Below are 72,089 nucleotides of genomic sequence, written 5' to 3'. Positions count from 1 at the left end.
TATCCTTTCTTCATTTTGAGCATCTGCATACATATGTTCTCCTTCCTCCACAAAATTGGTTTCCCTAATCCTTTCCCACTTAACACAGATTATCAAAACCCTTACATATATCAACTCACACCAATGAATGACTGGAAGCAAGCTTTATCACCCAATAATACTCTCAATCTCCCAAATGGAATCTAACTTTCCATAAGATTGAGACAGTTGCTGAATTTGTCTAGGCAACATGTTTTTCATTTTTAAAATGGTAGATTTTTAAATCTCTGTGGCTGTTTTTTTTTATTAAATATAACTTTTAAGATTGCAAAATGTTATGGGTTTTTTTGGAAGTAAATAATCACGTATTTTACAGGATCTTTTTTTAGTTTTGAAAATCTTTTTAAGATGTCAGAATGTATTTATACCTTTAATTTCTCTATACAATTCTTCCAGAGTATTTCACATGGACATTTAATGTGTAGGCTTAGGTATTTGGGTTAATAGTATCCTATTATGAGATGTCCTTGTAGAATAATGTGGATAGAAGCAACATTCTGAAAAATAAAGCATATGTATATCAAGTCTATAAATTTAAAGAAAGCAAATTCCTCTTCACACAATTATGGATTCCTCTTTCTCCCCAAAAAAGATTGCTAGTACTTGTCCATAGTAAGAACATAACTAGAATATTTGCTTAAAAATTAATCTGGTACTGATACAGATGGAACTGTGAGTGATGGGAATGAAAGAGTATTTATATAAATAAAATATAAAGTGAACAAAAAACACAAAGAACTACTAATCCTCCTCACACTTAAATCACACACATGATACAAGTATAAATATTGGCCTATAAAAATAATTACGGAAGTTCTGAGTGACTTTTAAAGTTTTACTTAAGGACGAATTCTGTAACCTGATTGAAAGGAAGCACTGCAGCCATGTGTGTCCTTATATGCATATCACCCTAGATTACAGTAACTGCACAAAAAAGTCATCAAAAATACTGGGAAGCATTCTTTGATACAAGTCAGGTTTCACAAAATTAAACGAGATTAACTGTTCAGTTTGTCCTAGATTACTTATTTCTAAGAAGCTACAGCCATTTTTGTGGTTTCATGCAAAGTTTCTCACTCATGGATCCTTAGAAATACAAAGCAGAAATCTACTTCTCTCTCCTATACAATAGACTTAACCATGTTATTCTTAGATCAAATCTCATAACACATCTATATTTTATTGAAATTCTAAAGCAGTAAGAAAGGGGAAAAGACACAAATGGAACTAGAATCATTTAATTCAGTCATGGTTATAATTTATGACTTCCAGTGATTATTTAAACAAACAAAAAAAGCCTGTATTTTTTTAAGTTTAGTTTTTATTTTATCCATTTAATTTTATCAGTTTAATAAAACTCCAGTGGAATGGGAAGCTATAAACAACCACTATTTCAGGTTTTTCCCTCCTTCAATACTGTATTGTTTTATTGCTATTTTAATAAAAGGAGGCACAATATATTTAACATTTTTACTCTGTTACAAATAATTTTCAAGCTAAATTTAGGGAAATTATAGTTAATTTACTATTATGAAAGTGAAAAAGTGTTACAGATAGCAAAATGCCTTATCTTTGTAAATATTCACACATCAAGGAAATCAGATGCAACTGAATGAAATATAATAGGTCATATTACTGTCTAGAGCTTTAAGAAATGACATGTTTTCTTCTTCTACCTCTGCCATTACTTCTTATCACCAATAGGAAATCAGTTTATCCACGTGTATCATTGGGAGAGACGTGAAATGAGGAATAAAAAAGAAGATAGCATCTATGCTTATTTGAAGAGTCAATGCACATGAAATACTCTTGGGGCTCTTATAAGAATATAATACCATAACATAATATGGTCATTATTATTACCAATTCGTTTTTCTGTGTATGAGTATCTGGCTGTCAGAGCCAATTTTCAAGTGAGACTCAGTTAAATGGAGCAGCTTTTGCAGAAAGAAATACCCCAGGAGTATACTGTCACACCTCATACCAACACCCCACTGGTTTATCCTCACTCTACGACTAGAGAAAAGAATGACCCAGAATTGTTACAGAACTTTTCAAATTATCTTTTCCTATAAATATGTTGGTCATAGAAAGTGAAAGTATCAGTAGCTCAGTTGTGTCCAACTCTTTGCGACCCCATGGACTGTAGCCCGCCAAGCTCCTCTGTCCATGGAATTATTCAGGCAAGGATATTGGATTGGGTTGCAAATTCCTACTCCAGGGGATCTTCCCAACCCAGGGATCAAACCCAGATCTCCCTCATTGCAGGCAGATTCTTTACCCTCTGAGCCACCAGGGAAGCCTGGTCAAATGCCTTATTAAAAAAAAAAAAGCAGCTCCCAATTTTTGATACAATTTCTGCATTTATTATTTTTTTGCTCTACCACTTGTAAGAATATGGATGACACTTTTAACTGATGAAGATACAGAAAAAGTAATTAGCATTTGTGTTGTGTTGTAAATATTAAGTACTATATATGGAAAAATTATGTGATATAGTACAAAGTGTTTAGAGATGACTAATTAAACTAAAAGTTAGTTTAACTTTTGTTTTAATGAAATTAAATAATTTGTATTCAAATTTCAAAATGAGAGTTGCTGATCTACTGTATTGTCAACACGATTTTCTTAATAGTTTATCTGATAGTTAAACATGACTTTTCTCTTTAATAAATTAAATAATAAACTAAATGAAAATATTTTTTAATTTTGCATTACCCTTGCATTTCCAAAATAACATCCATTCGTTTAAAACTATATCATTATTTTAATCTCCTTCTGCATACTGATATATTATCTAACATCTTCATTTTAATATTCATAAGTAAAATATAGTCCTAATTTTTGTGAAAACATCATGTTTTGCCTTCATTTTATCCTCACATAATAGAATTAGGAATTTTTCTTCTTTTTTGAAAGAAAAAAAAGTTTCAAAATTATAGGAAGTATCTGCTCCTTAAACGTTGGTCAGTTCAGTTCAGTTGCTCAGTCGTGTCCGACTCTTTGCGACCCCATGAATTGCAGCACGCCAGGCCTCCCTGTCCATCACCAACTCCCGAAGTTCACTCAGACTCACGTCCATTGAGTCAGTGATGCCATCCAGCCATCTCATCCTCTGTCGTTCCCTTCTCCTCCTGCCCCCAATCCCTCCCAGCATCAGAGTCTTTTCCAATGAGTCAACTCTTCGCATGAGGTGGCCAAAATACTGGAGTTTCAGCTTTAGCATCAGTCCTTCCAAAGAAATCCCAGGGCTGACGTCCTTCAGAATGGACTGGTTGGATCTCCTTGCAGTCCAAGGGACTCTCAAGAGTCTTCTCCAACACCACACTTCAAAAGCATCAATTCTTCGGCGCTCAGCCTTCTTCACAGTCCAACTCTCACATCCATACATGACCACAGGAAAAACCATAGCCTTGACTAGACAGACCTTTGTTGGCAAAGTAATGTCTCTGCTTTTGAATATGCCATCTAGGTTGGTCATAACTTTCCTTCCAAGGAGTAAGCGTCTTTTAATTTCATGGCTGCAGTACCATCTGCAGTGATTTTGGAGCCCCAAAAAATAAAGTCTGACACTGTTTCCACTGTTACCCCATCTATTTCCCATGAAGTGATGGGACTGGATGCCATGATCTTCATTTTCTGCATGTTGAGCTTTAAGCCAACTTTTTCACTCTCCACTTTGACTTTCCTCAAGAGGCTTTTTAGTTCCTCTTCACTTTCTGCCATAAGGGTGGTGTCATCTGCGTATCTGAGGTTATTGTTGGTACAATGTCTCTATTTACACTTTCCGTATATTCTGCTTTTGTGAGACAAAGATACTGTTCTAAAACTTTCTTTTTTGAAATTGTTCAATTTGAATGTTTCTTTTCATCTAGTATCAGTTTTGGAGAAGGCAATGGTGACCCACTCCAGTACTCTTTCCTGGAAAATCCCATGGACGAAGGAGCCTGGTAGGCTGCAGTCCGTGGGGTCGCGAAGAGTTGGACACAACTGAATGACTTCACTTTCACTTTTCACTTTCATGCATTGGAGAAGGGAATGGCAACCCACTCCAGTGTTCTTGCCTGGAGAATCCCAGGGCCAGGGGAGCCTGATAGGCTGCCATCTATGGGGTCACACTGAGTCGGACATGACTGAAGCAACTTAGCAGCAGCAGCAGCAGTAGTATCAGTTTATACAATGTATTAATGTATAATCCTAAGAAAGTATCTTTTTGTTTCCTTCTTTGTTTTGTTTTGTTTTGTTTTCATGGCCACATTGTGCAGCATGAAGGATCCTATTGAACCTGTGTCCCCCGCAATGGAAGCGCTGAGTCTTAATCCTTGAACCAGGGAAGTTCTAGGAACTATCCTTGTTAAAGAGTTTTCAGATTTATTTACCTAGAGATGATTAAGAAAAGCCCCATTATTTTCCTAACTTGCTAGCCTATGTCTTAGTTTTTACTATGCTGGATCAATTTTCCTATTTTGTTTTGTTTTTTTGAAAAAATGTAGCTTTAAATCTTCTGGTTCAGAAAAGTTGCACTGAATCCTATTACTTTATTTTTGCTTTATAAGACTATTATGGGGTTTTCCTTTGAGATTAATTATGCTTGTATTTAACTTTGTGTTTGCTATAGTGTGCTGTCCTCAGGAGAGTCAGTGGTTGATAAATGTCAGCAGTCAGGCCTCTGGGAACTTGCTCAGCTGAAGAGATCTCCTTTACTTAAGATTCACCCTAGTGTTGCCTACCTCCAATTACTAGCACTTGCAGGTACATAAGACTTGACCTTTGGCTCAAATTGTTGATAACTTTGATGGCCATCCGAGTTCCAGCATCCTCTACTGGTCCCTGTGAAGTTTTCTTATGATTGTACCTCACGCAAAACTCTCCCTTTGTCACCCTCCTTTTTTTTTCTCCTTCTCTCCACAAGTAGATATTCTGACTGTTGTTATCCAGTCGCTAGATTGTGTCCAACTCTGTGACCCCAGAGACTGTAGCACACCAGGCTTCCCTGTCCTTCACTGTCTCCCAGGGTTTGCTCAAACTCATGTCCATTGAGTTGATCATGCCATATAACCATCTCATCCTCTGTCACCCCCTTCTCCTCCTGCCTTCAATCTTTCCCAGCATTAGGGTCTTTTCCAGTGAGCTGGCTCTTTGCATCAGGTGGCCAAAGTACTGGAGCTACAGCTTTAGCATCAGTCCTTCCAATGAATATTCAGAGCTGATTTCCTTCAGAATTGAGTGGTTTGATATCTTTGCTCTCTGAGGGATTCTCAAGAGTCTTCTCTACCACTACAATTCAAAAGCATCAATTCTTCAGCACTTAGCCTTCTTTATGGTCCAACTCTCACATCCATACATGACTACTGGAAAAACCATAGCTTTAAATATATGAACCTTGGTCAGCAAAGTGATGTCTCTGATATCCTGATAGCTCTTTTAAATAAACTTCCTGCATTCTCACTTCCATAAAAGGCTGGGTTTAGGAGTGACCAAAATATAGCAGACACTAAAATTGTATTATGGTGATCGATGCCTGTATTGGTTATCAATTGCTGTGTAACAGCTACTCAAAATTTGTCAGTTTGTAACATTTATCATTTCAACCAAATTCTGAGTGTTAGGCATCCAGAATCACCTCAGCAATGTGGTTCTGCATTAGGGTCTCCCAGGAGGCGGCAATCAAACTGTCAGGCAGGACTTCATTCATCTCAGGCTCCACTGAGGCTGAAGGGTCTGCTTCCAAGCTTTCTCAAGTGGCTGTCAGCAAACCTCAGTTCCTCATTGGCCACTGGGTGGAGATTTCAGCCTCTTACCACATAGGCCTTTCCAAGGGGATGCCTCAATACATGGCATCTGGCTTCCCACAAAACAAATATCCAAGGGAGACAGTGAGAGCTCAAGACCAAAGCCACATTTTTTTATGAGTCTCATCTCAAAAGTGACATACTTAACATGTCTGCTGTATATTATGGTCTTGGAGAGCAATCCTGGTATAGTATAGGACAGAGCTACACAGAGTATGAATAAAAGAATGCAGGAATCATCTGGGGCCATCTTGTAGGCTGCCTACAACAATTCCTCATGAAAAGGCTGATATATTAGTTACACGTTGCTATGCAACTGATTCTCTTGAGAGTCCCTTGGACAGCAAGGAGACCAAGCCAGCCAATCCTAAAGGAAATAAACCCTGAGTATTTATTGGAAAGACTATTGCTGAAGATGAAGCTCTGATACTTTGGCCACCTGATGTGAAGAGTCAATTCATTGGAAAAGACCCTGATTCTGTGAACAACTGAAGGCAGGAGGAGAAGGGGATGACAGAGGATGAGACGGTTGGATGGATCACCAACATGATGGACATGAATTTGAGCAGGCTCCGGGAGCTGGTGATGAACAGGGAAGCCTGGTGTGCTGCAGTCCACGGGGTTGCAGAGTCAGACATGACTTAGCGAATGAACAACAACAAGTGCAACTAATTACCCCCGAATTTAGTGCCTTAAACAACATTTATCACTTCACCAAGATAAGATGCGTCAAGAGATTGGACAAAGGTTAGCCAGATCTTCAGTTTCTGAGCCTCTTACAAGTCTGCAGTCATCACAAAGCTTGACTGGAAAGGATTTTCTTTCTTGTTCACTCACATGGTTGTTGGCAGGAGTCATTCCTCATGGACTACTGAAGTAAGATCTCATTTCCTCATAAATTGTTGGCTGGAATCCTTTATCAGTTCTGTGCCATGGTGAACCACTCCATAGAATAACTCATGACACACAGTAGGATCAGACCAAAGAAGAAAAATGATAGGAGAGGAGTGAAGTTGAAAAGTCAGCAAGTAAAAAGTCATAGTTCTCTGTAACCAAATCATGGATGGGGCATCCCATCATCCTGTCATATTCTGTTTGCTAGAAACAATCAGTAGGTTTATCGAACATGTAAGAGGAGAGGGTTATACAAGTGTGAAGATCTTTGCGAGTCACACTACAGCTGGAAACGTGTAACCTATCAGAGTTTGTAGGTAAAGTTAGCAGCAGACACTAGGTGGCTATGTAATTAAATATAAAAGTTACATAGCTGATGAACTAGAAGTTATACTTGTAGGAGGAACTATACTAGAAATCTACAAATCTACAAAATTCAAAAAATATGGAAGACATAGTAATAATAACAATAATGGAAAAGAATGATTGTTATTGGATACAACTGATGTTTTAGAGAGAGACAATGTAGGGCTAAAAATGATTAACTATCAATTAAAGACTAAATGTGGGAGCCAGTGGGCCTGCCTGGCAGCATATAAATCATATTTCTTGCAGTTGGATGGCAAAGAAAACTGAGGAACAGGCTCATGACTTAGAGCAGTAACAGCACTCCAAAGATGATCAAATTCTCAACCTGGACATGCTTGTTATGCCAAATTTAGGGCCCTGGTGGGCAATAACTGCACCCTTAAACATGAGACAGGAATATCTGTGTTAAAGAATATTTAGTGATGACTGTTTAAGCAAGAGATGTTCAAAGCATGAGTGTAATTCAAGGGATTTCTGAGCAGTGTCACCTACAGAGCAGCAATCCCATGGCTGGCCGTTCCAACAGTGAGTCTTTAATACTATCAGTAACACGTTGCCTTTCCAAGTGCAGTGTCCCCGAGTGGTGTGCCATCTTAAGTCCTCATCAGCAAGCATCAAATATTAAAAACTTAGGAGTGATTGGCATGTCCCCAGCTGAAAACAAGACAATATTATCAAGAAGGAAAATGGAGCAGAAATTCAAGAAGGAGGAAAATGATGTCACACTGAAGGCAAATGTATCAACCTTCTTCCCAATCTTGTCAGTCATTCCTGACGACTGAGGGCTGAGCAGCATCCAACACCGGTTTCAAAAATCAGCCCAAAATGCCACCACTGCCAAATAACTGTATTTTTCTGGATTTTGGCAACCTTGTCCATGAATCAGAATATTATTATTTTCACCATGAATATTCTACAGAGGTTCAGAAAACCATTTATTTAGTACTAAAGTTATAGTCTTAGTATAGAAACAAAGAAACTATTTCTCAAATGTTCACTCACAGCAACTGGGGGCATGTGTCAGAGAAAAAGCTCAGTATCTGAGACTTTTGCAGACTGTTAAAACAAAAGCAAGCCAAGGTTACAGAAAACTGAAAATAGGAATACTCTGAAGACCATCAGTGTTAACCTTTGCCCCCTGCTCACTCAGAGGATGCGTTCATGTTTAAGAAACTTGTTTGTGCTGCCTTCCTACTCTGCTATAAAAGACTGAAAACATGCAGAGAAATGTAAGCTCCAAATAATCACTAGCTGCCAACCCCTAGAATCAGGCCCCAAAGCAATGCTCCAGCCCTATCCGTTGATCTGGGCAATGAGTCCCCATGACACTCATCTGTTTACTCTCGCCTGGTCAGAAAGTCTTTACCTCACCAGAGAGCCTTGCCCCCAGCCTCTCCTCAAGTTTCCTGGTCCAGGCATCTAAGACGTTACACCTCAGGTCACCCTGCATCTGTTCTTCCCTGTCTCACCGGACTGCACGGTTATTACCCAACTTGTTTTCCTCTCTAAGTTATATGCTGTTTACTGTTTCCTTCAAAGTCAATCTAGTTGCAAAAAAACACATTTGACTGTAGAAGGTAGTGAAGTACTGAAGTGAAAGTCTCTCAGTCATGTCCGACTCTTTGCAACCCCATAAGACTGTACAGTTCATGGAATTCTCCAGGCCAGAATACTGGAGTGCATAGTGTTTCCCTTCTCCAGGGGATCTTCCCAACACAGGGATTGAACCCAGGTCTCCCATATTGCAGGTGGATCCTTTACCAACTGAGCTATTTAACTGTAGAGCAACGGTTTAAAAAGAAAATGTAGTAGCTGGATATGAATCATTCAGAACTGTATTAACTATTTTCATCCTAACTATTAATTATGATTAAGTAGATTGTAATTATATTCATCTGGCTTTACTCCTCTAAAGAACTCAAAACACTGACACATTATCTTGAGAAAAGAACCTCTAAAAAGAAACTGGGGCTTCCCTGGTGGCTCAGACAGAAAAGAATCTGCCTGCTATTCAGCAGACCCAGGTTCGCTCCCTGGGTTGGGAAGATCCTCTGGAGGAGGGCATGGCAACCCACCCACTCTTGCCTGGAGAATCCCACAGACAGAGGAGCCCAGCGGGCTACAGTCCATGGAATTGCAAAGCATCAGACACAACTAAGAGGCTACCTCTTATACTTTCAGAAAGAAATCACTGGATATTTAAGAAATGAATATTTTTCAAAGATACTTTATTATTTGTACCATTTCCTTTATATTCCCTTTTCAGAGAGTACATAGTAGAAATCATCTTAATGCCAGATTTCTTCCAGGGATGAGAAACCAATTTCTAGTTACCTCCCTCTTTGAAGATCTCTCTTTGGTGATTGTATTAGTTTGCTAGGGTTGTCATAGAAAAGTACCTCAAAATAAGTGTCTTAACAGAAATTTATTGTCTCTTAGTTTTAGCAGCTAGAAGCCCAATATCAAGGTGTCACAATAGTTGGAGAGTTGTGAAGGAAGGCTCTATTCCACTCCTGACTTGTAGATGGCTGTCACCTCCCTGTGGATGTGTAGATATACCTTAACATCATCTTCTCTATGTGCCTGACTCTGTATTCAAATTTCCCCTTATTATAAATGACATATTATATTGGATTAGGACCCCATCCTACTCCACCCTGATGACAGTCTGTCCTAACAAATTAGGTCTACAATGACTTCCAACTAAGGTCATGTTCTGAGGTACTAGTGGTTAGGATATCAGCATACAGATTTTATGAAGACACAATTGAACATTTAACACTCATGTTAAAGTTTGATACAACTTTTCAAATACTCACCCATGAGAAGGGGAAAAAAATGATAGATTAAAACGTAAGATCTAAAGAGAAAAAGTTTCAACTCTGTTACTTTTAGTGTGTAGCTTCACAACCTTGGAGAATTCCTAGAAGAGCAGTTTTATAAGTACCATTGTATGTTCCTTTGTGTGAACTTGAAGTTGTAAAATAGATCAATCCTAGGGAAATTCAACAAATTATAGGACTCACCAAGGCATTCCTGAAGTTCTTTTTAATTCTACTGCTTGTATCAGTAGAATTAAAACTTAATTTTTGAACGTGATCTCTCTACATAATAGACAAAATAGTATTCATTTACTGTGGTGAGATAGGTCTATGATTGTGACAGAAAAATATTCAACAAAGTAAATGGAATTTCTGACTCTAACAGCTAAAATCCTGATGAATACTCATAGATCCTTTCTAGAGAACACATGACATATTTCATTATTATTTTTACTCTCATTAACCAATCGTTTGGACCAAGTGATGAAGAGCCATTAGTTTGTCTTTTCTCTCTCACTGACTTAATTAAACCAACTAATTATTGGGAGGTCATGAAATCATGCAAACCTCATGCATATACATTTTTAAAGTTAAAACCTGCTAGAAATTCAGTTTAATAAACAAAGCCATCCCTTTACATTTACTCCTGCTTTGTGTAAATTATAGAAAAAAATAAAGTCAGGGACTGACTGGTGGGCATCTGAGTGTGTAACACGAGTTAAAGTTTTGATTTTCAGTTTAGGCAATAACACTAGAATGCTGATAACACATTCTGTGTGTTAAAAAGTGCAAGTGTATTAAGTATTATTTGATATAAAGCATTAGGAAATTCAATGAGACTGTAAATTTTAATAAATATCAGGGCTATTTCCCCTCTCCCCATACTATTGGTTAATATTTATCCTGATATTTAAAAGTATAAGGTAAAACTATGATTTACTTCCCTTACTTCTCAGTTACAAAAATTTGTTGATTCTAAATATTCCATTCAAATATTTTCTAGAGTGTTCTAATTTAATCTTAAAATGAGTTCAATCCTTCTAGTTCATTTTTATGTGACTTCAAATAAATCCTTATTTAAAGGACATGCTCCCCAAACTACATTTCATAAACACTTAATGTGTTAATGGGGATATAACTTCTGTCTTAGTTCTTTCCCTTGGCATGAAAATTAAAGAAGGAATCTACCACATTAAGAGCTACAGCTCCCATATGTAAACTGGCCATTTATATAGTCTTTATAAATTTACCTTTAATCCTTAAAGCAATCCTATCAGTTAAGGCTCTTTGCTTATTAGCAACAACTTAAAATTTAGATGTCTTTAAATAAACAGATAGAATAAGTGGTTTATATAAACAAAAACCTAGAAGTATGTGTGAATTTAGACAGGTTTTGATCTGCAAATTCATAGTCATCAAGATTCCAAGTGTAACTGTGGTTCTCTTTCTTCTATACTTTTTTATGTGTTGTTTTCTTTCAGCACTGATTCTAAGCTTAGAAAACCACAGCTGTGGCCTCCCTAGACTGTCCCCTAGGCAGCACATCTTTAACTCCATTATCTGGAGGACAAGCAAACATCTCTTTTCACAGCTTCTATGGAAAGGAAAAGACATGTTTTTCCAAGATGCCCAAGACATTGTCTCCTCATGTCTCATTGGCTCAAATATGATCATGTTCCTGTCTATCAATGGGATGGCCTAGCTGTTTTTAAGTATTCTGATCTAAACCATATAACTAAAAACAGAGACCATATTTTCCAAATAACATATCTCAGAACAGAAGAGAGGATTTCAAAATAAAGCTGACATCAGTATGGGTAAATTTGGATACTAGGTATGCAAACTTTAAAACCATCAATTTATAGTAAGTATCATGTCTTCGTTTAATAAATGAAGAAAATCAAATGCAGAGAGATTAAGCTATACTTATATCAAGATACCATAACTAGCAAGTGACAAAACATTGGAAAAAAAGTTTGGGCACTACGACAGATCTTCAACTACAAAATCATATTCCTACAGAGAGGTTTATAAGATTGAAGTTACTTTGCCAGCTAGTGTGATCTTAGATCAACGGCAATTCATCTGTTTCCATTTTTAAAAAAACCACTTGCTCAACTCCAGAAAAATAAATGACCCAATCAAAAAAATGGGCCATTATAAACAGTGCTGCGATGAACATTGGGGTACACGTGTCTCTTTCCCTTCTGGTTTCCTCAGTGTGTATGCCCAGCAGTGGGATTGCTGGATCATAAGGCAGTTCTATTTCCAGTTTTTTTAAGGAATCTCCACACTGTTCTCCATAGTGGCTGTACTAGTTTGCATTCCCACCAACAGTGTAAGAGAGTTCCCTTTTCTCCACACCCTCTCCAGCATTTATTGCTTGTAGACTTTTGGATCACAGCCATTCTGACTGGCGTGAAATGGTACCTCATAGTGGTTTTGATTTGCATTTCTCTGATAATGAGTGATGTTGAGCATCTTTTCATGTGTTTGTTAGCCATCTGTATGTCTTCTTTGGAGAAATGTCTATTTAGTTCTTTGGCCCATTTTTTGATTGGGTCATTTATTTTTCTGGAGTTGAGCTATAGGAGTTGCTTGTATATTTTTGAGATTAGTTGTTTGTCCGTTGCTTCATTTGCTATTATTTTTCTCCCATTCTGAAGGCTGCCTTTTCACCTTGCTAATAGTTTCCTTTGTTGTGCAGAAGCTTTTAAGTTTAATTAGGTCCCATTTGTTTATTTTTGCTTTTATTTCCAATATTCTGGGAGGTGGGTCATAGAGGATCCTGCTGTGATGTATGTCGGAGAGTGTTTTGCCTATGTTCTCCTCTAGGAGTTTTATAGTTTCTGGTCTTACATTTAGATCTTTAATCCATTTTGAGTTTATTTTTGTGTAAGGTGTTAGAAACTGTTCTAGTTTCATTCTTTTACAAGTGGTTGACCAGTTTTCCCAGCACCACTTGTTAAAGAGATTATCTTTAATCCATTGTATATTCTTGCCTCCTTTGTCAAAGATAAGGTGTCCATATGTGCGTGGATTTATCTCTGGGCTTTCTATTTTGTTCCATTGATCAATATTTCTGTCTTTGTGCCAGTACCATACTGTCTTGATAACTGTGGATAGATCAGTCTTACGGATTCTGTGGGAGAGGGAGAGGGTGGGGAGATTTGGGAGAATAGCATTGAAACATGTATAATATCATGTATGAAATGAGTCGCCAGTCCAGGTTCGATGCACGGTACTGGATGCTTGGGGCTGGTGCACTGGGACGACCCAGAGGGAGGGTAGGGGAGGGAGGAGGGAGGAGGGTTCAGGATGGGGAAGGCGGGTATACCTGTGGCGGATTCATTTCGATATTTTTCAAAACTAATACAATATTGTAAAGTTTAAAAATAAAATAAAATTAAAAAAAAAAATGGGCCAAAGAACTAAATAGACATTTCTCCAAAGAAGACATACAGATGACTAACAAACACATGAAAAGATGCTCAACATCACTCATTATCAGAGAAATGCAAATCAAAACCACTATGAGGTACCATTTCACGCCAGTCAGAATGGCTGCGATCCAAAAGTCTACAAGCAATAAATGCTGGAGAGGGTGTGGAGAAAAGGGAACTCTCTTACACTGTTGGTGGGAATGCAAACTAGTACAGCCACTATGGAGAACAGTGTGGAGATTCCTTAAAAAAACTGGAAATAGAACTGCCTTATGATCCAGCAATCCCACTGCTGGGCATACACACTGAGGAAACCAGAAGGGAAAGAGACACGTGTACCCCAATGTTCATCGCAGCACTGTTTATAATAGCCAGGACATGGAAGCCACCTAGATGTCCGTCAGCAGATGAATGGATAAGAAAGCTATGGTACATATACACAATGGAGTATTACTCAGCCATTAAAAAGAATACATTTGAATCAGTTCTAATGAGGTGGATGAAACTGGAGCCTACTATACAGAGTGAAGTAAGCCAGAAGGAAAAACACCAATACAGTATATTAACGCATATATATGGAATTTAGAAAGATGGTAACGATAACCTGGTGTACGAGGCAGCAAAAGAGACACTGATGTATAGAACAGTCTTATGGACTCTGTGGGAGAGGGAGAGGGTGTGAAGATTTGGGAGAATGGCATTGAAACATGTAAAATATCATGTAAGAAACGAGTTGCCAGTCCAGGTTCGATGCACGATACTGGATGCTTGGGGCTAGTGCACTGGGACGACCCAGAGGGATGGTATGGGGAGGGAGGAGGGAGGAGGGTTCAGGATGGGGAACACATGTATACATGTGGAGGATTCATTTTGATATTTGGCAAAACTAATACAATTATGTAAAGTTTAAAAATAAAATAAAGATAAAAAAATAAAATAAAAAATAAAAAACCACTTGTAAGACAAAGCATCTGCTTACATATATTCTAAAGCTATGGAACAATTAATTATTGATTATTATAGGGTAGTAACAGTGGCCAAAATATTTATTGCCAGACTATTCAGAAGCATTGCAATGATCACCATCAGACACCATCAGCCACATATCCATTTCTGGCTGTATGCAATGTGTATGCAATGTGTTACTGGTAACCAAGAATTTTAATAACATAATAATGGAGTTCCACATAGCTTAAAATCCTTAAAAAATGGCCATTATTGAAATCTAGGTGCATCTTTGGAAAATACAATTGTGCTAAGAGAATATATACATGTAATGCAATGGCATCTTCTGTTCATTTCATTAACATTACTACCCTTATGAGTTCTAAGTCATCCAGTTCCATCCAAATAATTCTACTAAAAGTTTCTACTGTAAGCACTACCTCATCTCTTCAGAACTTACAACATGAAAATGCCACATTGCCTCTGGAAACCTTCTGAAACTCCAGGAGACTCAGAGGAGAGATTCTTAGAAATGCAGATGAGAAGTTTATCTTGTGTCAAATTTTTAAACTGGTAAAGTGACATGAAATGGAAAGCAAATTTTTTTAAGGTATCGATTAATTACAATCTGTCTCCCCTTGGTGTTCAGAAGCAACTGAGCAAGTGACATAGGAAGTACATGGAAAGGAAAATAACTTCGTGATTAATGATAATAGAAGAATACAGCTTAAAACCAAGATTATGATGGGGCCTCTTCTAGCCAACATCCTTAATAATCAAATTACAGATTACAGTCAACTGAAAAGGAGCACGATGCTAAGATTCTTGCCCCTCATGTCCTCAGGCTGCCTTTTGTCTGTGAAAAAACTTTAGCCAAAGAGTAAGCTTATTCAGAGAAGTGAGAAAATGCAAAAACAAAGGAAAACAGTCCAACAAGAGTAATTAATAATAGTTTAATCATTAAGCATGGCCAAGGGCCTTTAGTTACTCTTCAAGGGATAGAGATAATATTCTGACACATGTCCTGTGTGCTGTCTTATAGAGGCTAAAACCCTATCTAGATGGAAGAAGTTAACTACATGAGAACCAACCGGACTGTAACCATGACATTAAGCTGCCACAATTCAGAAGGCTGGCCTCAAAGAAATTGGAAAAAATTGATCCTGGAATTAAAGATGAACTGTAGTTTAAACAATCAAGATGACACTGATCAGACCATTGCATGACCAATTTTAAGATGACTGTCAGAGCTGACTGTACTATTTCTGTAAATAGGCCCCCTCTCTCCATCTGTAAAAGTTCTTGCCCACTGGTTGCCAGTCAGGGGGAGTTGACCTTTGGACAGAAGTCCACCCTCCCCCACTGGTTGCTGGCTTCCAAAATAAAGCAAACTTTCCTTTCCACAAACTTTGCCTCATTATTGGCTTTTAAGCAGCAGTCAGACTCCACTTTGGGAACACAACCAGTTGCAGAAAAGCTTGAAGATTCCTGTCTAGGAGAAGTAAGCCATAACTCATTTTCATAAAACATGGAGGAAATCTCTAAGAGGAATCTCTTGATTCTTTTCATCTCCACATATCAGGAAAAAGAGCAGAGGACAAATCAATATTGACTTGTACCCAGATCTTATGAATCAACAAGAGAGAAAAAGCTTTCTTTTAACAGATTGGCTTCGAGGAGTGGAGGAAGAAAAAATACCTTCCTCTTTAAAAATGATGTGACCTCCCAAGCTGCTACTGTATCAGATCAATGAGATTTAATCTTCTTGTAAAAGTTTTTCTACGCAGCATGCCGCTTCTCTCTTTTTTCCCCTTGGAGGTAATAGAGTGTGGTGCTGAGAGACCAGATATAGAGTCAAACGGCTCAGGTCTGGGTCTTGTCTGCCAGTTCTCAGCTGCCCCACATTGAGGAAGAAATCTGTCTAATCCTCAGTTCTCTCACTTGCAAAAAAAATGCATAATCACAATACCTACCTTATAGGCTTGTTGGAGCATTAAATGATGTAGTTCATGTAAGGTACATAGAACATCACCTATTACAGAGTAAGCTCTCCAGAAATGTTAGCTGTTTTGTTAATTAATTACTTCTATGGTCTCTATCAAAGAAAAACAAGTTAGGACTTAATAAGTAGAGACTTTTATTCAGAATGATTATTGCAAGGGAGAGAAAGGGACTATTGCAACAGGAACAACACTGTGACTATTAATGTCTGCAAGTGTCTCAAATAAAAGAGAAAACTTATTTATTTAATAGTGTTTTGATGGAAACAAAAAAGACCTCAAGTAGCCAAAGAAATGTTGAGAAAGAAAAACGGAGTTGGAGGAATCAGACTATACTATAAAGCTAGAGTAATCAAGACAATATAGTTCTGATTACTGTAAAGACAGAAATATAGATAAATGGAACAGAATAGACAGCCCAGAAATAAACCCATGCAGCTACGATCAATTAATCTACAACAAAGGAGGCAAGAATATGCAATGGAAAAAAGATAGTCTCTTCAATAAGTGCTGCTAAGAAAACCAGACAGCTACATGTTAAAAGAATGAAATTAGAATATTCTTTAACACCGCATGCAAAAATTAATTCACAATGGGTTAAATACCTAAACAAAAAACTGGATACAATAAAACTTTTAGAGGAAAATATAGGCAGAACACTGACATAAATCACAGCAATATCTTTTAGATCCATCTTCTAGAGTAATGGGAAACAAAAACAAATGGGACCTAATTAAACTTAAAATCTTTTGCACAGCAAAGGAAATCATAAATACGACAAGAAGACAACCCAAAGAATGGGAGAAAATATTTGTAAATGATGCCACTGACAAGGCATTAAAGTCCAAAATATAAAAACAGCTCATGCAGCTCAAAATCAAAAAAAACAACCCAATCAAAAAAATGGTGTCTCCTTTGCTGTCTTGCATACAGGATTATTGTTACCATCTTGAGGGATGGTATGGGGAGGGAGATGGGAGTGGGGATCAGGATTGGGAATACGTGTACACCCATGGCGGATTCATATTGATGTAAGGCAAAACCAATACAATATTGTAAAGTAAGTAGCCTCTAATTAAAATAAATAAATTTAAATTAAAAATAAATAAATAAAATATACTTTCCAAAAAAATGGTGAGATATCTAAATAGACATTTCTCCAAAGAAATACTGATGGTCAAAAACCATATGAAAAGATGCTCAACATCACTAATTATTAGAGAAATGCAAATCAAAACTACAATGGGGTATCATCTTGCAGCAGTCAGAATGGCCATTATTAGAAAGTTTACAAACAATAAATGCTGAGAAGAGTGTACAGAAAAGGGAACCTTGCTATACTGTTGGTGATAATGTAAATTAGTACAGCCACTACAGAGAACAGTATGGAGATTCCTTAACAAACTAAAAAAAAAAAGCTATCAAATGACCCCACTCCTGGTCATATATCTGGAGAAAAACATGGTCCAAAGGATGCATACATCCCAATGTTCATTGCAGCAATATTTACAATAGCCAAGACATGAAAGCAACCTAAATATCTATCAATGGATGAATAGGTCAAGAAGATATGATGTGCACACAAACACACACTAGAATATTACTCAGTCATAAAAAGATGAAATAATGCTATTTGAAGCAACATGGATGGACTTAGAGATTTTCATGCTTAGTAAAGTAAGTCAGACAAAGACAAATCATGATGACACATATGTGAAATCAAAGAAATGATACAAATGAACTTGTTTATAAAGCAGGAATAGACTCATGGATTTATAAAACAAAGTTATGGTTATCAAAGGGGAAAAGTGAGGGTGGGAGGTATAAATTGGGAGGTTGGGATTAACATATACACACTGCTGCTGCTGCTGCTGCTGCTATGTCACTTCAGTTGTGTCCGACTCTGTGCGACCCCATAGACGGCAGCCCACCAGGCTCCCCCGTCCTGGGGATTCTCCAGGCAAGAATTCTGGAGTGGGTTGCCATTTCCTTCTCCAATGCATGAAAGTGAAAAGTGAAAGGAAAGTTGCTCAGTCATGTCCGACTTGTAGCGACCCCATGGACTGCAGCCCACCAGGCTCCTCCGTCCAAGGGATTTTCCAGGCAAGAGTACTGGAGTGGGGTGCCATTGCCTTCTCTGAACATATATACACTGCTACATATAAAATAAAAAACAAGGACCCTTTGCATAGCACAGGAAACTCTTCTCAATATTCTGTAATAAACTATATGGGAAAAGAATCTGAAATAGATTACATATATAACTAAATTGCTTTGCTCTACATCTGAAGCTAACACACTGTAAATCAACTATACTCCAATATAAAGTCAGAATTAAAAAAATAACATTTCATTTCGATATTTGGCAAAACCAATACAATATTGTAAAGTTTAAAAATAAAATAAAATTTTAAAAAATAAAACAAAGAAAAAAAAATAACATAAGGGAAGGGTAAACAGAATCTTTGGAGAGGAAGCTGAACAAGCAAGGAGGAATGACCAGAAAGTTTTGACAAGCAAAGGTTTCACTGGGTGCTTAGCTGATTCCCAAGAAAAGCTCAGGAGAAGGCACTTAGTCAATTTGGGCTGCTATAATAAATCATCATAGACTAGGTGGTTAAACAATTCACATTCATTTCTTCATTCTGGAGATTGAGAAGTCCCAGATCAAGATACTAAGAGATCCACTGCCTGGTGAGGGCCTACCTCCTTGCTTGTAGATGGCTCTCTTCATGTTGTTTCTTTACAGAGTGGAAAGCAGAGACTGAGAGTCCTGTGTCTTCTTATAAGGGCACGAATCCCATTCACCAGGATTTCTTCCTTGTGAACTAATGATTTCCCAAAGGCCTCACCTCCTGAGATCACCACATTTGGGTCTAGGATTTCAGTATATGAATTGGGTGGGAGAGGGAAGAGATACACAAATATTCAGTCCATAACAGGTGCCTCCCTCTTTTTTTGTGTGTGTGCATGCTCAAGCCTGCAGGTAAGTAGGGTTCAAAGTGGGACTGTAGGAAATAGAAGCCTGACTGAAGTTTGGTCAAGATAAAGCAGCAAGAAGTCAGTTATTGTAAACACTTTAGTTCCAAGTGACTGTCTTGAGGCTTTTATATTGTTCAGTCTGGGTTGCTTGTTGTTTAGTCTATCTTTATTATATTGCAGATGCTTTGTGCTTATGTCTGGCAGTGAGTGCTGGGAATGATTATCCAGTGGTTTCTGGCAGCCAGACCTGTTGAAAACCCTCTCTACCAGATTTCCCACTGGACTGGGAAGAATCGCACTCACATATGCCTTGCAAGTCATCGTCTGTCTTTACCATCCCACTGAAACTGTATTCCTATACTCGTTTGAAAGTTATGATATTCCCTAAAAGTCTTCCTATTTCAATTCTTGCTTGAAAAGTGAAGAAGTAACCCTGACCTTTCATACTCCAATTCAGCATTGCAATAATCCAGATTCTCCTTAATTTTATCCAAGTAGATCCTCAATGTTACATCGTTGCTTCATCTCACCTGGGATCCTCTAGCATTCTCTATAGGACAAGTGGAAGAAAAGGAATACACCTATATAATACACACTTTCTCTTTTCCAGATTCAATGCTGGAATCTCCTATATTCAGTAATATCAGTGTTCTTGTGAAACACTGAATGTACAGACAATGGGCAGGCCATAAATTACTAGAGAAGGCTGACCCACAGTCTCTGTAGCAAATAGTCCAGAAGGCCAGTTGACACTTCTGTAGCAATAGGCAAAAGGTAAGAGTTTGGTCAACGACTGTCATCTTCTCTAGTTTTTGCTCCTGCTTCCAACTCAAGACCAAATATTATAGAAAAACCCAAATATACTCTCCAATCAGTCACATAGCCTACTAGCTTCTAGTTAGACTGCTTCCAACTTCCTCATTCTGTCAAAGAAAATTACAGCAGAATCTTCTAGTGTAAAAATTATTCAAAACTATTTCTATAGAGGTCAAGACCATTGAAAGAAGACAGAGAAACTGAATTAAACTCTCTAAAACCAAAGTCAGAAGGATTTTTAAATGCTGGAAAGAACTAATATAAAAACTTTGGTGGATGTTGACAGGGAGGTATGTCAATGTGGTTTAGCCCCCTGTGTTTACTAGTTGTTCTTATCAAAGTTAAACCCCTAACCCCCCAGAGACTGGGAGAGAGGGGCTCTTTCTTTTTGATGAATGCCCCTGGCTTCCCTTGTGGGTCAGTTGGTAAAGAATCTGCCTGCAATGAGGGGGATCTGGGTTTGATCCCTGGGTTAGGAAGGTCCCCTGGAGAAGGGAAAGGCTACCCACTCCAGTATTCTGGCCTGGAGAATTCCAAGGACTGTGTAGTTGATGGGGGTCACAAAGTGTCAGACATGACTGAGCAGCCTTCACTTTTACTTTTCAAAAGGATGACTCCCAGATCCTTGAGAAAAACAGTCCTGTGACATGGAGAAGAGAATTTACAATTCCAAGTTTTCATGAGAAAGCAAAGGGGGGTTAAGAGCTTGTAGTGAGGAACTAGGGAGTTTACACAAGCTGTGGGGGGCATTATGGACACCACGATCAATGCCAATAACCTCCAATCAAAGCAAACCTAAAACCTTCCCTAGTTTTTCATTAACAAAGCTTTCTCACTGCCCTGTCTGCCTTTCAGTGTCTGCCAAACACAATTAATAGTTACTGGCTTTCTTACTATCAGTTCAGTTCAGTCACTCAGTCGTGTCCGACTCTTTGCAACCCCATGAATTGCAGCACACCAGGCCTCCCTGTCCATCACCATCTCCCAGAGTTCACTCAAACTCACGTCCATCGAGTCAGTGATGCCATCCAGCCATCTCATCCTCTGTCATCCTCTCTCCTCCTGGCCCCAATCCCTCCCAGCATCAGAGTCTTTTCCAGTGAGTCAACTCTTCACATGAGGTGGCCAAAGTACTGGAGTTTCAGCTTTAGCATCATTCCTTCCAAAGAACACCCAGGGCTGATCTCCTTAGAATGGACTGGTTGGATCTCCTTGCAGTCCAAGGGACTTTCAAGAGTCTTCTCCAACACCACAGTTCAAAAGCATCAATTCTTTGGCACTCAGCTTTCTTCACAGTCCAACTCTCACATCCTTACATGCCCACTGGAAAAACCATAGCCTTGACTATAGCAAGCTCCAAATAAGAGCCTGTGTTCATTCTCATTTAGGTTCTCTTATTTCCACACTTGAAAATATGAGATTCCCCTATAAAGGAGATCTTGATCCTGCAGACAAAGAATGTTTTCTGCCATTGCAGTAAACAATACATGTTGTCTGCCATCAAGCTACAGCCCCCCACCTCCACACATGGTGCATCCTGAGGGGCATTCAGGATGGAAAAAAAAAGGAGGCATTCTGTGCCCTGAATACTAACCCTAGATAGTAAAGATGCACATCTAAGGAATAATTTCAACAAACCCTGATTCTTGTGTCTTCTCATGCATAGAAAAACACTAAAATCATTACCTTGAGATGTCAGCTTTTTGTGATTAGCAATACTCTTTGATATATGACTACATTATTTATTTATACTCCTATGTACTTTTTGGTACTCCTATGTAACATATTTCTAAATATCCTGCCTTCCCCCTTACCTCTTTGGAGTAGCTCCTCGGATCTATCTGAGAGGCTGCCTCCCAGGCTATATTCCTCAGTAAGGTCCCCAAACAAAACTGAACTCACAACTTTTAGATTGTGCATTTTTCTTTTTCTTTTTTCAGCTGGCAATCTTTAGACATATCCAAACATTTTTCTATAGAGTGACTGTTGAATTTTAAAAATAAGTTAGGTCTAAAAACAAGGATATCTTTTCATATTTAAACTTAATAAAGAAAGCATTCTACTGATATAAACTTAGGAGTATTATTTATACCTATTTCAATTGGCTGTGAGTGCTTACCCTTATCTTCATCTTGGCATACCAAAAATGTCTTGCAAAATATAAAGCATATGAGTTAATATATGCTATGAGTCAATAAATACAAAATTACAGACAGCAGGAGAATAATCCACAGTGACCCAAGGGTGAGAGTATAATTTAAAATAGGATATGTAGAGTAGGTTTCATTGAGAAGGTAAAAGGTAAACAAAGACTTAAAGAAATTTAGTCTTGCAGCTATCTGGGGTAATATTATCCCAACCTTGCAATTGTAGTTTGTGCTTTGGGAGTACTGAAAAGAGTTCAGCATGGTGGGAACAGGGTGCTTTCAATGCTTTTGGTGGGGATGGAGGGATGGGGATAAGATGAGAGGTAATGGAATGAGGAGATGCCAGATGGCATAGGATCATAAGATCCATTAAGGCAAATGGAAACACTGGCTTCCCCTCTGAAGCCATTTCCCCTCTGAAATGGAGAATTTGGGGTAAAACGAGCATTCTAATAACTTCACATAATAAATAGGATACTACCCTGCAGTAGAAGTCAGTACTGAACCTCTCTTGAATGCCAGTTCTGCCGCAAACATGGAAGAAGTCCTTTCATTGGACACTACTGCCATTTCCTTACTGGTCAAGGTTGGGCCAAGCTCTGTTTGCTGTTATGGTTTGGCCACTCCCTACTTGAAAGCCAATACTCCAGAGATAAGTGTTGGTTTAAAAGAAAAGAGTGCTTTATTCATGAGGTCCACAACCTGGGGAGAAGATAAATTCATGTCCAGAAACCAACTCTGAAGATTCTGCTTGACCATGAAAGCTTTTAAAGGGAGAGTTATGTGGGAAGGGCATCAGAGACATTTGTTGTTCAGTCTTTCAGTCGTGTCCAGCTCTTTACGACCCATGGAAGCATGCCAAGCTTTCCTGCCTTTCATTTTCTCCTTGCTTTTGCTCAGACTCATGTCCATTGAGTCAATGATGCCATCCAACCATCTCATTCTCTGTCACCCCCTTTTCCTCCTGCCCTCAATCTTTTCCAGAATCCGGGTTTTTCCAATGAATTGGCTTTTTGCATCAGGTGGCCAAAGTACTGGAGTTTCAGCTTCAGTATCAATCCTTCCAAGGAATATTCAGGACTGATTTCCTTTAGGATGGACTGGTTGGATTTCCTTGCTGTCCAAGGGACTCAAGTCTTCCCCAGCACCACAGTACAAAAGCATCAATTCTTAGTGCTCAGCCCTCTTTATGGACCAGCTCTCACATCCATACATGACTACTGGAAAAACCATAGTTTTAACATATGGAACTTTGTCAGCAAAGTGATGTCTCTGCTTTTTAATATGCTATCTAGGTTTGTCATAGCTTTTCTTCCTAGAAGCAAGTGTCTTTTAACTTTGTGGCTGCAGTTGAGAGGGTAACAGGCAGGAAGGCTAGGGGTGCCCAAACAGAGGGAATAGGCTGCAAGTGTAAGACCTTTTTTCTCTCTCTCTTAAGTGGTAGGAGGAAACAAACTACAAGTGTCAGATGTTTTTCCCCTTCTCTATACAATACAGAGTTAGACTCAATTTTGAGTCAATTTTGAGTTGTTTCCTCCTACCACTTGAGAGAGGAAAAACATCTTACACTTGCAGCCTATTTCCTCCATTTGGGCGCCCCTAGCCTTCCTGCCTGTTACCCTCTCAACTGCAGCCACAAAATTAAAAGACACTTGCTCCTAGGAAGAAAAGCTATGACAAACCTAGATAGCATATTAAAAAGCAGAGACATCACTTTGCTGACAAAGTTCCATATGTTAAAACTATGGTTTTTCCATTAGTCATGTATGGATGTGAGAGTTGGTCCAAAGAAAGGCAATGCCAAATAATGCTCAAACTACCACACAATTGCACTCATCTCACACGCTAGTAAAGTAATGCTCAAATTCTGCAAGCCAGGCTTCAGCAATACCTGAACCATGAACTTCCAGATGTTCAAGCTGGTTTTAGAAAAGGCAGAGGAACCAGAGATCAAATTGCCAACATCTGCTGGATCAGTGAAAAAGCAAGAGAGTTCCAGAAAAACATCTATTTCTGCTTTATTGACTATGCCAAAGCCTTTAACTGTGTGGATCACAATAAACTATGGAAAATTCTGAAAGAGATGGGAATACCAGACCACCTGACCTACTTCTTGAGAAACCTGTATGCAGGTCAGGAAGCAACAGTTAGAACTGGACATGGAACAACAGACTGGTTCCAAATAGGAAAAGGAGAATGTCAAGGTTGTATATTGTCACCCTGCTTATTTAACTTCTATGCAGAGTATGCAGAGTACATTATGAGAAACGCTGGGCCAGAGGAAGCACAAGCTGGAATCAAGATTGCCGGGAGAAATATCAATAACCTCAGATATGCAGATGACACCACCCTTATGGCAGAAAGTGAAGAGGAACTAAAAGCCTCTTGATGAAAGTTAAAGAGGAGAGTGAAAAAGTTGGCTAAAAGCTCAACATTCAGAAAACGAAGATCACGGCATCTGGTCCCATCACTTCATGTGAAATAGATGGAGAAACAGTGGAAACAGTGTCAGACTTTATTTTTGGGGGGCTCCAAAATCACTGCAGATGGTGACTGCAGCCATGAAATTAAAAGACGCTTACTCCTTGGAAGGAAAGTTATGACCAACCTAGATAGCATATGAAATAGCAGAGATATTACTTTGCCAACAAAGGTCTGTCTAGTCAAGGCTATGGTTTTTCCAGTGGTCATGTATGGATGTGAGAGTTGGACTGTGAACAAAGCTGAGTGCCGAAGAATTGATGCTTTTGAACTGTGGTGTTGGAGAAGACTCATGAGAGTCCCTTGGACTGCAAGGAGATCCAACCAGTCCATCCTAAAGGAGATCAGTCCTGGATGTTCTTTGGAAGGACTGATGCAGAAGGACTGTTGCTGAAGCTGAAACTCCAATACTTTGGCCATCTAATGCGAAGAGTTGACTCATTGGAAAAGACCCTAATGCTGGGAGGGATTGGGGGCAGGAGGAGAAGGGGACGACAGAGGATGAGATGGCTGGATGGCATTAATGACTCGACGGACATGAGTTTGAGTGAACTCCTGGAGTTGGTAATGGACAGGGAGGCCTGGTGTGCTGTGATTCATGGGGTCCCAACTGTGTCGGACACAACTGAGAGTGAACTGAACTGAAGTGATACAAAATTAAAAGGAGGTTTCTTTTAAAATTCTGTGTTGCCATGAGGGCACCTGGTTGCACCTGAACTTAACTTTTCTCAAACCTTGAGCTAACCAATGGGTTTTTCTTATGCAAATATTTTTCTTAAGCTATGTTAATGAACCATGTGTTTACCCAAGACTCTGTCTTTCTTCAAGTCAGTTATGCCTAAGGCTCAGAACTGATAATGTCTCAACAAATCAATATGTTTTACTCATAAAATTGTTCTCCTAATCTATGTTAATGAGACTATGTGTTTGCTTGGAAACCTGCCTTTCTTCCAGATTCACCTCAATCATTCTATGGCCCAGGATGAGTCACCTTGTGCCAATGTTATCCTAAAACGCATGTTGTGGGTGAGGGGCCTGGTGCCATTCTCCGAGGTTTGAGACATTTCTTTCTCTCATTAGCAACCTGCTAGTAGGTATATAACTTCCTGTTAAAGACTAGCAGGGGGACACTCTTTCTGCCCCCTTCTGATGTCTATGTCAGAACCTTTCTCTATCTCTTTCATACTTTAATAAAACTTTATCACACAAAAGCTCTCAGTGATCAAGCCTCATCACTGGGCCCAGTTTGAACTCCTCTCCTCTGGTGGCCAAGAACCCCAGCATTGTTCTCAGCTCAGCAACAACGTTTCCACAGTCACCATATGCAGTGATTTTGGAGCCCAAGAAAATGAAATCTGTCACTGTTTCCACTTTTACCCCAGCTATTTGCCATGAAGTGATGGCACCAGGGGCCATGATCTTAGTTTTTTTTTTTTTTATGTTGAGTTTTTAAGTCAGCTTTTTCTCTCCTCTTTCACTTTCATCAAGAGGTTCTTTAGTTCCTCTTTGCTTTCTGATTAGGGTGGTGTCACCTGCATATCTGAGGTTATTGATATTTCTCCTGGCAATCTTGATTCCAGTTGTGCTTCATCCAGCCTGTCATTTCACAAAATGTATTCTGCATGTAAGTTAGATAAGGAGCATGACCATATATAGCCTTGTCATACTCCTTTCCCAATTTTGTATCAGTCTCTTATTCCATGTCTGGTTCTAATTGCTGCTTCTTAACCTGCATATAGGTTTCTCAGGAGGCAGGTAAGGTGGTCTGTTATCCCCATCTCTTAAAGAATTTTCCAGTTTGTTGTAAAACACACAATCAATGGCTTTAGCATAGTCAATGAAGCAGAGGTATAAGTTCTTCTGGAATTTTCTTGCCTTTTGTATGATCCAACAGATGTTAGCAATTTGATCTTGTCTTCTCTGCCGTTTCTAAATCCAGCTTGTTCTTGGTTCAGATTATCTTCTACTACTTTATGCACTTTTTCTTTTGTTTGTTGGTGGTTGCTTGGTGGTGAGGTAACAAAACAATGTTCTAGGACTCCTGTGTTCAGTCTGAAGAAGCCATGTCTCCTGAATTGGCAGGTGGATTCTATGGCCACCTGGGAAGCCCTTAGATCCTAGAGGAGAACTCAAAGGTATTGTTATGAGTATTCCTTGATGAAGTAGAAGGACCAGGGCTTCTCTCTTGTTTCTTGACTGCTCCTCTTTTGTTTCTGCATTCCCTTCCTTTCCTGATAAGCAACTGCTTGCATCTACCCTTTAGAATTCAGGAAAGGTCAAGACAGCAGAATGAAATCAATTTTCTACAAACAATGTGGACAAGGTGTACCCCCACAGGGTTCTGTTCTGTTTCATTATCACTTACAAACAAACAAACAACAACAACAACAACAAAACACTGCTACGTGGAAAATATATATTGAGTTGCAGGAGATCCAGTTCCTCAAATAAATAGAAGATTGACTAATGTAAAAATCTTAATGTTATAGCAGTTGAGTAAAAAGAAAAAGGTTCAATGCCTTCTCTTCTGTTTCCTTAATCTTGCTCAATTTTCAACAAGCTTTTAAAACAAATTTTTTCAACTTTGATTCTGATTAAAGTTTCAATGCATCAGGAAAGGGTTGCCAAGAGAAAAACTGTCTGTTCTAAAAGAAAATACTTTTTGGTGGCTTATGTGGGAATATTTCCAAAAAGTAATATAGACTCCTCCTGAAAAGATAGGATCAAAACTCTCCAGGAGTCTGGGTGCTAAGACCATTATCACAATCTAGGTGCTATTATTAGCATAAGAAAGTCAACCAAAGCACTTTGGTCAATAATCCTCTCAACTAATAACAGGGGAAAATTCAAGTTTCTAAATGAATTTCTTGAGCTAGATAAGGGGCTCATTATAAGGAGAAGAACAATTTGCATTTTAGCCAGGGGAAATAGGTTTATTTTTTCTTTCTTTCTTTTTTTTTTTTTTTTGAGAAATTCATCTCTTCACTCTCACATTCAGACTTATTTTTTTGTAAAGGATGTGATTATTGCCTTTGTCCTGTGAATTTCATTTAATATGTTTGTATTTTCCCACCACTTTTCACTAAAAGGCAAAAATAAAGAATAAAAATTGCAGAAGTTTCCCTCAATTTAAAATTTTGTCAGTTTTCTACAATATACATGGCAGGGATATGTGCTTCTCTCATTATTGTTGATGGTGGGGAACCCCTGTTTAAACATAGTGTCTCAGAGGTGGTTGATAAATTCCTGGGGGTGGAGGGCAAGGCAACTGCTGTAAGGGCTTAAGGCCCACTTGCAAAGCTTTTGTTAAAATGAAGAGACAGGGTATAGAGAATGTTCTTTATAGCATGCCATATCTCTCCCAAGTACAAATTAGTTATAATCAATTCAGAGGGAAAGAGAGGAGAGAGAAGGAGAAAAGAAAAAAAAAAACACAAAGGAGCAGCAATGGCTAATGCTCTTATAATATGGAGCCTAATTTTATGCTATTATCTGTTTGACAGTTTAAGCAAAATAAAGTGACAAAGATCTTGAAACGTGAGAATGAGGCAGAACAAGAGACTGTTTGTAAGAGGAATAATTTCAGACACCCGTGGGGCTTCACATCAAACTAATTTGCACATAGACAGGGCTGTCTTATGGATGATGGATAAATGTAATTCCTAGTTACTAGTGTATTTCTTCTTATACTAATAAGACAGAAGAATGAAACCCAGGCTAAAATCACTTTGAAAATTAGAGCAATTTCTAAATGAATTGGATTTCTAAATAACTAGACAGTGACTTTTTGGACAGCTCCCTCAGGTCACTAATGCAGATCCTCTTTACCAGTTATTCCTGTGATATTCAATATTCTTTAACAATATTGCTCAATGAAGGAAAAGAAAGAAAAAAAAATGAAAATGAGCTATGAGTTTTAATCAATACATGAAAGTCTTCAACTAAGTTTTACATGAGAGAAAACATATATGGACTTTAATCTTTCAAGCAAAATCTTCCTGAAAAAGAGAGATGTGGGGAAAAATTTTAAAGAAAAAAAAAAAAAATCAAAGCTGATTACAAATGTACGAGTGCCATCTGGTGTCAGAAATAAAAACACTCACAGCCTGTAGCAGGGAAATGAACTCCCCTTTTGTGGGTTCATCTCAGTACACTGTGGTTCTGGGGTACTCAAATGGTAACTCTTGAACTGGAATTCACTTTCTGTCTAATACTCAAATGCAACTAGTTATCATTTGGTTTAAAACTCAATGAATCTAGGGAAGTGGGGTTGGTAGAAGCAGTGAGTTTGCCAGTACTCATGTCTTCCAATATTCCAGGGAAAAATGCAGTAACTCAAGAACTTATATATTTGCCACAGTTTTATACTTTAACATACTTAAATGTTCCCTGATATATGAGAAGTGTATCTATACTTTCAGAAGCAATGCATCTTTAGAGATACAGGAAAAACAGATGGGTAGCATATTTTTAAAGAAGAGATTTTAAGGCTTATAATGCTAATGTGCTAAGATAAATTTAGCAATATATTTTTTTAAAAAGGAAATATAAGTAGTGGTATTTGACTGTCTTGAAAATTTATGCATTTATCTATTAATAGAACCTAAAAACTATACTGCACTCCATCTCACCCTGCAACTGATTTTTACTACATCTGTATATTTAAAATCCAATAACTCACCCTGTTTTCTGATGTTCCTAGTATACTCTCAGCTACAGAGGTTTTCTGACAATTTCAAAGACCCACAGAATATTTCACAAAGGAGAATACTTACTACTCAAGAACGGTCAGCCCTCTGATATTAAGCAGTCTTTAGACATGTTCTCTGTAGTTTGGTTGTATTAATGAGTGAAATATATGAATGATCCTTTCTTTGAATAATGCATTAGGCAAGATTTTAGCTATGCTCTTTTCCTACATATATCTAAGTAACAGGCAGCACAAAATACAGCCATAAAAAAGCATGAAAGTAGAAGTTATACATCTCTTGTCACACAGAATAAGAGATTTGAGTAGTTATAATCTATGTTTCTTTGTTATAAAAGCTTGACTTCTATTAAAAGACAAAAACTAGATGTTGGCATCTAATTTTGAAGCAACAGTGAGAGGTTTTGTATGTTTTCCAAGGGATAATTGCCTTCCAGAAAGGCCCAGACCAAGAAACACTAGCGGGGCTGGCCATACACGTCTTCCTCATGTCCTATGACAAACGACGAATATGGCAAAGGAGAAGACAAACTGCTGTGACTGGGAAGTCAGCACCCTGAGACCAGCTCTGACTTCAGGGCTGTGGGTGGCTTGGCAAGGAGCAGGACGCAGCTTGAATAGGATATAAGCATCCAAAATGTTGGATCCACTGGAGGAGGGGATGGCAAACCACTCCAGTATTCTTGCCATGAGAACCCCATGAACTGTATAAAAGACATGACACTAAAAGATGAGCCTCCCAGGTCCGAAGGTGTCCAACACGCCACTGGGGAAGAGTGGAGGACCACTACGGATAGCTCCAGAAAGAATGAAGTGGCTGGCCAAAGCGAAAGTGACGCTCAGTTGTGGATGTGTCTGGTGGTGAAAGTAAAATCCAGTGCTGTAAAGAACAGTATTGCATGAATCAAGGTCAACTGGATGTGGTCAAGCAGGAGATGACAATAGTGAATGCTGACATCTTAGGAATCAGTGAACTAAAATGGACAGGAATGGATGAATTTAATTCAGATGAGCATTATACTACTGTGGGCTAGAATCCCACAGAAGAAATGGAGTAGCCCTCATTGTCAACAAAAGAGTATGAAATGCAGTATTTGGGCACAACCTCAAAAACAACAGAATGATCTTGGGTCATTTCCAAGGCAAGCCATTTAAATCACAGTAATTCAAGTCTATGCTCCAACAACCAATGCCGAAGAAGCTGATCAATTCTATGAAGACCTATAAGACTTCCTAGAACTAACACCAAAAAAAAAAAAAAAACGTCCTATTCATCACAGGGGATTGAAATGCAAAAATAGGAATTCAAGAGATACCTGGAATAATAGGCAAGTTTGGCCTTGGAGTATAAAATGAAGCAAGGCAAAGGCTAACAGAATTCTGCCAAGAGAACACACTGGTCATAGCAAACACCCTTTTTAAACAATACAAGAGACAACTTTACACATGGACATCACCAAATGGTCAATATCAAAATCAGACTGATCACATTCTTTGTGGCCAAAGATGGAGAAGCTGTATACAGTCAGTTAAAACAAGACCTGGAGCTGACTGTGGCTCAGATTATCAGTTCCTTATAGTAAAATTCAGGCTTAAACTAAAGAAAGTGGGGAAAACCTCTAGGCAAGCCAGGTACAACCTAAATCAGATCCCCTATGATATACAGTGGATGTGATGAATAGATTCAAGGGATTAGGTCTAGTAAACAGAGTACCTGAAGAACTATGGACATAGGTTCATAATATTGTACAGAGGGCAATGAACAAAATCATCCCAAAGAAAAAGAAATGCAAGAAGGCAAAGCAGTTGTCTGAGGAGGCTTTACAAACAGTGAGAAAAGAAAAGATATGAAAAGCAAGGGAGAAAAGGAAAAGAAAACTCTGCAAACCAACTGAATGCAGAGTTCCAGAGAATAGCAAAGAGAGACAGGAAGGCCTTCTTCAATGAATGATGCAAAGAAATAGCAGCAAACAGAAGGGGAAAGACTAGAGATCTCTTCAAGAAAATTGGAAATGTCAAAGGAATATTTCATCCAAATATGGGCACAATAAAGGACTTAACAGAAGCAGAAGAGATGACGAAGAGATGACAAGAAGGCACAGAACTGTACAAAAAAATATCTTAATGACACGGATAATCATGATGGTATGGTCACTCACCCAGAGCCAGACATTCTGGAGTGTGAAGTCAAGTGGGCCTTAGGAAGCACTGCTGTCAATAAAGCTAGTGGAGGTGATGGAATTCCAGATCTATTTAAAAGATTATGCTATTAAAGTGCTGGACTCAGTATGTCAGTAAATTTGGGAAGTCCAGCAGTGGCCACAGGACTGGCAAAGATCAGTCCTCATCCCAGTTCCCAAGAAGGGCAGTATGAACGAATGTTCAAACTATCGGACAATTGTACTCATCTCCCATGCTATTAAGTTTATGCTCAAAATCCTTCAAGTGAGGCTTCAGCAGTACATGAGCTGAGAACTGTTCAATCTGGGTTTTGACAAGGTAGAGGAACCAGAGACCAAATTGCTAACACTTACTGGATCATAGAGAAAGCAAGGGAATTTCAGAAAAATATCTACCTCCGTTTCACTGACTATGCTAAAGCCTTTGACTATGTGGATCACAACAAACTGTGGAAAGTTCTTAAGAGATGGGAATACCAGACCACCTTACCTGCCTCCTGCGAAACCTGAGAGAGAGGGACAACAGAGGATGAGATGGCTGAACGGGATTACCAGTTCAATGGACATGAACTTGGGCAGAGTCTGAGATTTGGTGAGGGACAGGGAGGCCTGTTGTTCTGCAGCCCATGGGCTCTCAAAGAGTTGGAGATGACTTGGCGACTGAATGACAACATCCAAAATGTTTCCTGAGAAATGATAATATTCATACCAGGTTACAAAGTTCAGAAGGTGCTCATAGAGATCTGAAGTTTTGACTTAAAACAAGATCAAAACTTCAGTATTAAATTTTTCTTTCCTGGAATTTAATACTAATTAGATTAGCTATATTACACTGAATGTCTACTGTGTTCTGGAAATTAAAAAGGCATGGAAAAAGCTATGCTATTTACGTAAAATCAAAATGCAATTCAAGACTTATTCCCTCATAGTAATCAATATATAAGTAGGGGAAATATGTTCCTAGAATACATAAATTTGCAGGAAATTGAGAGTGAATTTTTCCTTTTTATTTTTTTTCAATTATCAAGAGCTTTGTGCTCTAACACAAAAAATAAGATTGCTAAGTAGTACACTATGGCAGCATCAATTTTGCATATTGCAAATATTCAATTTTCCCATGATTTATATTTGAATATAGGTTTATTTTTGCAAACTTAAAAGTACAAAATAACTTTTGACTTTTCAGAAAGTTTTCTAGCATTATCTTTAACATTTAGAAATATATGTCCCACGATACTGGATGCTTGGGGCTGGTGCACTGGGATGACCCAGAGGATGGTACGGGGAGGGAGAAGGAAGTGGGGTTCAGGATGGGGAACATGTGTATACCTGTGGCGGATTCATGTTGATATATGGCAAAACCAATACAATATTGTAAAGTTAAAAAATTAAATTAAATTAAATTAAACAAAAAAAAGAAATATGTGTCTTAAATTAACATATTTTTCTTAGTTGTGGTTTGGCCTTATTATTTTTTCTCTAAATTTTGATCAAATTTTTGTTAATTCCAAATTTACTTATTTTAGATGTTTTTGGTCAGCATTGATGATATACCATTGATTATGAATATCTGGGTGGAATTATTACATAATATAAATAAGCTTTTACATTATAAGGGTAATATTTACAAAAATATTTTGAGAAACTACTATTGTACATCTCAATAGTAAGGTTACAGGATACTAACAAAGAATAGTAGATATTACTTTCTACCAGTTAAAATTATGTTAAAATTTATGTTAAAATTATGTTCAGTTAAAATTATGTTCAGTTCAATTCAGTCGCTCAGTCATGTCCAACTCTTTGCGACCCCATGAATCGCAGCACGCCAGGCCTCCCTGTCCATCACCAACTCCCAGAGTTCACTGAGACTCACATCAATCGAGTCAGTGATGCCATCCAGCTATCTCATCCTCTGTCATCCCCTTCTCCTCCTGCCCCCAATCCCTCCCAGCATCACAGTCTTTTCCAATGAGTCAACTCTTCACATGAGGTGGCCAAAGTACTGAAGTTTCAGCTTTAGCATCAGTCCTTCCAAAGAAATCCCAGGACTGATCTCCTTCAGAATGGACTGGTTGGATCTCCTTGCAGTCCAAGGGACTCTCAAAAGTCTTCTCCAACACCACACTTCAAAAGCATCAATTCTTCGGCGCTCAGCCTTCTTCACAGTCCAACTCTCACATCCATACATGACCACAGGAAAAACCATAGCCTTGACTAGACGGACCTTTGTTGGCAAAGTAATGTCTCTGCTTTGAATATGCCCTCTAGGTTGGTCATAACTTTCCTTCCAAGGAGTAAGCGTCTTTTAATTTCATGGCTGCAGTCACCATCTGTAGTGATTTTGGAACCCAGAAAAACAAAGTCTGTCATTGTTTCCACAGTTTCCCCATCTATTTCCCATGAAGTGATGGGACCAAATGCCATGATCTTTGTTTTCTGAATGTTGAGCTTTAAGCCAACTTTTTCACTCTCCACTTTCACTTTCATCAACAGGCTTTTGAGTTCCTCTTCACTTTCTGCCATAAGGGTGGTGTCATCTGCATATTGATATTTCTCCTGGCAATCTTGATTCCAGTTTGTGTTTCTTCCAGTCCAGCATTTCTCATGATGTACTCTGCATATAAGTTAAATAAACAGGGTGACAATATACAGCCTTGACGAACTCCTTTTCCTATTTGGAACCAGTCTGTTGTTCCATGTCCAGTTCTAACTGTTGCTTCCTGACCTGCATACAAATTTCTAAAGAGGCAGATCAGGTGGTCTGGTATTTCCATCTCTTTCAGAATTTTCCACAGTTTATTGTAATACACACAGTCAAAGGCTTTGGCATAGTCAATAAAGCAGAAATAGATGTTTTTCTGGAACTCTCTTGCTTTTTCCATCATCCAGCAGATGTTGGCACTTTGATCTCTGATTCCTCTGCCTTTTCTAAAACCAGCTTGAAATCAGGAAGTTCACGGTTCACATATTGCTGAAGCCTGGCTTGGAGAATTTTGAGCATTACTTTTCTAGCGTGTGAGAGTGCAAGTGTGTGGTAGTTTGAGCATTCTTTGGCATTGCCTTTCTTTGGGATTGGAATGAAAACTGACCTTTTCCAGTCCTGTGGCCACTGCTGAGTTTTCCAAATTTGCTGGCATATTGAGTGCAGCACTTTCAGAGCGTCATCTTTCAGGATTTGGAATAGCTCAACTGGAATTCCATCACCTCCACTAGCTTTGTTCCTAGCGATGCTTTCTAAGGCCCACTTCACCTCACATTCCAGGATGTCTGGCTCTAGGTCAGTGATCACACCATTGTGATTATCTTGGTCGTGAAGATCTTTTTTGTACAGTTCTTCTGTGTATTCTTGCCATCTCTTCTTAATATCTTCTGCTTCTGTTAGGTCCATACCATTTCATTCTTCTGTTAGGTCCACACCCTCTTCCAACAACACAAGAGAAGACTCTACACATGGACATCACCAGATGGTCAACACCGAAATCAGATTGATTATATTCTTTGCAGCCAAAGATGGAAAAGCTTTTACAGTCAGCAAAAACAAGACCAGGAGCTCACTGTGGCTCAGACCATGAACTCCTTATTGCCAAATTCAGACTGAAATTGAAGAAAGTAGGGAAAATCACTAGACCATTCAGGTATGACCTAAATCAAATCCCTTATGATTATACAGTGGAAGTGAGAAATAGATTTAAGGGACTAGATCTGATAGATAGAGTGCCTGATGAACTATGGAATGAGGTTCGTGACATTGTACAGGAGACAGGGATCAAGACCATCCCCATGGAAAAGAAATGCAAAAAAGCAAAATGGCTGTCTGGGGAGGCCTTACAAATAGCTGTGAAAAGAAGAGAAGTGAAAAGCAAAGGAGAAAAGGAAAGATATAAACATCTGAATGCAGAGTTCCACAGAATAGCAAGAAGAGATAAGAAAGCCTTCTTCAGCAATCAATGCAAAGAAATAGAGGAAAACAACAGAATGCGAAAGACTAGGGATCTCTTCAAGAAAATCAGAGATACCAAAGGAACCACGAACAATACAGCACCCATAAAAAAGATTCTCAGCACTTCAAATTTTATGCACAAAATGGGACTATTAATCTATCTATATCTGAACAGTTTGAAGTTCACAAGATCCAAGTTAGATAAATATGGCTTCCTTGGTAGCTCAATCAGTAAAGAATCTGCCTGCAGTGCAGGAGACCCGGTTCAATCTCTGGGTCCAGAAGATCCCCTGGAGAAGGAAATGGGCAACCTACTCCAGTATTCTTGCCCGGAAAATACTAGGGACATAGGAGCCTTGCGGGGTATAGTCCATGGGATCACTAGAGTTGGACATGACTTAGTGACTAAACCACCGTCCACACTGCACTCAACATTTTATAAACATTAATTCAGTTAAAGTGACAAAGGATCTCATGAAGCAAATGACATTATGTCTATTGATGGATGTGGAAACTAAAACTCAGAGTTTAAATGAAATACGCAGTTTGAAACAGTTAAATACTGACAAATCTGTGATTTAAACCTACTTCTCTTTGCTCATTCCACTGCTGAACACTGTTTTAAAACTTGGTCCTTACTCCTGGTATACTTCAACATTGAGCTATATATTTCCAAAGATATAGGAGAAACAAACTCAGAGGAATTCTTCAGAAAGCTTATAATCTTTGAGAGATTACATACATACGCACACACACACACGATAATATACAACTTTAGTAAGCTGGTGTGTAGAGTTGACTGTTAATATTACAATACAGAGGAGTAGGAGTTAATCAGCTGAAGGGATCCCTAATGTCAGTCTCATGGGAGATGAACACAAGCTAGTATAAAATTATAATGCATAGTAATGAGGAATTTGATCAAGTTTTATGTAGAACCTTATAAAAGCACACACAAAAAAGAGCAATTAATGTAGTCTTAGGTTTGGGGTGCATTTTTAAAAACATCCCCCAGAGTAATATACTTGAGAAAAATTTTGAATGTCAATTAGGAGTTATAAAAGTGAAGAGAATAGAGATTTAAAGGCATTACAGACAGAAAATAGCACATGAAAAGTCTCAGCAGGGGGTGAACAGGAGGTAGCTGGTGAAATTACAATTTAGTTCCTAACAGCAGATCTATATGATATGTATTAGAATGGCAAGAGATAAAACCAGGCATGGAAGAAGGGACAAGTTAGGAAGGACCTTACATATTTAAGATGATTTGACATCACAGAATATTTTAAGCCAGTAACTAATGGATCGAATTGACAATATAGAAACACATTACAGGGTCTTGTCATGAGAAGCAGAAAAAAGGGATATTGATTTTTTTTTTTTAATTAGCTGGTTAAGAAAATGATGAGCCTTGAATGATGGATTAAGACAAATAAATGTTGAATATATATGACACACAGAGATATAAAATGATCCAATAATGATAAGTAAAACATATTGACATATACTTATTTTTCATATTTATCATTTTATAATAAAAATATTAAATATATAAATATCACCTATAATAAATGAAATGGTAATACAGTATTCATCAAATTGTGATAAAATATTATCAACAAATGCAACAATATGAAAACATGTTAGTTGAGGTACACTGGGCAATTTCTAAAATCTATTACAACTATAATTTTCTACACTGTGAACAACTCATGCGAAGAGTTGACTCATTGGAAAAGACTCTGATGCTGGGAGGGATTTGGGGCAGGAGGAGAAGGGGACGACAGAGGATGAGATGGCTGGATGGCATCACTGACTCGATGGACGTGAGTCTGAGTGAACTCTGGGAGTTGGTGATGGACAGGGAGGTCTAGTGTGCTGCAGTTCATAGGGTCACAAAGAGTTAGACACCACTGAGTGAGTGAACTGAACTGAGCTTCTTATAATTCTATGAGGAAGAGGCATAGACTCTGAATAGTTTTTAAATGATATAATTAACAAAGAACATGTGGGAAGGAAAGAGAAAATTTCATGTCTCTAAAATAAACAAGATTCTATTTAGGAATGAAGTCTACTAAAATGTTCTCCTACTAATCAACTAAAGGAAGAATGATGCATAAATAAACCATTTTTATGCTTAATGAGTCCACAATCTTCTGGATTTTATTTTTAAAAATTACCTTTTTAAAATATATATTTTGATGTGTTTTATACCTGTCCTTATGAAAACATTTATTTAGCATATCAACTCTTTTTCTACAGGTTATTAAAAACATCACCAGATACATAAATAAAGTTTCAGTACATTGTCTTGCATTAAACAGTTGTTAGCATTTATATTTTGGGAAGTAATTTTATGTTTTCTACTACTAAACTGTGATAAGTCTGACCGTGTACTAAGAAGTCAAAATTTAAAAGCCCAACGCAAGAATTAAAAACTTTTTATTACCACTTATTATGTGACTTAGATGCAGAAGGCATGAAATTGCATAGGCTTTGGGAAAGGGTGTCACAAAAATGTGAATTCTCTACATCGTGTGGAAGAGGGGGAAACTTCAAAATCACTATATTCATGTTAATGATGGAGATAAAAAACATGTTTGTCTAAACCTTTTCTTAGTTTTAAGAAAACAGGTATAGACATATAGAATGATAGCACTGGAGGAGCGTGCAAGAAAAAACAGAAGCTATAGAATGTTCAAGAACCCTGAGTCTTCCAAGAAACTTTTTTGGCTTTACACAGTACAACTTATACCAGTCTTTAACTCTACGAGGCAATGTTGCTACTTCTATGCTCAGTCGTGTCTAACTCTTTGTGACCCCATGGACTGTAGCCAGGCTCTTCTATCCATGGAATTTTAAAGGCAAAACTATCAGAGTGGGTTGCCATTTCTTCCTCCAGCATGTCTTCCTGACCTAGGGATCGAACCTGTGTCTCCTGCTTGGCAGGTTGATTCTCTGCCACTGAGCCACCTGGGAAGCCCCATATGAAGCAATAAGTGGTGATACGTAATTAAATATTTGATGCTGTTTAGTCACTAAGCTGTGTCTGACTCTTTTGGAACCCCATGGACTATAGCCCACCAGGCTCCTCTGTCAATGGGATTTCCCAGGCAAGCATACTGGTATGGGTTGCCATTTCCTTCTCTAGGGGATCTTCTGACCCAGGGACTGAACCCACATCTCCTGCATTTCAGGTGGATTCTTTACAGCTGAGCCACCAGGGAAGCCCAAATAATTAAATATAAATAGCTGCATATTCAGCTTTAACATGGTAAAGAATCTGCCTGCAATGCCAGAGACTTGGGTTCAATCCCTGGGCCAGGAGGATTCCCTGGAGAAGGGAATGGCAATCCACTCCAGTATTCTTGCCTGGAGAATTCTACGGACAGAGGAGCCTGGTGAGCTACAAGTCCATGGGGTTTCAGAGTCAGACACGACTGAAATTAACACTTTCACTTTCATGTAGCTATTGGATATATAACTACTTGAACAATGACTCCTAATAGATTTGGAACTATTACAGTAAATATATGTAAGAATTATATATAATATATATCTATAAGAATTATATACAAACTTCTACAGGAGCACAGTAGAATGGAATTGTTTTCATTATGGGAGGGTTGCAAAGGCTTATTTGTGATACATTTTGAAGGAAAAGTTTGAGTTTAATGATAGAAGATGTAGGGTGTTAGATATATTCTCTAAAAATAAATAAATTTACTTAAAACAAAATAAAAACTCTTGTCTTTTTTTTACCAATGAAATAAACTTTTTTTTAAATCTTCTTTGTTGCTGTACACTACCAGAATGTAAAAGTATAGAAAAAGAATGAGGCTTCTCTAATAAGGCACAGGGACTAAAACTCCAAAAGAATGATCCCTAAAGGTGAAAATATTCAAATGCCAAGAACAACTCAAAGATGACCATAAATATACAACTTTATAGCAGTATGCTAAATGTCCTAGTTAATACAATATGGAAGCAAAAAGCTACAAACATACTTGGAAGGATAAATGCAAAATTAGAAAATCAACAGCTCCCTAAATAACAGTAATGCCCAATTAAAGGTAATGGAAAATTATAATATCAATTTAAGCTTTAAAATATATAGGAATTAACATAAAATCAGTACAGACATTTAATAAAAAGAAATTCATGTGAGAAAAGGGATTCTATAAGGGAATCTATATTCTACATGGAAAGACTCAATATTTTTACAATGCCAGTTCTTTTAATAAATCAAAAGTAATTGAAATAATAAGTAATATGGTTTATGCATCTTGACCTCCAGATTACAAAGTTCTTCTGGAAGGGAGAGACTAGTGGGGAGGAAAGCATACATTTTAAAAGAAGAAGAATGAGGAAAGACTGGTCACAGCAGGATAAAAAGTAAAAGTCAAGAGAAATTGAAAGAATAAAATATAGCATAGGAATAAAAAAATAATAACTGTCTTAGTTACTCTGAGGTACTATAGCAATTTACCATAGACCTGGGTGGTTTAAACAACAAACATTCATTTCTCACAGTTCTGAAAACTGGAACTCTAAGATCAGAGAGCCTGCATGGTTAGGTTCTGCTGAGGACTCTTTTCAGGTCCGCACCCTGCCTCACTTCAATCAGTTCAGTCTCTCAGTTGTGTCCAACTCTTTGCGACCCCATGGACTGCAGCACGCCAGGCCTCCCTGTCTATCACCAACTCCCGGAGTTTAGTCAAACTCATGTCCATTGAGCCAATGATGCCATCCAACCATCCCACCCTCTGTTGTCCCCTTTTCCTCCTGCCTTCAATCTTTCCCAGCATCAGGGTCTTTTCTAATGAGTCAGCTTTTCGCAACAGGTAGCCAAAGGATTGGAGTTTCAGCTTCAGCATCAGTCCTTCCAATGAACACTCAGGACTGATCTCCTTTAGGATGGACTGGTTGGATCTCCTTACAGTTCAAGGGACTCTCAAGAATCTTCAACACCACACCTCCTACCTCCACTTATATCCTGACATGGCAGAAAGAAGGCTAGCTACATGTCTAGCCTTTTCTAAGGCTAGTAATGTTTTTCATGAGGACTCCACTCTCATGACCTAATTACTTCCCACAGGCCCTTCCTCCAAATAATATCAGAGTAGTCTTAAAGTTTCAACATATAAATGGAGAGGACTGGATGAAGATCCAATCAGTCCATTGCAAGAACTGATTCAAAATAATTAATAATCCAAAGACAAACCCATGGCTATATAGGAATGTATCATATGATAAAGATTGCATTAAAAATAAAAATGGGAAAGATAGGCTTTTCAATTTATAACATTAGAATATTTTTTTACCCATACAAAAGTAAGAATTTTAAAAGTAGGTGAGAGGCTTACATGAAAATATGAAAATTTAAATTTTAGGTGGTTAAAAAGCTAAATGTCAAATGAATAAAAGAACATTAAAAGAAAAATAGAAGAAAATTGTAATTTTGGTATGAGGACACTATTTCCTAAACCACATATAGCCAAGATGTCATAGAGAAAAAGAATGACAAGTTTAACTGCAGAAAAAATGAAAATCTTCTTTATAAATTATGAGACTTCTAACGTATTAAAGAGTTAAGAATTTATGCTATAATTGGCGGAAATGTTTACAAATGGCATAATATGTAATGGATTAATATCCAAAATATATAAACAGCTCCAACTAATAAATAATAAAAAATGTAAACCTAAGAGAAGCTAAGAAATTCATTAGAGTATTGTAAAATGGATGAGTTTTCAGACTGCAATTATCTATTCTATGATTTCTTTTGCTTGAATCAAATATGAGAGAAATAGAAAGTGAAAGTTACAATAAGTTATTTTTATGCTCTAAATCAGTGCTGCCCAACATGAGAGCCACATAAAACTTTAGTACATACATTTAAAAGGGTAAAAATAAACAGCTAAATTTTGCTTTAATTTTAATGAATTTATAATTAATTTTAATGTTTCATTTAACAAAAATACTACAGTCAACATAAAAATCACTAATTAAATGTTTACATTGTTTTTCTTACTGTGTCTTCAAAATCTGACATGGAATTTACAAATACAGCACATTCCAATTAGTACCAGCCATGTGTCAAGTTCTCAGTAACCACACATGTGACCTGTTTCTACTATATTGGACAGTAGATACCTACACTGCATTTGGTCATACATAATATTCACCAGTGCTTTCTTAAGGTTAGAGCTCTGCACACAGGCCTGTGGAGCATGCCTATAGCACAGAATCCTCTGTTACAGCCACCACAGTTACCACTAAAGATTAGCACCCAAACCATCTGCTATGCTCTTATTAATGCACAGTTAGTACAAAGATCTGAGGGACACCAATATTACAAACTTGCTTTGGTGAACAAAAGGCAGCATGGAATCCCGGAAAAAGAATTAACATTTGTGATCAATAAATATCTGTTGAATGAATGTTGAATGAAAGGGAATGGGTTTAAGGAACCATAGCCTAGTTAGGCAGTGAGAAGCTGTGTGATCTTGACCAAAACATTTTGTGTCTTTTAACCCCAGAATTCACAAAAACCTACCTAACAAGGCAGTAAAGTTGTTGGTGGAATCAATGGGATTTTCTAAATTTCCTTATTTATGCCACCTCCTCCCAAAATGAATTAAACAGTGAAAAACTTGAAGACATATATAGAATTCGAACAATAAAAGTAGAGTTTTTTTTTTTAATTAAAAAAATGGCAAGCGAAAATTAAGATAGGAAAATGAAAATGATAGCAAGATTGGAATCAAAGCTCAGTGTGCTACCATACAGTTCTTTATCATTATGTGAATTTTCCCCCAATGTAGTTTTTTTTTTTTTTTTAACCAGTCAGAGCAGTGAAAACAAAATCATAGTTTGATTAACAAAGATCTATATGTAGGGCTTGTAGCTATGACTCAGTTCAGGCTGTTTCAGAAGGAATTCCAGGCACACCACATTGTACGTTTGTAATACTGGGCCTACCTGCCCCTCAGTTTCTTAACAAAAAAGAAGGATAATACTAGTATTTACCTTAAAATATTTAACCCTGTAAGGATTAAATAAGACATGATATATAAAGTTCTTGGATGTTTGACTGTGATATTGTGTGATATAAATGTTAGGTGCAATTATTTTCTTACCAATGAAATTAAAAATACAGAGATGACACATGTGTTCAGTGCAGCTCAGTTGCTCAGTCGTGTCTGAGTCTTTGTGACCCTATGGGCTGCAGTGCTCCAGGCTTCCCTGTCCATCACCAACTCCCCGAGTTTACTCAAACTCATGCCCATTGAGTCAGTGATGCCACTCAACCATATTATCCTCTGTTGTCCCCTTCTCCTCCCACCTTCAATCTTTCCCAGCATCAGGGTCTTTTCAAATGAGTCAGCTCTTCACATCAGGTGGCCAAATTATTGGAGTTTTGGCTTCAGCATCAGTCCTTCCAATGGATATTCAGGATTGATGTCCTTTAGGATGGACTGGTCTGATCTCCTTGCAGTCCAAGGGACTCTCAAGAGTTTTCTTCAATACCACGGTTCAAAAGCATCAATTCTTCAGTGCTCAGCTTTCTTTATAGTCCACCTCTCACATCCATACATGACTACTGGAAAAACCATAGCCTTGACTAGACAGACCTTTTTTGGCAAAAGTAATGTCTCTGCTTTTTAATATGCTGTCTAGGTTGGTCATAATTTTTCTTCCAAGGAGTAAGCATCTTTTAATTTCATGGCTGCAGTCACCATCTACAGTGATTTTGGAGCCCCCCTGCCCCCCACAAAAGAAAAAGTCTGCCATTGTTTCCACTGTTTCCCATCTATTTGCCATGAAGGGATGGGACTGGATGCCATGATCTTTGTTTTCTGAATGTTGAGCTTTAAGCCAACTTTTTCACTCTCCTCTTTCACTTTCATCAAGAGGCTCTTTAGTTCTTCTTCACTTTCTGCCACAAGGGTGGTATCATCTGCACATCTGAGGTTATTGATATTTCTCCTGTTAATCTTGACATTTGTGTAGGACACAGCAAAAGGCCTGGCATATAATATTTAATAAAGATGTTATTTAATATATGTATATATATTTTTTAAAATCTTAAACTTGTATTTAGCACATTATATTAAATACTAAAAGATCATTGCCAGAATAGAGCATATAAAAGAAGTCTCTCTAAGATAGATAAGCTCATCTGTTTCTAAGAGGTCTGGATTGCTATATCTGCCTATTCTGCTGATGTTGCAGCCATTACCCCTTTGGAAATGAGCACACATAAAGAAAAATCTCAATGAGTAGTAGCTAACGAGAGCTCTGAAATGGAATGCAGAAATGGATTGGCAATTTGAACAAATACAGTCCTATCAGTAAGTGACCACTGTAAAAGACAGTGCCATATTGTCCAGGTAATTATTCTTAAAGTCCTTCTCTGTTATGCTACATAAAATTCTATCCTACACCACTCCCCTCCTCTATAATCTAACTACCAAGTCAGTTGTGCTATCAAGTTAGAGACACTCCATAAAGCACTGTTGATTCAACTGAATTTACACATGCAGATTGTCAAATTCCTTTATGATTTACCACCTAAAGTAAAATAGAAACATATGTGGTAATTGTTCTAAGTTTACATTGTGAAGTGAAAGTGTTAGCTGCTCAGTCATGTCTGACTTTTTGCCAGCCCACAGACTGTAGTGCGCCAGGCTCCTCTGTCCATGGGATTCTCCAGGCAAGCATACAGGAGTGGGTTGCCATTTCCTTTTCCAGGGAATCTTCCTAACCCAGGGACTGAACCCAGGTCTACCTGCAGTGCAGGTAGATTCTTAACCATCTGATCCACCTGCAGTGCTGGTAGATTCTTAACCATCTGAACCACCAGGGATTGTAACTATTAGCAAAATTAGCTTTTCTGTCCCTCCAAAGGATAAATTGCTCCTGTATGAAAATTTAATTAATACATACCTATGAACAATTCAGACAGTAAGGACCTTGGATTTACCGTTTATATATGACAGGATTGCAGGTCACCTATAAATACGTGATTTAGAAAATGAGTATAAGTTCTCTTGTTTATACCAATTCCCATGTAAGTATAACTTATAGGAAACATCTTGGATAGAATTATGTGCTCTTTTCAGTTCCCCAGTTCATTAAAAACTTCTATCTTTAGTATAATTCCCCTCAAGATTTTACTGGGTGCTCACTGCAATTTGCAGACACATATGGACTGTACTGTGTTGGAATCCTCTTATAGTTTCTGCTTTTATAGTAACTTCTCTTACCGTGCAAAAGGAAAAGTGAGGCTGATTGATTTGTCTTCAAGAGCATAGGGACTACCCCTAATTAGACAAATAGCTTTGTATTTTCCAGAAATATCCCCTAACCATTTTTATTCCTCAATTTCAAGCTTGAATTCTATATTCTTTAAACTTTAGGAAATTTTATTTTTCATTTAAAAAATCTTTTAAAATCAACTCCTGTCTTACATTTGTTATTCACTAATTATTTTTATTTACTATTTTTTCCACTGTGCACTTTCAGTATGTTAATGGGGACATCCATACACTACAGGCGGAAGGAGTAACTGCACAAGTCTTCTGGATGGAAATTTGAGAATGAGTGTTAAAGTCTAAGAGCCATCCATAGGCCTGTAATTCACAGATTCTACTTCTGGTGCCCCTAATCACTTATTACAGGGAGGTTTATGTAATAATGCCACAAATGTATCTAAGGTTGCTTGTGTATGTGGAAATTGGTCAAATAATTTTTTGTAGTTGCTTCAAGTGAGAAACCAAATATACATATTAAAAACAAGAATTGATTTAATCATGGTCTATACACCTACTGAGAAATATATAGGTGTTTAGAAATATTATAGAAGGATTGTACTCAAACAGAAATAACTTCCTAAAATTTAAAAGATACACATTATACAAATATAATCCTGAATATACATAAAAAGAGACAAATATGACTATGCATGCAAAATTTTAGTAATGGCTATCCCTGACTTTTTTAACAGATTTTTATTCCATTTGTGATTTTTTTTTTCTGTATTTTCTGAATGTTCTGTCATAAAGAAGCTTTTCTCTGAGGTCATAAAAAATTACCACTATCCGGAGGGTAGAAATGATGCAGTAAAGGAATCTGCTTCCAATATTGTGGTAAGCAACAGCTTCTTGCACACAGAAAAAAGCAAATGCGTTCACAAAATCCAAGGCATATTATTTATTTCCCTTGTACTGTGACTGTAACCTAGTTCAAATCCAGTAACTTTAGGCAAAGCCAGAAGGCAGAATCGTCCTCTATAATCTCAATGTCGCTTTACAGTGATGAGGATCCCCGGACTCTCCTGTCCGTCCTTGCATTTACACACTCAGCATTTCTGTGTGTCCTAGTTACACTCTACTTTTATAGCTTCAAAATGATGAAACATAGCAATCAGGCATCCCCACCCGCCCTGGATTTTAACAAAGGAGGATAAAATAAATCACAGTAATTTTGCATGCTGTTGAAAATTAATATTCATTGCCCAATTAATGAAGAAAAGGTCTGATAATATCATGTAAGTCATTAGGTCTGTGGGTGTCACTTCTGTACTGTCTAAATTATAATATTCATCATTTCTTGGTCCTGCGTGGCTCTTATAACAGAAATTATAAACAATATTTTAGAGCTACCCAGAAGCTGGGTAGATGCTAAGAACCATATTAAAGGATTCAAAAAGTCCTTGATACTTAATATCATCAAGGGCAAGGGAGTATTTGGGAGACAGTGCAGCAGAATAAAGACAGGTTGGCAGGCTTTCTGCCATCTAAAAGTTATAAGGCAGAAGAAAACCAAATTTCTGCATTCCCTAAAGAGACTGAATGAGCACAGCAAAGCAAACTATAATCGTCTTTCCCTAAAAAGCCATCTTATTGTTTACTCTTCTTGAAATGTAAACACCACGCATGTGATTAACTTGTTTTCTATTATGTCGGGTTTAATTGTCACACACATTTAAGGTAAGCCTTGCTTTAAGCTAGTTTCTTTGAAACTGAAATACTCAACTTACACCACACCTGAAATAAGACAAATAAGAAGGAATTTCTCAGTATCTTGCTGGAAATTGGGATGCAATATCATGATTTTGCTAGAAAAAAATAATTGCAAATACTCTAAGCTGATTCTCAATTTTACCTTCTGTGAAAAGAACTTTGAGAGAGCAAACAAATTTTCCCACTTTTTCTAGACCTAACGCCTTTTCCATGTTTGAGCAAATACCATTCCTCTTTAAACATTTTCAGTTGTTAATAATTCCTGACTCTGGCTAATTCTGGGCTTGCCTTCTCTCCTTTTGTCATCTCACCATCTAACATAATTGCTAACATGCAATGCGAAAACTGGAAGTTAGGTAACAGGAAGTCAGAGAAGCAATTCATACTTTTTAAAAAAGGTCTTTTGAAGAAAGGTGACAACCAATATGGGAAGAAGGGTTCAACATAACACATGGATACTTGGATAGGCCCTTTTATATGAACTACTTCATATATGACAAAAATCAAAAAAATAATAACCATGTACTATTTCTCATTTCAGGAGCTGAATTGACTGCTTTATGTAATTGTGTCAATACAGTAATTATAATACTGTATGTACAAATATGTATGTATAAGTGCCATACTTACAAGTTTGTGTGTTGATTATTCATAAAGCAACCTAAATCACATACCTATATGTATATTCAGTTTAGTTCAGTCGTTCAGTCGTGTCCGACTCTATGCGATCCCATGAATCGCAGCACACCAGGCCTCCCTGTCCATCACCATCTCCCGGAGTTTACTCAAACTCATGTCCATCAAGTTGGTGATGCCATCCAGCCATCTCATCCTGAGTTGTCCCCTTCTCCTGCCCCAAATCCCTCCCAGCATCAGGCTCTTTTCCAATTAGTCAGCTCTTAGCATGAGGTGGCCAAAGTATAGGAGTTTCAGCTTCAGCATCAGTCCTTCCAGAGAAATCCCAGGGCTGATCTCCTTTAGAATGGACTGGTTGGATCTCCTTGCAGTCCAAGGGACTCTCAAGAGTCTTCTCCAACACCACAGTTCAAAAGCATCAATTCTTAGGTGCTCAGCTTTCTTCACAGTCCAACTCTCACATCCATACATGACTACTGGAAAAACCATAGCCTTGATTAGATGGACATTTATTGGCAAAGTAATGTCTCTGCTTTTTAATATGCTATCTAGGTTGGTCATAACTTTCCTTCCAAGGAGTAAGCGTCTTTTAATTTCATGGCTGCAGTCACCATCTGCAGTCATTTTGGAGCCCAAAAAAATAAAGTCTGCCACTGTTTCCACTGCTTCCCCATCTATTTCTCATGAAGTGATGGGACCAGATGCCATGATCATAGTTTTCTGAATGCTGAGCTTTAAGCCAAGTTTTTCACTCTCCTCTTTCACTTTCATCAAGAGGCTTTTTAGTTCCTCTTCACTTTCTGCCATAAGGGTGGTGTCATCTGCATATCTGAGGTTATTGATATTTCTTGCGGCAATCTTGATTCCAGCTTGTGCTCCCTCCAGCCCAGCATTTCTCATGATGTACTCTGCAAATAAGTTAAATAAGCAGGGTGATAATATACAGCCTTGACGTACTCCTTTTCCTATTTGGAACCAGTCTGTTTTTCCATGTCCAGTTCGAATTGTTGCTTTCTGACCTGCATTTAGGTTTCTCAGGAGGCAGGTCAGGTGGTCTGGTATTCCCATCTCTTTCAGAATTTTCCACAGTTTATTGTGACCCACAGTCAAAGGCTTTGGCATAGTCAGTAAAGCAGAAACAGATGTTTTTTTGGAACTCTCTTGGTTTTTCCATGATCCAGTGGATATTGGCAATTTGATCTCTGGTTCCTCTGCCTTTTCTAAAACCAGCTTGAACATCTGGAAGTTCATAGTTCACATAATGCTGAAGCCTGGCTTGGAGAATTTTGAGCATTTCTTTACTAGCGTGTGAGACGAGTGCAAGTGTGTGGTAGTTTGCACATTCTTTGGCATTGCCTTCTTTGGGATTGGAATGAAAACTGACCTTTTCCAGTCCTGTGGCCACTGCTGAGTTTTCCAAATTTGCTTACATATTGAGTGCAGCACTTTCACAGCATCATCTTTCAGGATTTGAAATAGCTCACCTGAAATTCTATCACCTCCACTAGCTTTGTTCATAGTGATGCTTTCTAAGGCCCCCTGGACTTCACATTCCAGGATGTCTGGCTCTAGGTGAATGATTACACCATCATGATTACCTTGGTCGTGAAGATCTTTTTTGTACAGTTCTTCTGTGTATTCTTGCCACCTCTTAATATATTCTGCTTTTGTTAGGTCCATACCATTTCTGTCCTTCATTGAGCCCATCTTTGCATGAAATGTTCCCTCGGTATCTCTAATTTTTTTTTTGAAAAGATCTCTAGTCTTTTCCATTCTGTTGTTTTCCTCTATTTCTTTGCATTGATCACTGAGGAAGGCTTTCTTTTGGAACTCTGCATTCAGATGCTTTATGTTTCCTTTTCTCCTTTGCTTTTCACTTCTCTTCTTTTCTCAGCTATTTGTAAGGCCTCCCCAGACAGCCATTTTGCTTTTTTCCATTTCTTTTCCATGGGGATGGTCTTGATCCCTGTCTCCTGTACAATGTCAGGAACCTCCATCCATAGTTCATCAGGCACTTTATCAGGTCTAGTCCCTTAAATCTATTTCTCACTTCCACTGTATAATCATAAGGGATTTGATTTAGGTCATACCTGAATTAGGGAATACTAAAATATCCTATGAAAATGAGACATTATTATGAATTTACCAATGACAAAAATTGAGGTTCCAGAGGCTTTAAATTACTTCTGCAGTACTCTTGCCTGGAAAATCCCATGGATGGAGGACCTTGTAGGCTGCAGTCTATGGGGTCCTGAGTCAGACACAACTGAGTGACTTCAGTTTCACTTTTCACTTTCATGCATTGGAGAAGGAAATGGCAAGTCACTCCAGTGTCCTTGCCTGGGGAATCCCAGGGATGGAGGAGCCTGGTGGGCTGCCCTCTATGGGGTCACGCTTAGTCAGACACGACTGAAGCAACTTAGCAGCAGCAGCAGCAGAAAAATAATGGGTAGAACTGTGTGAGTATTTGAAATTAGTTCTATCTTACATCAGTTTTCTTTTTACAATGCCATGAAGCCCCTGTGTATTTGAAAACTAAAGAAAATATATTAATAATATTAAGTGACTTCAGAAGTAAGAACTTGACTCCATCTGCTTGGTCTGTCAAGTTGTTTCTGGGGAAATGAACTACAAAACCAGATTGATGGAAGATCTGGAAGTGGATTTGAATCACACATGCACAATTAGAAACAATTACATAATTTCCATAATTAGAAACAGACTGATGAAGAAAGAGAAAAAACAAGTTAAAAAAGTTGAGGAGAGGATAACCCAGGTACCTTCAGAGAGGAATAATGAGAGATGACACTAATCCAAATGTAGCAAGTAGAGAGCTACTCATATTTATCAGGAATTCAAGACTACATTCTAGGAGAGAGATTAAGGATGTAAAGGAAAAATAAAATGTGATTTAGAAGAGAAAGCTAAAATTTTGCAATTGAAAAGGAGCACTATTTTTGAGTCCTAGGAAGCTTAAAGACGAGGGGAAATTTTTAAAAAGGAGCGTTTAAACAGCTGTATAAATCAGCTCTATTGATTTCAACAGAGAAATCAACAATAATGACAAAATGACACGCAAGTCTTTGTCTTATTCCTTTCTTTTATGATACCTGTCTTCCTAGTATTTGTATCGAACATTATTGGGTATGCGTGTGGTGTGTGTTACATGCATGTTAAAATTTTCAAGTCTTAGGTCTTAAGATGTTTCCCCTATCTATTCCTACAGTTTTCTACTGGGATGATTATTCTTGAAGTCTCTCTCACTTTTTGTTTTGCCACATAATTATTCAATGTCTTCATTTAACTCTCAACTATGGGCCTTGTACTATACTAAGGATTTCAGATAGATAAAAATACATATGTATACGTATATACATATACAAACATTCTATATACATACATATGTACATGATAGTACATGATATATGCATACACATATCTACATATAATATATATGTCAAAGTTATTGTAATCAAACTTATATCATTTTCTACTTCAAAAGTATACTCTGCATTATTTGTTACACTGCAGCTTCAATCATATGTTTGCTTAGTTTGCTTCATCATATTAGAATAAAAACTGTTTTATCGGTAGCCTGTCAACTAGAAATCTCTGTTTATGGGTGCTTTTACTCATTTGCAGTCCTCAGTCACTCCTGGTTATGAAATAAGAATATCTCATATATACAAATAACCATTTGCACAGTTCTTACCCCTCTTCTCACTCATTCAAGATTTTTCCATCACAGTTATTATTCATAAAGTGTTTTAACATGAAAACAGTACTGGGGTATCTATTTCCTTGACTTGTGACATCAATTTGAAAAATGTCAATCCCTGAGCACATGTTATACGTCAGGGTCTATATTTGGTATAGGGCTACCAAGGTGGCTCAGTGCTACAGAAACTGCTTGCCAACACAGGAGACGCCAGAGACATTCAGGTTCAATCTGTAGGTCGGGAAGATCCCCTGGAGTAGGAATTCTTGCCTGGAGAATCCCATGGACAGAGGAGGTTAACTGGGCTTTGGTCCCTGGGGTCACAAAGAGTCAGATACAACTGAGCAACTGAACATACACACATGCCTGTGGTATACTGCAAGCATTACTGCTTTCAGAACTCTTAGGAACATACAAGGTAAAGATTTTCACCTACATTTGTCCGTGAAGAGAAGCAGATGTCAGAGAAGTAATGCAATCTGTACAAGGTCATATACCTCTAGATGTGTGAGTGAGATTATGCCTGGTGATTGTTTTACTGAAGATATTTTGATCTATCAGGCTCTGCAAATTGAAAAACCCTAATACAGGACATGAAAAGCTAATAGCAATACCTCTGTTGATTCACACTCTTTTTCTTTAAATGCAAATGGCTTATTTTAATGAATTGGAACATTTTAATGAGATGCCCAGAAATGTACATCTCCTATTTACTTGAAAGAATTCAAAATCATTTCACTACATATGGTTTTCTATAATGATTCTACCATTTCTGTTTCTCTTTTTTTCCAAGAACATAAAAAAGGTCACCTGGTATTCCTTTATTTCAGCTGTTTTATAAATGTTCATTTCAATTCAAGTAAGCATGCATTTTAATTGCTCATAATTTCATCAGATCAGATCAGATCAGTGTAAATGGATTTCTATTCAAAAACAAACTCTTCTGCAGTGATCCTGGTTTATTTTTACTCTGTTGTCACTGAAATCACATTATCCTAGTCTGCTCATTGGTCTTCCTTACATATGTCAGAAATATATAAGAAAAATATTTTAAAAGGTTTTAAATTAAGGTGAAACCTCTGATACTTTATAAAAAATATTGAAACATATCTTTTTCTCAAAGAGATATGAATAAGATAGATTAAGTAAACAAATAAGCATCCTTTATTTCTAGGGCTTTGAGGTGTTTTCCATCAAGCAAATGAATGTCATGATTTATTCATTTAAGATTTTCTTTTGCAAAGTATATTTACAAATAGCAGCCAGCAATCCTAAAGACGCAAATGCAGAAATAGAGAAAAATCTACTGAAATAGGCAGTGAAACAAAAAGGCAAAAGAAGTTCCTGGGAAAAAATAAGGGCTACTTTTGGAGGAAACAGGGTTTTTAACCTACTTATTTCTTCAAAAATAGTGTCAAATTTGAGTTTAGATTTGGAGGAAAGTTGATGGCGTAGAATCTTCTCCCTTTGACTATCTAAACTTTCCTTTTAAGAGTTTATCTATCTTAAGATAAATAGATGTTGGCAGTTTCCTTTAGGACCTTTGAGTGCTATGATGAAACCAGCATATTGCATGGCTTCATGAGTTTGCCATTTGGGAAAAAACACAGATAAATTGGGCTTTCCTGGTGGTTCAGACAGTAAAGAATCTGCCTGCAATGCAGGAGACCTGGGTTTGATCCTGGGTCTGGAAGTCCCCTGGAGAAGGAAATGGCAAACCACTCCAGTATTCTTGCCTGGAGAATTCCATTCCATGGACAGAGGAGCCTGACAGGCTACAGCCCATGGGATCATAAAGAGTCAAACTTGACTTAACACTTTAATTTCACAGATAAATAACAATTATAATCAACCATGATGAGTGCTGAAAATATAGAGAAAAACAAAGACAGTGAATTTAATCTTGAAAACTCAGTGAAGTCTTCCTGAAATATGTGGCTTCTGGACAGTTGAAACATGAGTGGGAGTTACCTAGGTGACTAGGTGATAAGAATGAAAGAAAGTATAGGAATCTTCCAGAACAAGATTATAGGAAAGTAAAAGAACCTTCAAAAAGAAAATGCATGGTATTTCCAAGAAACTGTTCATCGATCAGTAAGGCAGAGTAGTGGTCCTGAAAGTTGTTTTTGTTTTATTTGATCAGTCCTTAAGCCATGACACTCTTTCCTTAAAGAACCATGCACATGGAGACCCAATATATACCCTCTCCCTGTTCCCCACCTATATAGCTACTCTGATTGAATATGAGGTTTCCAAGCAGTCTTGGAGTGAGGTTCTCCCCCAGTTGCTCCTGCATTCTTCAAGAAAAACTCACAACACAGACATACATACATACATACACACACATCCAATAGTCTCTGAAAGTACTTTGTAAAAGCCTAACATTCTTTGGGACATGGTTTTTAAGCCCCTAAGCTAGATGTTCAAGCATGATGGAAATGACAGGAAGAAAGGGAAACAAAGTGATAAATGGACTGTGCAGGACTTTGTAAATTATTATTGAAGTTCACATGTGAGTAGACCTTTGAAGTTACATGTGCATTTAAAACTCATATTGACGGCAGTGATGAGAAAACTTTCAGTGGGCAAGGGTGGGCAATCCCCTTATGCTTTAAAAAATTATTTTCACCATCATGGCAGGGAGCTATAAGATATAAGGCCCTAAGATAATGGCAGCTGAGAAATGACAGGCCTGAACCAAGGTAATGATGAGGAGAATGAGTGAAAAGAAGTAAGTAGACATGGAAGTTGTTGAGGAAAACTGTCAGATGTATTGATAATTGTCTGACAGTAGCTTACCAGCCGGAGAAGGCAATGGCAACCCACTCCAGTACTCATGCCTGGAAAATCCCATGGACGGAGGAGGCTGGTAGGCTGCAGTCCATGGGGTTGTGAAGAGTTGGACACAACTGAGCGACTTCACTTTCACTTTTCACTTTCATGCATTGGAGAAGGAAATGGCAACCTACTCCAGTGTTCTTGCCTGGGGAATCCCAGGGATGGGGGAGCCTGGTGGTCTGCCGTTTATGGGGTCGCACAGAATCGAACACGACTGAAAGCGACTTAGCAGCAGCAGCAGCTTATCAGCTGAAGGGTTTTGTCTCCCCCAAAATTCTGATGTTGAAGTCCTAATCCCCAATATGATTGTGTTAAAGGGTGGGGCTTTGGGGATATGATTAGGTTGTGAGGGGGAGCCCTCAAGAATGGGATTAGTGCCCTTATCAAAGAGACCCCCAAGGAGTTTTCCCTGCTCTGTGAGGTAACAGTGAGAAGACAGCCATATGCCAACTGGAAAGTAGGTTCCCACCAGATCTCACACTTCTAGCCTCCAGAACTTCAGAGAAATCAATTTATGTTGTTTATAAGTCACTCAATCAATGGTACTTTGTTACAACAGCCAGAATTAACTAAGAGAGTAATCAAAGATAAAAATATCTCTTACCTATCCACCAAATGGACAGCATCACAACTTACTGAAATATGGAACATGGAAGGAAGACTAGAGAAAGATAATGAATACATTTAATTGAGGATATGTTGAGTCTGTGTTGTTTGTATGAAACTTATCTAATTGGGCTTATTTTATAATTTAGATTTAATGCATTCATTGAGATAATATATTTGGTAAACATGAATAATAACTTTACTCTCCAAGCGCCCCAACCTCCTCTCATTCCTTTACATTAATGAAGAAGGAAGATAGGGAATCTAAAACTTCTGATTAATAGTTTCCCAGTTATGCCTGATTTTTCCGTCAGCTTCAACATTTTTTAAAGTTACTTCCTGGTTCAAGTCTTAGTCCACTCTGAATAATCAAAACTCCACTGACCCAGGGCTTCCCTGGTGGCTTAGTGGTAAAGACTCCACCTGTCAATGCTGGAGATGTGGGTTCAATCCCTGGATCAGGAAAATCCCCTAGAGAAGAAATGGCAATTCACTCCAGTATTCTTGTCTGGAGAATTCCATGGACATACGAGCCTGGCAGGTTACAGTCTACGGGTTGCAGGGAATCAGACATGACTTAGTGACTAAACAGCAAACAACAACTCCTGACTCGGCTCAGTTTATATGTATGAGGTTACTTGCAAAAAATCAAGTTATTTCTTCTATTTCTACCATCATTCTTATTGTCATAGAGGCTGCAGCAGTGGGGAGATTTTCTTAAATGGATAAAGAGCCATGGGTAGGTGTGGAGAGCTGTATTACTGTTTGTGGTTATGGCCCTGCTGACTCTGTTGCTGGGGACATTAGTGAGTCTGACCTCCTACTTTTTACAGTGGCTATTTCTCTGCCCTATTTTAGAGCTCATTTTCTGATCACTGAAGACCTAGCAGACGTTAACCATAGGCTAAATAACAAATAATACTGGAGAAATATGAGTGCTTCCCTTAACCAATGCCAGACAATTGCATTCCATACAATGTTGATCTGTCTTTGTTCTCCTGGACAGTCCCTAATGGGGGTAGGGTGGTAGACAGCCAACACTGCCTTCAGTTCCTTTTCTCAATTTACTCAAACCCACAGAATACACGTGGATCTGGCTCCTCAGCTGACTCTGGTAAGCAATATTTGCCCTTTCCCAAATTGTTAGTTCATTCTTGTTCTGATAGGACCAAGGTGACTCAGCGAACCACTGGCCAGGAATAAGATGCAGATGTGTCCAATTTCACACTGTCTTATCTTGAAGCACTCATAAATGTGAAGTGAGCACAGTAAGTGTATTCCATTCTATGGCTACAAGTTGAAGGATGAGGGGAGGAGGAAGAAATCGTCTATGATTTTATGAACTCATTTCTCCTTTACGAAGCCTACCCTCACCTTTCAGCCCTCATTCTATTTGTAGAAACTAGAGGGCAAGGAGTCTGCTATACAAGTTTAGCAGGAATGCTACCTTTTCCTAAACCTGGAGGTAATTTATCTACCTCAAAGAAAAGGCTATTTCTTTGACCTCAGAATATAAAATACATAGACAGTCACTGTCAGCTATGATCTATCTCCATGTAAACCTTACAAAGTTTAGTAAGCCTGAATATTAGAAAGATTATTAGTTCTTACTAAAATTTCTAAAAATAAGACTGCTATAGATATGTAGATAAGGAGTTCTATCAATTCCAACTCTGTTAAACTACTCAGCTGCTTCTGAAAGGACATGCTTCTGATAATGGCTATTGTTCCATTCCTGTCTATTTTTTAATTACCCATTTCCAACATTCCTCTGATGACATTTAGACCCACAAACATTGGTGACATTAATGTATGTTTGTGTAAATATGTATGTCTGTGTCTTTGTAAAGCTTAAATAAATATTTTCCCTTTGGAGAAGCTAAGAAGCAGAGTTCTTGAGGGAAACAAACATTTTTTTTCCAATCAGTATTGGAATTCAACTTCCAAATAAAATCAAAGATAATCATTGTATGCAAACCATAGTAAAAGCTGGAAACATATTCCTTCATTTTTCTTGCAGCCATCTTCTGCAGCTTCAGGAAAGTAAACCCTGACTTGGAGTCCTTACACACAACAATTTAGAAATTTGGAGACACTCATCCTCCATCCACATGCAAGCTGAAGGAAACTGGGACTTGAGAAATGAAGGAGTTGGTCAAAAAGTCCAGTCTGGGGTACCTTGCTGCTGTGCTACATCTACCACATAGCCATCCACCTTGCTCAGGCAGCCACCCTTTTAAACATTTATTGATGATGTTTGTTTTGTGCTCAGTTGTGTCTGACTCTCTGTGATCCCATGGACCAAAGCCAGCCAGGCTCCTCTGTCTATGGGATTTCCCAGGCAAGAATTCTGGAGCAGGTTGCCATTTCCTTCTCCAGGGGATCTTCCTGATCCAGGGATTGAACCTGCATCTCTTACATCTCCTGCATTGAGAGGCAGATTCTTTATCAGCTGCACCACCTGGAAAACCCCACATGCCAATCCGATCATGTTTCTCTTATTTGCTTATCCTGTGTACCGAAGAAAACGCTAGCTGCTAGGATCCTTCCATTTATCCTTTTTCCACTTCTCACTAAAGCAAAGCACCTGCAAAGAAGGAATCAGAACCTTCGGGGGAACATAGCCAGAATTCTGCCAGTGGGACACACATGCAACACACACACAAATGTAAATGCAGTGCATCATAACCGTACTGCTCAAATCTAACCAGATCCTTTATAATAATGATTCATAGCTATGTAACACTTTTTAAAAGAGCATATAGATATAATTCTGTCTGATCTTAAGCAATCGCATAAGCAAGTCAGAACCACTATTTTTTCCATTTTAAAGATGGAGAGGAAATGCCAATGCATAATCAAGACAAACTTACCTGTGTATAAATTCATTTCTTTGTGCTGAATCTAGTCCTTTTTTCCTCTAAAGTTTTCTTGAGGTAAAATTGGCACAAAATTAAAACCATATTTATTTAAATAATACAATTTGATAACTTTTGCCATGTGTATACAAAAAAAAAAAAAAAAAAACATAGTGAAAACAAAATAATGGGCTTCTACATGACCCACAAGAGTTTCTTTATACTCCTTGGTAATCCCTTCCCAAATCTCAGTTCTTCTCTTCATATCCAGGCAACAACTGATGAGCTCTCTCTCATCATAGGTTGCTTTTTTTTTTTTTTCAGAGTTTTATATACATGGAATCATGTAGTATTGATAATAACATTCTTTCATCTGCATTCACTCACTCAAAAAAAAATATTTTCAGATTCACGTTAGTTTAGTTAGTGAAAGTTGCTCAGTCACATCTGACTCTTTGCAAACCCATGGACTGGAACTGGCCAGGCTCCCCATCCATGTAATTCTCCAGGCCAGAATACTGGAGTAAATAGCTGTTCCTTTTTCCAGGGGATCTTCTAAACCCAGGGATCGAACTCAGGTTTCCCACATTACAGGAGGATTCTTTACCATCTGAGCCACCAGCGAAGCCCGGATTCATGCAATTGTCAATTCTCTATTACTTTTAAATGTTGAATGGTATTCCATTGTTTGGGTACTATAAATATACTACAGTTTATTTACCCATTCACATGATAGACATTTGGATTTTCCCCAACTTATGGGCATTATATTTGTCTTTGTGTATATCTTTGCACATAACATTTTTATCTTGGGTAAATATCTAGGAGTAGAATGTCTGTGTCATACAGTAACTAAATTCTTAACTTTGTAAGAATTGTCAAAATATTTTTCAAGGTGGTTGTACCACTTTTTCACATACCACCAACAGTACATGAAAGTTTCACTTGCTCCTCATGTTCTCCAGCATTTTGAATGGTCAACCTTTTATCTATACCAGTGTTTAGCAGATTCTTATTGTGGTTTTCATTTGCATTTATCTAATAATTAATGGTGCTGATCCTCTTTTCATGTGCTTATTTGATGTCTATCTATGAGGGCCTGGAGTTTTATTCATGGGATTTTTTTCAGTTAAGAATGGATTTCATTAGATGTATGATTCTTATTGAAATACTCAGGTATTTGTGTATTTCAATGATTTAATGATCCAAAATTCTTAAACAAATTAAACCTAAAGTAAGCAGTATGTATACTTAGTCACTCGGTCATATCCAACCCCATGGACTGTATCCCACCAGGCTCCTCAATTCATGAATTTTCTAGGCAAGAATACTGGAGAGAGTAGCCATTCCCTTCTCCAGAGAATTTTCATTCCAGGCCAATTCTTTACTGTCTAAGCCACCAGGGAAGCCCCAAGCAGTATATAGGAAATAAGAATAAAAGTAGCAGTTAATGAAATGGAAAAGAGTAATAATAGTGATAAATAGTGATAATAAATTTTTACAAAAAGCCCAAGCAATCTTGAAAAAGAAAAAAGAGCTGGAGGAAATAGGCTTTCAAACTTCAGACTACACTACAAATCTATAGTAATCAAGACAGTATGGGACTGGCAGAAAAACAGAAATAAAGATCAGTGGAACAAGCTAGAAAGCTCAGAGATAAACCCACACACCTACGGTCACCTTATCTGAAAGTGAAAGTCACTCAGTCATGTCTGACTCTTTTCGACCTCATAAACTATACAGCCCATGGTATTCTCTAGGCCAGAATACCAGAGTGGGTAGCCTTTCCCTTTTCCAGGGTATCTTCCCAACCCAGGGATCAGACACAGGTCTCCCGCATTGCAGACAGATTCTTTACCAGCTGATCCACAAGGGAAACCCAAGAATACTGGAATGGGTAGCCTATCCCTTCTCCAGCATATCTTCCCATCCCAGGAATCTGACTAGGGTCTCCTGCATTGCAGGTGGATTCTTTACCAACTAAGCTATCAGGGAAGCCCTGTCTTTGACAAAGGAGGCAAAAACATACAATGAAGAAAACATAGCATTTTCAATAAGCAGTGCTGGGAAAACTGGACAGTTACATGTTAAAGAATGAAATTAGAATACTTCCTAATACCATATACAATAAACTCAGAATGGATTAAATACCTAAATGTAAGGCCATACCCTATAGAACTCTTTAGAGGAAAACATAGGCAGAACAGTCTGTGACATAAATCACAGCAAGATCCTCTGACCTACTTTCTAAGGTAACGGAAATAGAAAAAATTAAGAAATGGGAACTAATTAAACATAAAATCCTTTGCACAGCAAAGGAAACTATAAACAAGATGAAAAGACAACCACCAGAATGACAAAAAATAATTGCAAACAAAGCAAGTGACAAAGGATTAATCTTCAAAATATACAAGTGGCTCATGCACTTCAATATCACAAAAACAACCCAATCAAAAAATTGGCTGAAGAACTAAACAGACATTTCCCCAAAGAAGATATACAGATTGCCAACAAACACGTGAAAAGATGTTCAATTTTGCTCATTATTGGAGATATGTAAATCAAAACTACAATGAGGTATCACTTCATACCAATTAGAATGGCCATCATCAAAAAAAGCTAAAAACAAAAATGCTGGAGAGGATGTGTAGCAAAGGGAACTCTCTTACTCCGTTGGGAATGTAAATTGATATAGCCACTATGGAGAATAGTATGGAGATTCCTTAAGAAACTAAAATTAAAACTAACCTATGACCCAGCAGTCCTGCTACTGGGCATATACCCAAAGAAAAACATAATTCAAAAATACACATGTTCATTGCAGCAATATTTACAATAGCCAGTACATGGCAGCAACCTAAATGTCCATCAACAAATGAATGGATAAAAAAGTGTTGGTACATATATACAATAGAATATTACTCAGCTATATAAATGAATGAAACTGTGTCATTGTTATGATTTAAATGAACCTAGAGTAGGTCATAAATAGTAAATCAAAAAGAGAAAAAACAAATATATATTAACACATATATATGGAATCTAGAAAAATGGTACTTATGAATCTATATTTTCAGGGCAGAAATAGAAACACAGATGTAGAGAATGGACTTGTGGACACAGTACGGAAAGGAGAAGGTGGGACAGATTAAGAGAGTAGCACTGACATATACATACTGCCATGTGTAAAATAGATAGCTACTGAAGCTGCTAAACAGCACCACTCAGCCTGGTGCTCTCTGATGATGTCGAGGGGTGGGATGGGAGGGAGGCTCAAAAGAAGGGGATATATGTATACCTCTAATTGTTTTGTGTTGTTCTACAGCAGAAACTAACACAACAAGGAAAACAATATACTTCTATTAAAATAGATAAATATTTTAAAGATACAATAAGTAAGAGCTTTTTTTTTTAAAGATCTCTGCTTTTGACATTTCAAAGTACTTTACTAAAATGATGAGAAAAACAGAAAAGAGGCTCAAGGTACAGGAAAAATATCACTAATGAAACAGAATATTAAGGAAATATTATAGCAATTGTTTTTACAAGTTAAATGATATTCTTTTAACACATGATATACTAAATCTTAATCATGAAGAACTTCATAATATTTGTAACATCATAGGTACCTAAAAAATTATTTTCATAGTTAAAAATCTTCCCATGAAGCAAACTCCAAACTGACTGAGAGGATAAAGAAAACATAATGTCAGTTCTGCATAAGCCCTTCCAGAGAATAGGAGGGAAGAAAAAACTTCACAACTCATTTTATGATGCCACTGTTACACTAATACCAAAACCAGAAAATTATTACAATTAATAAAACAAAATCCCACAGACCACAATGTCCCACAAAAAAAAGACACAAAACTCTTAAATAAATACTATCAAATTAGATTTAAAATATGTTAAAAGAATACTGCTGCTGCTGCTGCTGCTAAGTCGCTTCAGTCATGTCCGACTCTGTGCGACCCCAGAGACGGCAGCCCACCAGGCTCCCCCATCCCTGGGATTCTCCAGGCAAGAACACTGGAGTGGGTTGCCATTTCCTTCTCCAATGCATGAAAGTGAAAAGTGAAAGTGAAGTCGCTCAGTCATGTCTGACTCTTCACAACCCCATGGACTGCAGCCCACCAGGCTCCTCTGTCCATGGGATTACCCAGGCAAGAGTACTGGAGCGGGGTGCCATTGCTACATCATACCAAATTAGGGAAGTTTTACCACAGTTCAGTTCAGTTCAGTTGCTCAGTCGTGTCCGACTCCTTGTGACCCCATGAATCGCAGCACGCCAGGCCTCCCTGTTCATCACCAACTCCCAAAGTTCACTCAGACTCACATCCATCGAGTCAGTGATGCCATCCAGCCATCTCACCCTCTGTCGTCCCCTTCTCCTCCTGCCCCCAATCCCTCCCAGCAGCAGTCTTTTCCAATGAGTCAACTCTTTGCATGAGTTTTACAACAAAGCATGGTTTAACATTTGAAAATTAAGCTAAATAATTTATCACATTAAGAAACTAGCAAAGAAAATCCATGCTAATAAAGAGACATCAAAAAGTTTTTCGCAATGGTTAATATTTGTCATGATTAGAGAGAAAAAATTAAAATATACAGTAAAGGAAGACTGCTTTATAAGATATAATAAATTTCTAAAATTAAACGACACAATGAAAATCTTAAACTGTCTTGCTGAAGACATAATTAATGAACTAGAATGTTGATCTAGAGAAATAATCATTTTAGAGCTAGAAAGATAATAATTTTTTAAAATAGAGAAAAGGCATAATATAGAAATTTAACGTAACTATGAAGAGCTACAAAAGGAGAGCATAAAGAAAATGAGTTTAAAGGAAATTCTCAAAGAGGCAATGACTATGATTTCTTACAGAATTCAGGAAAAACACACACATGAAACTTGATTATCACACCAAAATGTCAGATTGATTCCCAAGCAGTATAGCTAATAAGGAATTTGCACCTATACGTATTATAGACAAAATGAAAAACACCAAATACAAAGAGAAATAAAAAATAAGATGATAACAGACATATTTTATACAAAAGACTTATCATCAATTAGAATCAAGTGAAAAAATGATTTTAAACTGGGCAAGCAATGTAACTTCTGATTTAATTTAAAGCCAACAGTAAATCATTCTAAAGTTTATGTGTCAAATCATTCTAAAGTCTGTCATGTCAAGTCCATTAGATCATAAGGTAGAGGTATTTCAATTAAAGTATACATCAGATAATATGATCCTACCTATTAAAATAATAAAATGGAATTACAACCAAGCTAATAGAAAACCTTGATCAATTCAAGAAAAATGAAGTTGGAAAATAGTGGATCTAAGAAAAAAGTGTTGAGTGGAAACCACTAAGATATTAGGAAAAACTCAAGCTATCAATACTTACAATAAATATAACAGAATATGTAAATACAAAAGAGTCTCAGATTGAATAATAACACAAGAATTCATATTTAAAAGATGTTTCTAATATATAAAGAAAGCCCGCACTTGGAATTGTGGAGGACCCTTGGTCCCAAGGAAGCTAGAACTGGGCTTCATCCTTTTCCATTTACATATTAGGCAACTTGAGCCTCTGGGGCCATGAGTCTTTTCAATCCACATATGGAAACATATAATAAACTATATTTATTTTACATAAATATATATAAACATATATTTTATAACATAAATATATTTAACATAAATCTATAGACATATTTCTAAATGAATGAGATCATATAAATAATAGAATTAAATTATTAAGCGAACAAAACAAGAGGCAATATGATGCAAACAATATGGTGTGTGTGTGCACTTGCGCATGTTGCATGTATCTCTTTATACAATAGTTGCCTCTGATAAAAGTAAGGAATTGAATATGGGGAGTAGATATATACTTTAATTCTTTATATATATGGCATAAATACTATGAAATATTACAATTAATAAACTCTGTTCCTTATGTAAATTGGTATACAGCTTGTTTATCTGTAAATTCGTCTATGTTTATATAAAATTAACAGTTTCAAGTAAGAAAAAAAGGAACACAACAAACATGAAGATAATATATAGATCCATTTGCTAAAATTCAAACTATCTTATTTAACCTTGTTTTAATAAAAACAACAAGAACGAACTTAGAAGTTTGAAGTTTTCAATCATCATGATGTTATTCCTGAACTGGGTTTGCAAATGGAAATAAACTGTTTAAATTCAAAGATAAAAATTATGAGAGATAAAAAATAGCTTTGTACATAATCTAAAAGGTCATCAGAAAATCTACTCAAAAATTATCAGTATATATTGCCAAATGCTCAGAAACTGTTATGTTTATTCTTGTATTTATTTAGAACAGTTTTTACTATTTCATTTGTGTATTTATTTAATATTATACAAACTTTAACTAAATACCTCAGTTTATATCAGCAAAAGATGAGGAGTCATGAAAGGGATTTAATCAAATTACAATTAAAAGACACTTGCTCCTTGGAAGAAAAGCTATGACCAACCTAGATAGCATATTAAAAAACAGAGACATCACTTTGTCAACAAAGGTCCATCTAGTCAAAGCTATGGTTTTTCCAATAGTCATGTATGGATGTGAGAGTTGGACTATAAACAAAGCTGAGCACTGAAGAATTGATGCTTTTGAACTGTGGTATTGGATAAGATTCTTGAGAGTCCCTTGGACTGCAAGGAGATCCAACCTGCCAATCCTAAAGGAAATCAGTCCTGAATATTCATTGGAAGGACTGATGCTGAAGGTGAAACGCCAATACTTTGGCCACCTGATGTGAAGAATTGATTCATTAGAAAGGACACTGATGTTGCAAAAGATTGAAGGTGGGAGAAGGGGATGACAGGGGATGAGATGGTTGAATGGCATCACCAAAGTGATGGATGTGAATTTGAGTAGGCTCTGGGAATTGGTGATGGACAGGGAAGCCTGGAGTGCTGCAGTCCAAGGGGTCGCAAAGAGTCAGACACAACTGAGGGACTGAATTGAACTGAACAATCTCTCTGAGATCCCAAGAGAGAACTATTACCATTGAGAGTGGGTTTTGTTAATGTGGTTACTGAAATAAAATTGCCAAAATGCTGCCCAAAAACCTATTTTTTAAAGGATAAAGTTAAAGCCTTGTTGAAACATTGGAGAAAATTCTTCTTAGGAACTGACATTATTGTGGGTGTTAAAAAAATAATAGCTTTTGAAGGTGTGCTTAAGAAGGTAACGCAGCAATAAGAAGGTAACCCAGCAATAAGAAACAGCAATCTCAGTCTCCATGGATGAAGGCTGATCTTGCTTTGAAAGTCCCGTCTTCATCCCACTCCATAAACAGAGGTCTGTCTTCTCTCAGAATCTGTGGGTCAGGGTCCAGACAGCCACTGGCACTTGTTTTCTTAAAGCCTGACCAGATATTTGACCTCAGAGTACAGGCAGAGAGTGAAATACTTAGAGCCAAACTCCTTCCTATGGAAATAGCACAGATGTTATCCCACAGTGACTAGATATTTAAAATGGAAAGCTCTGAAGACGTTTTATATGGTGATGGAGGTGAACCTCTGTAGTAGTTCACCATTTTATTGGGAAACATGGAAGGGAGAGACATGCAGAGTCTGCCAAAACTGTTGTAGATGAAAAAAAAAAAATTTTTTTTTTTTTGAAGTGTGTTTCCTTATCTAGCCCACAGTCATTCTAACTGAACTGGAATTAAAACTATAGCTACAAATGGTTATTTGATGGGATAATGTAGTCTCAAGTGAAAAGGGAAGGATCATTAGCTTTTGGGATGGGTTGTAATGCAGAGCTCCTGATTTATTACATTTTAGAGAGAATCAGGCATGAAAGACATTGAAAAAAAAAAAAATAGCTGATTTGCTTCAGTGGCTATAAAAGATACTCACTGAGGAGTGCAATGTGATGGGCCTACCAATATCAGGGCTGGTTTATGTTCATACACACATTGTATGTATATATAATGCACACATGTTCAGTCGCTCAGTCATGTCTGACTCTTCACAACCCCATGGACTGCAGCCCACCAGGCTCCTCTGTCCATGGAAATTTCCTGGCAAGCACACTGGAGTGGGTTGCCATTTCCTCTTCCAGGGGATCTTCCTGCCCCAGGGATTGAACCTGTGTGTATCTCCTGCATTGCAGGTGAATTCTTTACTGCTGAGTCATCTGGGAAGCCCATGCACGTATAGTACTATTTCAAAAATTATTATTAACTAAACATCTGCAAATTACATCAGTTTGCTAGAAGCTGAGATTATTTTTACAATGTTTATAAGTTTACTTACAAACAAAGTTTATAAGTTTACTTATAAACTTATTTATAAGTTTAAAATACACTGAAGTTCTCCAACTCCCATTTTCAGATATTTTAATATTTATTTTTATATGTTGACATTAAATCCACAGAATTTCATGCTAAACTCTTATCATTTGTCCCCATTCTCCTCAAATACTTTGAAAGAAATTTTGACTACTTTAATATCTCCCTAGGTAAGGGGAAATAAAAGCATGGGGGTGGAGCAACAGTTAGGATTAATGTCATTTATCTGAAGAAAAAATAAAAAACTCATTTGTCTGTAGACATACAAAGCAAAATTACTCTGCAGCATAACTGGTCCAACAACCAGCCCAGCCCATTCCCTGAAAGGCAGGGGTTAAATACAGACGTCACTTCAAGATTAGGGATTCTAAATAACCAAGCACATGACAAGATAAATCCTTCTGCATATATCTTGAGACTGCCATTAATAGTCCTAATATGGGCAGATCTCTGACACAGGCATTTTTCTAAATCTCTGGGGTGATATCCCAGGAAATAGCCATCTTCTGGAAAGTGCTGTGTCAGTTCAAGGTACATCACAAAAAACCTGCATTGTACAAGCGTGAACATATTCTTAAAAAACAAACAAAAAAACCCAGCAAATGTATTTTTTCTGGGAAAAATCAGCACAAGTGTTTTACTTTTGAGTGGAATTTTCTAGTGAGAAGTGGAGGAAAACTCAAAATAAAGATGCCTATATCAGCAGTTCCTAGAGAAAGCAAGAAATCTCACACGTGATTTTTTTATAATGCATCTTGAATTAATTTGACATTAATTATTCACTTGATAGTCCAAATTATACATTTTCTTTGCATAAAAACCAGGTGTGCTCCAAAAACCCAAAGCATCTGCTACCTTTTGCATACAAGTCAAGGGGGGATAGCATTATAAAATAAAAGCATAGCAAAAGGATGGTTCTAGTCTTACTTTCAGTGGTATAAAAAAAGGCACTGAATTAAAAATCCATTTTCTTTTGTTCTTTGAAATAGAATGCGTATTTTGGTGCTGAAGCAAATCATACAAAATTTAATGAGGATACATACATTAACCTCAAACCGCAAGAATATTTTCCTTTCATTTAGACACAAATAAATTCAAACAATGTCAGACTTAACATCCTATTAACAGCCTATTTTTTTACCATGGGCTATTAAAAGTGGCATGTTCATAATCATGTTATCCTAAGGAGGATTACTGTCCTCTTGGAAAGAATTACAAGTTTATAATTGTTTCAAGACATGAGCCCTTGAGATGAGCTAAACTTGAATGATTAATCCGTGAAGTTACTCAAAATGTCAGTTTTGCAGTAGAAAGCTTTATGTTTTCAAAGCCCAAAGTCTAGGAAAACGCTTAGATGAGAGGAACCTTCATAAAAAGCACGGAGGAAGCAATAGAAAGCTGGCCTGTGCCTGTGTTTGCAACAAAGACTGTTGAATCTGTTCATGTAAGCAAAAGGCAACACAGTATTTGGTGAGGTATGACTGGTGAGGTAATTCCACAGAATAAAGTATGTTGAAGAGTACCCAGAGCAGGCTTTTCCTCAGTACTGTAATTAGGCTCTTTTACACTTTCTGTTAAGATCTACTTTTAATAAAAGAAAATAATATATTCATTCATCAACAAATCATATGATTTTAATTCAGGTAAGAAATAAGCAAAACCATTGCTTTCTCTTTCTAAAATGAGAAGGGGCATATCTTCCTGACCCCCTTTCCCCCAAAATTCAAGCAACTTATATCTGCCTGATCAAGGAACTGCTTAAAATAACTGGTACATAAACCATTTCTTTAGAATTCTATGGTGGATTAGGTTTCAACACAGGTATCTTTTTACAATCATGATACTATCTTATGTATTTTTTTCCCTCTCTTATTTGCCAGCTTTCAGCCCAAAGGAAGAGTTGATAAAGACTATCTCTAAGCAAATTTTGGGGGGGACAAAAAAACTTAGAATTCACAATGCTTTGTTATTTAAAATTTATCACAAAATTAGTCACTGTAAGCAAAAAGTATAGACATCAAATATGGGGAGCGGTCATTTTTATGTGGGATTTATAGAAAACAATAAGAATCTCTAGTGCTCTCAATATCCTGGTCTCAACCAAGTCTAAAGATAATTCTGTTTAAGGAATATGTTTTCCTTTTAAAAGTTCACCTTTGCAGAGTTTGACAGTGATGGGAAAAGTAAAGTCATTATCAACATCTTAGTGAAGTGATTTACCAAGAAACAGTTCACATCTCGTTTCTAATTTACTTCACTCACTGACAAACTTTGAAAAAAAACTCGGCCTATTTGTTAACAAAGATTATATTTCTCTATTACCAATGCAACAAATGGTGAACTAAGGAATTTAGCAAAATAATATTTCAGGTTTTCACATATACACAAATAAGAGGATATAATTATTTTTATACTCAACAAAATCTCATTTAATTGACAAAGCTACTTATACTTGATTTTACATAATTTTGACATAATTCCTCAAATTACACAGTAATACAATATGCCAGGCATTGCTATAGTCACTAAACATAATGGTCAGGTGAACACTGCCCAGACATATAAGCATTTTAGTACAAAAGTTAACATGGCAATAAATAACTAATCATGACAATAAATACATAATTGATAAAGTCTATTATAAGTGAATGTGAACACTGGCCATTTGAGTAGTGTTCTTGAAGAAGAACATATTCTGTTACAATAGTCTACCATATTTTGGTATAACTTCTTATTTTCAAGTATTAAGCTCTTAAATTCAGAATTTTTATATAAAGTTTTACTGCATCAGCTTACACTTAATAAAATATATTCAAAAGCAACATTCAAATTGGAGAATAATTATATCATGGATGCTTCACCTGACTATTTTGTATATACAAAAACAAATGAAAACTTCATAGGCATTTATAGAAAGCAATTTGATACATCAGAACTAATGCATAATCAAAAGAGTATATTAATTTCTATAGAACAAGGAGACAAGTAGGTCAAATTGCCAACATTTGTTGCATCATTGAAAAAGCAAGAGAATTTCAGAAAAACATCTACTTCATTGACTACAACAAAGCCTTTGACTATGTGGATCACAACAAACTGTGGAAAATTCTCAAAGAGATGGGGATACCAGACCACCGTACCTGCCTCCTGAGAAACCTGTATGCAGCTTAAGAGACAAGAGTTAGAACTGGACATGGAACATTGAACACTGGTTCAATATTGGGAAAGGAGTATGTCAAAGCTGTATATGGTCACTTTGCTTATTTAACGTATATGCACAGTACATCATGTGAAATGCCAAGCTGGATGATGCACAAGCTAGAATCAAGACTGCTGGAATAAAGATCGATACCCTCAGATATGCAGATGACACCACCCTTATGGCAGAAAGTGAAGAGGAACTAAAAAGCCTCTTGATGAAGGTGAATGAGGAGATTGAAAAAGCTGGCTTAAAACTCAACATTCAAAAATGAAGATTATGGTATCTGGTCCCATCACGTCAAGGCAAATAGATGGGGAAACATAGGAAACAGGGACAGATTTTACTTTCTTGGGCTCCAAAATCACCGTGGATGGTGACTGAAGCCATGAAATTAAAAGATGCTTCCCTCCTTCGAAGAAAAGCTATGACCAACCTAGATAGCATGTTAAAAAGTAGAGACATAAATTTGCCAACAACAGTCTCTATGGTCAAAGCTATGGTTTTTCCAGTAGTCAGGTACAGCTGTGAGAGTTGGACCATAAAAAAGCCTGAGCATCGAAGAATTGATGCCTTCAAACTATGGTGCTGAAAAAGAATCTTGAGAGTCCCTTGGACAAGGAGTTCAAATCAGTCAATCCTAAAGGAAATAAACTCTGAATATTCATTGGTAGGACTGATCCTGAAGCTGAGGCTCCAATACTTTGACCACCTAATGTGGAGAACTGACTCATTGGAAAAGACCCTAATGCCAGGAAAGATTGAAGGCAGGAGGAGAAGGGGGCAACAGAGGATTAGGTGGTTGGATGGCATCATCCACTCAATGAACAGGACTTTTAGCAAACTCCAGTAAATAGTGAAGGACAGGGAACCCTGAAGTGCTGCAGTCTGTGGGGGTCACAAAGAGTCGGACACAACTTGCAATGGAACAAAAACAAATGTGAATTTAAAGAATGGATCAAATAGAGTAGGTAAAATGGTTAAATTTATAAAGCATTTTACACTGCCCATTGTATTCTACTATTATGTCTTTAGTTCACTGAGGGTAATTGTGTTCCTTTGCAAATTTAAATCTAGAGCTAAAAGAGAACATGCTGCTGCTAAGTCGCTTCAGTTATGTCCGACTCTATGCGACCCCATAGACAGCAGCCCACCAGGCTCCCCCGTCCCTGGGATTCTCCAGACAAGAACACTGGAGTGGGTTGCCATTTCCTTCTCCAATGCATGAAAGTGAAGAGTGAAAGTGAAGTCACTCAGTCGCTCATGTCTGACTCTAGCGACCCCATGGACTGCAGCTTACCAGGCTCCTCCATCCATGGGATTTTCCAGGCAAAAGTACTAGAGTGGGGTGCCATTGCCTTCTCCAAAAGAGAACATACAAGATACTTAAAAGGAACAATGCAGGGACTTTGCTGGCAGTCCAGTCTCTAAGACACCAAGTTGCCAGTGCAGGGGATCCAGATTCAACCAATGCCAGGGTATTAGATCCCACATGCCGCAACTAAGACCAGCAGCAGGCAAATAAATTAGCAAATTTTTAAAAATATTTAATTAAAAACAGAAGGAATAACTGCAGAAAAGTATTTTTATATCACGTAAATATGACTATAACACATGACTACTTTTTATCTACTAGAAACATATTGAAATTGTGTCTTTGTAGTTTTCCAAGACATAAAATACCATTAATTTAATACTTATGTTTTTGGGTTTTTCCCTCCCACACGAAATTCTATTTCCAACTTTTTGAAATTTAAGCTAGGAACTCATCATAAAATAGAAGGAAATTATCAATTTGTTTTTAAGTGAAAAATCAAGGTACAGAGCATCAAAAAGCTTGAGGAAGAACACATAACTGTACTCCCATTCCAATCTTTTTCCCACTTAGATACCTAATATTCCCCCTCTGGTGGTAGACCCTCTGTGACGGCATTTACTCCACTGTAGCCTATCATTCAGCCTGGCGTGCTGCAGTCCACAGGGTCACAAAGGCTTGGAGACAACTTAGCAACTGAGCAACCACCATAACATACCCAGAAGGGTAATATAGGATTTACCTGGGAGGAGGGAGTCATGTCTTATATAAAATAAGACTGCTTAGCAGCCTTGAGTTTATAATGCTTAAAAAGTCACTCAACAAATATTAAAGCAATTAAATTGGCGGCACTTGAATTTTTTAATAGCTTAGTAGTTAACCGCAGTATAAAGAGGGATGAGTGCACAGCCTGCACACTTCTCATGCACAAAATAAGGAAATTATTGATCATCACACTCCTTAAATCTTGCCTGTGAAGGGAAACAATGCCAGGAATTGCTTCCTCGGAACCATGGTATGCCCAACAATGATGTCTCAGTGCCAGAAATGCTAATTTACCAGGGCTCGATCATCAATTGTTGAAGCCCTTCTCCTAGGAGTAATGTCACTGCATGGCAAGTTGGCAATTATTTGAGGAGTTATTTCAATAACTGCACAGCTCTTTGTCTGATTAATGAAACTGCCAATGGATTTACAACTCCTGTTACGGAAATGTATCACTGGAGATTTGCTGAATGTTGTGCCATAAATTCTAGACACCTGAGAAATTACGACAGAATTTGATTAGAATGGCTACTTTCATCTTCCTTTTTTCACTAAATTCACTTCTCATTAACTACTGCTACCACTGTCTGGACTACGAGAGGGCTATTTATGACAAAATATTCTGTTTGCTAAAGCCATTCTTTCTATCCCTGTCCACACTATCTAAATTTCCTTGCAGATCATATTTAAACATGCCAATGTAGATTCAATGCATTGAATAGGGATAATGTCAAGTAGGGATAATGTCAAAGAAGAAAGTTTCCTTGGAGTCTCTAATATTTCTGGTGATTGGAGGTGTATAGTAAAAATATGCAGAAACAAAGCAGTAAGACTTAGCAGAATATAAGTTATGGCCAAATACTTTATGCATTTTTTAGGAGGGAGGCCTCAGGCTGAATGTCATTATTGCACAGGGCATGAATTACTATTCTATAACTCAAACCTCAAGATATCCAGATGAACTCAAAAGTAAAAATATTTTTGTTGTTTCTTTTAAAGTATTATATTTTAAAGGTTAGTTTGAAAAGCACTACTTTAATACAAACTAATTTCAAACTTTTATTTCCATTAATATGATGAAATAAACTATATCAAAACACCCATAAATTAGCAAACGTTGTCTTCAATTCTACATAATCTGTAAAAATGTATATTATCACAAGTTAATAAAAAGAAGTTAACATATGTCTCCGGAGAAGGCAATGGCACCCCACTC

Source organism: Bos indicus, chromosome 8, assembly GCF_029378745.1.
Source record: "Bos indicus isolate NIAB-ARS_2022 breed Sahiwal x Tharparkar chromosome 8, NIAB-ARS_B.indTharparkar_mat_pri_1.0, whole genome shotgun sequence".
Taxonomy (NCBI): domain Eukaryota; kingdom Metazoa; phylum Chordata; class Mammalia; order Artiodactyla; family Bovidae; genus Bos; species Bos indicus.
Note: the sequence above shows the minus strand (reverse complement) of the source record.